This window comes from Macaca thibetana, chromosome 3 (genome assembly GCF_024542745.1).
Source record: "Macaca thibetana thibetana isolate TM-01 chromosome 3, ASM2454274v1, whole genome shotgun sequence".
Lineage (NCBI taxonomy): Eukaryota > Metazoa > Chordata > Mammalia > Primates > Cercopithecidae > Macaca > Macaca thibetana.
The window spans coordinates 176858741-176930829 of NC_065580.1; the positions used below are offsets into that span (position 1 = coordinate 176858741).

The 72089-nt window shown below is 34.6% G+C and overlaps 1 non-coding gene and 1 pseudogene across 1 annotated transcript; one reads left to right on the plus strand and one right to left on the minus strand.

Moving 5' to 3' along the window:
* Positions 1–3826: 3826 nt before the first annotated feature.
* Positions 3827–4916, minus strand: LOC126950975 (farnesyl pyrophosphate synthase-like; annotated as a pseudogene).
* Positions 4917–32752: 27836 nt separating this feature from the next.
* Positions 32753–32857, plus strand: LOC126951786 (U6 spliceosomal RNA). The gene has a single exon (XR_007724647.1). It is a non-coding gene; the product is annotated as a U6 spliceosomal RNA (small nuclear RNA).
* Positions 32858–72089: the final 39232 nt, after the last annotated feature.

The window sequence follows — 72089 nt, forward strand, 5'->3', positions numbered from 1 at the left end:
CACAGGTTAGTTTCCCTGTGAATATGAGCACTTTTATCACTTATCATTTTTTGCCAGGCTTTTTTTTTTTTTTTTTTTTTTTTTTTTTTTTTTTTCCTAATGCTGGAATACCATTCTCAATACAAGAGCTACGTAATATTCTATAACTTACCCTTTGTCTGTTGAGTCATTCCCGGAACCACCAAGACAGCCTTTAAGGACAATACTGTGTCAATTACTGTAATCACTTCCCGCTTCTTTCTCTCTTAGAAAGTTGCCATTTAAGTCACAGCTTCATTCTGAATGGTCTCTTGATTTCAAACCTCTTGTTGAGAGATTCACTGACTTCTCAAATAAGAGTCAATTTATTAATTTTCCCAGAGCTTTTGACATTTTTGTAAAAGTCACTTTCTCTTCACTTTAAATATCATTTTCACCAGGTAATCACTTGTCTATTAATTTAAGTGTAAAAATCCTTCTTAATGTTCTTTATTAAAAAATGTTATGTTCTTCTATTGCCTTGCCCTAAAGATGTCATAATTTTTATGGCATTCTACAACATACTTATTGATGTATTTGATGTATTCTCCATTTTATCTGTGGGAAGTAGTAATCTCCTCTTTTTTTTTTTCCCCCCTTGCAGGCCTACTTTTTTTCATTTCAAATACTTTCTTATAATTCACTTACTCAATACATTCTGAACACTTTCTTAATGACTTCATAATTGCTAACTTAAAAAAAAAAACCCCTTTCAATTGGGCCCAGATTAGTTTTTCTATTACATGAAAGTTAATGACAATGGAAAATATCTTGCCTTGCCAAACATGTGAAGAAATTGCCCTTCAAAGTGTCTAATAAGTATTTTTAAATGCTTTGATGAGCCATGTCATTTCTATATATGCAAAATGATTTAAAATATTTATAAGGAAATTACTTTCTTTCCTATGCCCCACATTTTATTTGCATCAAATTAAGTCTACTTTCCTGACCATACAACTAGAAACTTCCTTCCATTTATTTCATTCTAGAAAGCTCTTGTCAAAGTCCCACTAACTACCTTGTAACTTACATATTTCTAAATGTATACCTAAAATACAAATTTCTCCAAGAAGACATTCACCCCTGCCCTCAATCCTTTCCTTAATCCCCACTGCCTTTTTTTTTTTTTTTTTTTTTTAAAGTTTCTATAGCATTTGTCTGGCATTAAGCAGAAATTTGAATGGTGTGAAAATATTCATGGTCGCAGAAGGAACCAATCTTGTTAAACCTCTCATTTTTAATCATCTCACTTTCTGCTAAACACATTTCTCTCTTCACTATCATTTGCTACCTATGGTTTGTCTAAACCCATACTCATTATGTAAGGCCAAAGGTCCTTGCCTTAGCCACGCCAGAGAATTTGTTGTGGCGGCAGCCCGCAGCGAGTGAGAGGGACACGGATGGAGAGAAAACAAAACAAAACAAAAAACTGTGGGCTTTATTGAGCAGAGTGACGGTACAAAGCTTCCACAGCGTGGAAGGGGTCCCAAGCGGGTAGACAGTGTTCGATTTTTCGATCACCTTTTAAACTCTTTAAAGCGGGAAATACGTGCAGAGGGAAGATGTTCCCAGAGCGAGAAACAAAGGCAGCAAATTATTTTGTGACATGTCTTAGATTTTGAGGAAAACCGTAATTGTAACTTAGGTTTCGTCTATTTTATGGCCTTGCAGGAGCATGGCAAAGGGGACAGCATTTTACAGGACTTTACAAAGGATGTTTCCAAGGAATTGGAATTCGGAGCATAGATGAGGTCCGCAGCTCACAGAAAAACGGGCTTTTAACATTCCTTTTAGTTTTAGGGGAGAGGGGAGGGAGAGAGGACGAGGGGAAGCTTACAGCAAAATTTTCGCTGTTTATAGCTTTCTTGGGGAAGAAAACACATGCACAAATTCTGATGTTAGCAATATTTTAAGCGTATATCTTCAGTGTTATTCATCCAGCACCGAAGTAAGCTCTGATGCAGGAAATGAGTGAGTTTCACCGCTTTCTGAGCCCGTACTCGGCCCAGGAAGCCCAGCTGGCCCCTCCTTTCAATTACATCTTAGTTTGCCATAAATATCGACTTTACTGTCAGTGACTATTTTCAGCGTTTCCTAGCTAGGAAACAAATATCTACATTTTCTGCTCAATGCCGGTACTACCAAAAGAGTATTATTTCTGACATATCTGTTAATTGGACAGTTTCATTATGTCAGGGTAGTTGGTGGTCCTGTGATACTTCGGCCCCAAACCTCTTCCAACAATCAGCACTAATAAATTGCTACAGTGTTTTAAAGCAGATATGTGTTATACACATTTATATCTCTTTCTTAATCCAACCATTCATGCATTTTTATTCTGAAATTATTTTTTCAAACAACTAACATGTGCTAGGACTGTTCATTCCCTGAGGATATGGATGTAAAATAGTTTTTCTCTTTTCATGAATATAGTTCCCATTTACACTGTAAAATGTTTGAGGGGTTATTAATTTGGTTTGTTTTCACATGCCTCAGAACAACTAGCAGTAAGATTTTCTACTGCATGTTCAATAATATTTTGTCTCTGTTTGTTTAATTTCTCCATTGCTAAATTAAATAAGCAGACGGTCATTTTCCTGAGACTGTCTCCCTACTTGAGTTCCTATGTAAACAACTGAAACCTAACTTAGAAGAATACTTTTTTTAGTAACAGATAGGCAGGTTTCAGCCAATTACAAGCAGGTGAGTTTCAGCCAATCACAAGCAGCTGAGTTTCAGCCAGTCATTGGCTACAAAGTGATGAGATCATGACCAGTTTAAGCAAATGCCTACCTGTAACCCATCAAGCTATTTCTATCTTTCAATAAATATGTGGATAAAACTCTGTTCATGGCTCTCAGCTCTGAAGGCTGTCAGCCCCCTGATTTCCCACTCCATACTCTATATTTCTGTGTGTGTGTCTTTAATTCCTTTAAGGCTGCTGGGTTAGGGTCTCCACGACTGAGCTGGTCTCAGCCTGATTCTTTCTGAAATGTGTCTGAATATATTTGGTAGTTAGAAATGCCAATATAATATTTTGAAACAATAAACACATACAAATATACTTAGAGAGAAACCATAATTGAAACACCATAAAAGGCGAGTTAAGATTTTAATATTTTTCTTTCGAAGGCTGATTTAGATTTTCTTTCATCATTCTTAACATACCAGTAAGGAAACTTGTGGGAAGATCCAATCTTAGGGCATTTGCTGGGAGTAAAGAAAATCACTGTGAAGTCAAAATCTATAATCAATTAAACCCTATGGCATGATAAAATTGAACTAAGCCACACTGTTAGCTACTTCATGAACCCCTCTCTAAAGTTATATTATTGGCTGGGCGCGGTGGCTCACGCCTGTAATCCCAGCACTTTGGGGGGCTGAGGTTGGCAGATCACGAGGTCAGGAGATCGAGACTATCCTGGCTAACACGGTGAAACCCCGTCTCTACTAAAAATACAAAAAATTAGCTGGACGTGGTGGCGGCGCCTGTAGTCCCAGCTACTTAGGAGGCTGAGGCAGGAGAATGGCGTAAACCCGGGAGGCGGAGCTTGCAGTGAGCCTAGATCGCGCCACTGCACTCCGGCCCGGGCAACAGAGCGAGACTCCGTCTCAAAAAAAAAAAAAAAAAAAAAAAAAAAAAGTTCTATTATCAGTAATTTTAAGGTAAGAACGACTATTCCAAATAGAAATATTTGATCTTTTATTTTTGTATTTCATATAGTGACTATTATATAACATTTCTTCTCATTCACTCATTTATCATCAATTATTTTTACACAATCATATATTTTTTGAGAATCTCCCCTCATACCCTTGCAGTCTCCAGGTCACTTTTTCCGCTTGTGGATTTTGGCGCAAGCCCCAGAAAGATGGCTGGGGGCAAAGGCGCTGCATACTGTTCAATGAGACCCATAATGTGACTGTAACTGTCTTCCTCGTACTGCGAGAACACTGCAGGCAGATCTAGTTCCTCATACGGTGCCTTCACCCGGGTCACCTTCCCGGCCTCCTTCTGCCTGTAATTTTCCTTCAGGATCTGGTTCTGTTCCAGAGTGGCCCGCTGCAGACACTGAACCACCAGCCGGCTGCATTTGGATGTCAGTGCCAACTTTGCTGGTCCCACTGGGGTCCCCAGAGAGGTCAAGGTAATCATCCTGAATCTGAAAGAACTCTGCCATCTCCAGCAGGACTTTCTTGGTATTGGCGTGCTCCTTCTCACACCAATTCCTGCCATGTACATGGCTGCAGTTACAGGAAGGTAGAAGGAGTAGAAAGCTGTCTTGTACTTGTTAATAGATTTATACCTCTTTTCAGTGAATCAGCCAAGATCGACAATGCCCTGGGGGGCTGTGATGAGGTCCAGGGGCTGCCCAATCCAGTCTGATAGGAACTCTGCAGAAAGAGCTCAATCAGGTTCAGGTAACAGGGCTGCTCCTGGCAATAGTGCTTCAGCAGGCTGTAGGTACACACTTCCAGAAGGATAGCATCACTGACGGCATCCAAATCTATGCCCGGCTTCTGATACCAGCAGATCTGTCCCCGACAGGTAAGAGATGAATCTATGATGTTATCTGCCACCAGCAAGAAAGCTTGCAGCCGTTCCACACACCATCCCACAGTCAGGGCCCACTGGAGATTATCAGCATCTTGTTCCCTTGGTTCCATCAGCTCCCTGAATGCTACTAGCACCGTCAAACCCCGTGATACTTGCCCCCACTGGCATTGTACTCCAGGACCTCCTTGAGCCGGGCAATAGCATCTCCTGTCTCTGGGTGTCCCATCTCATCCTCAGTCAACACTCTAAAGATCTGGGAGGAGTGCTGAATGAAATTCTGCTTTTCTTGGTCATAAATGTCTGATTTCTGGTCTCCATTCATTCTGAAGGAGGACCAAAGGGCTCTGTTCCTGGATGTGGGTCCCTGCTCCTATCATCTTTTATTAAATAACTTTCAGCATGGTAAAATGTGATCCTAATTGATTAACTAAAATTTTTACATTTTTTTCTTTAACCCCAAGATATGTTGTAATTGCAAATCAATACAGTCTTTGGGGATGAGTTAAGCCGCAGACCCATATGGCACAAACCTTGATGACTCAATGACATTTCACTGTGAACATTAGTATTGTGCTTTAGTGCTACCCACTCTTTTGCTGGTAATGCTTCTGCCTCTACTTTTAATTATATTTAGCATGCCCTTTTATAATATGTGAGACATGGCTTATGGAAATATGAAGAGCATGTTTATTTCAACAACAACAAAAAAAAAAAAAAAAAAAAGGAAGACTAAAGAGAATGCCAGTAATCCCAGCATTTCTGGAGGGGAAAAAAAAAGTGGATGGGTCATTTTTTTTAATAGACTACTTTTTTTGCTTCAGAAAGACATCTTTTATACTTTTTTTCTCAAATACTCAAAAATTTAACCCTATAAAAAAAAAGCAAGTAAATATGAACAATATATAAAACTTTGATACTTGGAGAAGTTTGCCTATTATTTTTTGCTTCATAGTATTTCTTTATTTTTAGGGGCAGTTTAATTTCCCATATACTTTGTTTTTCCTTTACCTTATCACTACCAGTGTCAACATAGGAAGCAGGCCATATGAACTTATGAGAACACATGTCCAGTTAATATCTAGTAATAGCTGTCATTTAATGCCTGCCTGCTGTGCACTAGGCACTGTTGTTAAGTGCTTTATGCACATTTGTACACACCCCCATCATCTAGAACTGTAGGATGTAGGTACTTATTCTCATTTTACAATCGAAGAGATATAATTTTTGAAAATTAAGAAATATGCCCAAGGTTTTATTCAAATACCTTTCAAGGTATAGCACTCTGAAGCTAGAACCTATATCTTTTATAATAACATAACCACACTTTCTTTTCATTTTTGCAAATTAAGATATGAAACTCTTGGAGGAAAATTTGCATTGTTGAAGCTAACTCTGAATAATATTTGAACCCTCAGTATATGTATGTGTTTGTGTGTATTTGTATATATATAAAAAAACAAAATGGTTGATATAATTACTCTTCCAACTCTTAGCCATAATTAATATTTTATAATGTTAAATTGCAATTTGGTAAACTGCAAATAAGATTTTCACATAAAAATGAAAATATTATTTTCTATTTATTTTAATATGAGATATTTAATATCATATACAATACAAAAACTATAATTTTATATATATTTTATGTAGCATTTATAGTATATATACAAGATATATAGTGTTTATATATTTATATATTTATTATATATAACGTGTATATATGGATGTGTATATATATAAAATATGTAAATGATTGAAAAATGCATAAATTTGATAATTTTGTTTTTAAAAGTTTTTATAATAGCATTGTTCTCATTGATTATATGTGAGATGTTTTATCTGAGAATATAAATTTTTTGGCAAATATTCAGATAAAATTATTAATATCTGCTAAAAATTGATTCTATTTATGTCATATGCTAATGATCAACTTCCTATTACCTTAAAAATCATGTCAAACAATCTGTCATATAAGCACCTTAGAAGTCAACTACCATGTCTTAACAACAAGTAAAAAGCTTAACAAAACTCAAAAATGAAAAATTCTTCTTGGACCTGTCAGAGAAGTTGGTATCACAAAACAAACTACTGTCTTCCAAATTTCAGAAATCTCTGCAGAAGCCCAGGTAAGAAAACCTAAATTGTAATGAACGGATTGCTGAAGGCTAAGATTGGACAAGTCTGACAGTAAAAAGCACAGGACAGAGTCATGGGAGGCCCCATCCTTTTGTGAGTTTTACTTTTAGTAGCTATTCCAGCTCCTCACAATAAATATTAGGAAAAAAATAATATCTTCATGCTTTTAGTAGGATAACAAGAAAAGAAATCATTTTAACATAAGGCAGAGCATTCTGTTCTTTTTAACAATGACTGTCCTCAGTAGAAACTATTTTACTATAGCCTAACCTGATGGGATTTTATCAGAGTCTACTCTACCTGGAAAAGGGGATACCAACCTCCAATTAGCTCTAGCCTTCTAGATGGGGGAAGGGAAATTCCCAATCTTAGTCTTCTCTAGCCATCCAGTCCCACCTAAGGGAGGGGTGGGGGGAAACACTGAGAGTCACTAATATAGTTTGTAGTCCAGGAACACAGGCTCACCAATACTGAGACTTAACCATAGAACTATATAATTCTTGCCCTCTTTAACTCCTAACCTTACTATCATACCACTAAAGGCTTATTTGCTGGAATTTCATTCATTCTGTATATCATGTCCAGATTTTAGTAGCTAATTACAAGGCATACTGAAAGGCAAAAACCAACCATTTAAAAACCAGTTTAAAGAGACTAAAAAAGTATAAGAATTGGAGTCATATATGGCAGAGATGTTGGAATTATCATGCTAGGAATGTAAAATAATGATGAGGGTGCCAATGGAAGAAGTAGACAACATTCAAGGATAGACAGGTAATTTAAACAGAAAGATAAAATTTTAAGAATGGATAAAAAAGAAATATTAGAGAAAATAAACACTATAATAGAAATGAATAATACTTTCTTCAGTTGTGTCCATGAATAAACTGGACACAGCTAAGAAATAATCTTTGAGTTTGCGAACATGACAATAGAAACTTCCAAAACTGAAAAGCAAGAAGGAAAAACAGACTGAATAAAAAGAAAAAAATAAAAAGCAGAACAGAATATCCACTAACTGTGGAGCAACTGTTACAGATTATGTGATATATGCATATTGAGAATACCAGAGGAAGATAAAAGAGAAAGAAAGTGAAACAATATCTGAAGCAGTAATGACTGTGAATGTTTTCAAATTAGCATCAGCCACCAAAGCACAGTTCTAGGAAGTTCTGAGAACACCAAGCAGAATAAGTGCTAAGAAATTGACACTTAGGCATATCATATTCAAACTTTAGAAGATGAAGAAAATTTTGAAAGCAGACAAAGGGAAACAGCACTTCATCTATAGTGGAGGAAAAGTAAAAATTACATTCATTTTCTCCTCGGAAACCATAGAAGCAGAGAATGGCATGAAATCTTTAAAGCATTCAGAGAAAAAAATTATCACCAATTTTGTATCCTGTAAAAGCATCTTTCAAAAGTGAAAGAGAAATAAAGATATTCTCAGACAAACAAAAATTGAGGAAATTTTTTGCAAGTAAGCTCTGCCTTGCAAGATATAGAAGAGGTTTCAATGTTTCTTGCCCCTGATTTATTCAAGTTATTTATTTGCTTATTTGCTATTGTGTTACATGGGATTTTTATACATTTCGGATATTAACTCCTTATCATATATATAGTTTGCAAAATAATTTTGAATTGATTTTTGTATATGTTGTGAAATAAGCATCTAATATTATTTTTCTGCTTGTGAATATTCAGTTTTTTCAGCATTGTTTATTGCAAAGACTATTGTTTTTCTATTTGTGTATTCTTGGCACTCTTGAATTTCTCAAAAGATGACATACAAATGGCCAACAGATATATGAAAAGGTGCTTAGCATCACTCATCATCAGATAAATAGAAATCAAAACCGTAAGGGGTTATCAGCTTACAACTCTTAAAATGACAATTATAAAAAAGATGAAAAGTGTTGTCAGGGAAATTCACCCTTAATAAAGAAGGAAATCCTAACATTTATGACAACATAGAATAACATGGAGGAAGACATTATGCTAAATAAAATAAGACATACACAGAAAGACAAATATTGCATGATATCACTTACATGTGGACTCTAAAATAGTCAAACTCATCAAAGCAGAGAGTAGAATAGTGGTTACAAAGGACTGAGGGGGTAGCAGTGAAGAAATGGGTAGGTGTTTGTCAAAAGGTAGAAACTTTCAGTTATAAGATGAACGAATTCTGTTGACCTCATATACAATATGCTGACCACAGTGAATGCACTCTATTGTATATTAGAAAATTTTTAATCGAGTAGCTCTTATACCACACACATATACACACATACAAATGGCATCTGTGTGAAATAATGGATGTTAATTAGCTTGATTATGGTGATCATTTCACAATGTATATGTATGTCAAAACATCAGGTTGTATACCTTAAACTTACACAATTTTTATTTCATCAGTTATATCCCAATAAAATTGAAAAAAGTTCTTCAGAGAGAGAAGGGTACAGATTAAAAACTTTGATCTACATACAGAAAGGAAGAGGGTCAAATAATGAATAAGTGAAGGTAAGATACAAGTTTTATCATATTTAATTGATCCAACAGATAACAATTTGTTCAAAATAGTAGCAAAATGTTTTCAATTATGTGTACTCGTGTGCATATCTATATTTATGTATGATCATGTATACTTATGTATAAATTAAATGACCAATGATGATAGAAAAGATGAAGGAATTAGAAATATGTTATCATGAGGTACTTGCATTATCTGCAAAGTAGTATACTGTTACTTAGAAGTTAATATAAATTAGTTGTAAATATGCAGTGTAAATTCTAGGGCAATCACTAAATAAGGTATATATATATTCGTGTATGTACGTGAGTTTGTGTATAATTGATATGTTAAAGAAATTAGAGAAAAATGGAATCTTAAATAATGCCGAATTAAAACCCAAAACACAGAAATAATGTAGAAGACGAAAATAGAAACAAAGAGCATGAACAACAAGTAGAAATTAGTAACAAATATGGTAGATATCAATGTAATGATAACAATAATCACTTTAAATGTCAATGGTTTAAATACACCAATTAAAGATCAATACTGTCACAGTGAATAAAAGAAGATGCCCAACTATGTATCATCTACAAGAAACCCACTTTATTTATTTATATTTTTCTTTTGCAACTTTTATTTTAGATTCAGGGGTTACATGTGCAGGTTTGTTACATGGGTAAATTGAGTGTCAGGGTTTGGTGTATGAATTATTTTGTCACCCAGGTAGTGAGCATAGTTTTTTAACCCTCACCTTTCTCCCTTTCTCCACCTTCAAGTAAACCCTGGTATCCATTAGGTTCCAGTTTGTGTCCATGTTTACTCAATGTTTAGCTACCACTTACAAGTGAGAATATGGGGCATTTGGTTTTCTGTTTCTGCATTAATTCATTTAGGATAATGGCCTCCAGCTGCATCCATATTGCTGCAAAGAACATTATTTTTTCTTTTGTATGGCTTCATAGTATTCCATGATGTATATGTACTACATTTTCTTTGTCAAGTCCACTGTGATGGATACCTAGGTTGATTCTACATGTTTTCTAGTATGAATAGTGCTACAATGAACATACATGTGCATGTGTATTTTTGGTAGAATGATTTATATTCCTTTGGGTATATACCCAGTAATTGGATTTCTGGGTTAAATGGTAGTTCTTTGAGAAAACTCCAGACTGCTTTCCATAGTGCCTAAATTAATTTACATTCCCAACAGCAGAGTATAAGTGTTCCCTTTTCTCCAAAATGTTGCCAAAATCTGTTATTTTTTGACTTTTAATTAATAGTCATTCTGATTGGTATGAGATGGTATTTCATTGTAGTTTGATTTGGATTTCTCTAATGACCAATGATGTTAAACATTTTTTCATATTCTTGTTAACTGTGTGTCTTGAGAGGTGTCCATTTCCTTGGCCCATTTATTCATGTGGTTATTTTTACTCATAGACTTAAGTTCCTTATAGATCCTTGACATTACACCTTTGTCAGATGCATAGTTTGAGAAGGTTTTCTCCCATTCTGTAGGTCATCTGTTTAATCTGTTGATAGTTTCTTTCACTCTTCAGCTTTAGTTTCCACTTGCCTGTTTTGTTGTTGTTGTTGTTGTTGCAATTGCCTTTGGAAACTTCATCATGAATTATTTGCAAAGGCCTATGTCCAGAATGGTATTTCCTAGGTTTTCTTCTAGGATTTTTATAGTTTTAGGTCTTACATTTAAGTCTTTAATCCATCTTGAGTCGATTTTTGTATATGGTGAAATGAAGGGGTCTAGAAGAAACTCTCTTTAAATATAAAGACAAGTATAGATTCAAAGTAAAGGAACAGAAAATAATATACCATGCTAACACTAATCAAAATAAAGTAAAAGCAAGTATATTAATTTCATAGAGGGCACACTTTGGAGCAAGAAAATTTATCAGGGATAAAGAAGGGCATTAAATAAGAACAATGTGGTCAATATTCCAAGAAGATTTAACAATCTTTACTATGTATCTACTTAACAACAGAGCATCAAATTATGAGGTAAAAATTGATAAAACTGTAAGGACAAATAGATGAATCCACTATTATCATCAGAAGTTTTAACATCTCTCTATCAGAAGTACATAGACTCAGCTGAGAGAAAATCAGTAAATACATAGTTGAAATAATGAAAACCATCAATAAACTAAATATAATTGAAATATACAGACAATTAAAAAATCATAAGGCCAGGCATGGTGGCTCACACCTGTAATCCTAGCACTTTAGGAGGTTGAGACAGGAGGATCACTTGAGCCCAGGAATTTGAGACTAGCCTAGGCAACGTACATAGAGAGACCCCATCTCTCTACGCTGACAACGTGGAGAGACAAGCAATGTAACAGATGAATGTCAAAATCATTTTGCAGAGTGAAAAAATTCAAACAGAATACAGAGAAAAGATAAGAATGAAATATTTCATGTTGTAAATGTAATTGTGATTGCATAAATGTGTACATCTTTTGAACTCACCACCTATGCATTTTAAATGGCTTAACATTACTGTAACTCGATTATATCTCAAAGGCTATGTAACATACTAAATAAAATTTAATATTCCTTATTTGGAGCCACCTGTGTAGATGCTTGTCTTAGTTTATTTTCTACTGCAATAACAGAATACCACAGACTGGGCAATTTATAAAGAAAAGAGATTTCTTGACATGCAGTTCTCAAGGCTGGAAAGTTCAAGATGAAGGAGGTATATCTGATGAGGGCCTTGCTGCTACATCATAATATTTTGGAAAGCATTACATGGTGAGAGAGCATGTGTGAGAGGAAACAAGAGAGAGGAGGGCTGGACTCATGTTTTTTTATCAGAAATTCACTCCCATAATGGCTAATCTGTGATAATGTCATTAATCCATTCATGAGGGCTGACCTCTCATGATCTAATCACTTCTTAAAAGTCTCACATCTAAATAGTGTCACAATGGCCATTAAATTTCGATATGACTTTTGGAGAGGACATTCAAACTAAAGCAAAGTTCAATAACCTTGACTGCTGATTTTGCTGGCAAGTCATTACTAATCTCTTCCATCTGTTGTTGTTGTTGCTATTCTGTTCTCCAAATCTGAAAGACATGTCTTCAATCTTTTATTCTAAGTTCACTCTTCTCAAATGTGAATAGATTCATATTCAGAAAGGGTAATGGTATAGGGTGTGATAAAATGGTGTAGAGGGCCTATACACTTCAATAGAAGGGACAGCCCAAAGTGGCAATTTGAAATAATTTACTGTTAACTCTAACTTATTTTAAAATATATTGCAGGCACATGAATATTTCATACTTATTAAGAAGATGTCTTATTAAGTGGGGGTACTTACAGGGTGTTGCTATTTTGTACTAAGCTCCATTGCAAGATGTTCATGGCCATTAGGAAGGCCAGTTTCACTCTCTGTTTAGATTTACTTTGTCAGAAAAATTTTGAAAACAGTGTGAATCAGCACTTTAATGTTGAACAAATTATTTCCTTGGATATGGTAGAAATCTCAGTTCAGTAAGTCATTTATGCATAAATAAGTAATCCTTGTTAAAGTTTTTCCATGAAGTACAAATATACTAATAAATTGTTTTTTCGTTATGCTTAGAGATGTCTGAAGATATTTTCCACATGTCTATCAGAAAGCAATAGCAAGTATTTTTACTATAATACTATACATTTTCAGAAAGGATAGGCATCTTCAGGGGTATTTTATTTCTATAGAAAAGAAGGGCAAGGAAAATCTAGGCAAGAGTAACTGTCCTCTTTATCACAGTAAATGAGAAATGTATGCATAGAAAAGGTTAAAGAGAAAACTTATTCACTAATTCTAACATCAGTAACCTCTTATCATCATTGATAGTACAATATGCAATTACTACTTCTTGTATTATTTCTTAATTAAGAGTGAAGGCTCTGGGTTTGAAAACTGCATGCCTATTTTACTAATCTTCTAATTATAGGCAATTTGAACAATGTGTAACTTATTTTGTCTTCTGAAAATCGGGGTTATTCATTTTTGTATGAAGTTTAAGTATGTTAATATCTGTAAGACAGCTTTAAAAAGATCTGAAATAGAGTAAGAGCTCAGTAAAAGTTAACTATATTTATGATGTTTAATTTTGATACATTATCCCTACAATCTGTGAATATTCCGTTAGGCACATTAATTATTTTTATGTAAATTTCCTGACTTTATCATTGTTCATTAAATGCAAAATAAGAGTTTAGTTTTTAAAATAACTACTTTTGAAGATGCTGTTTATATCTTTCAAAACTAACCTTAAAATTCTGCGTAGTTTTTAAAAATCTGCTGTTGCGCTTCTAGGATGAAGTTCCCTTGCTTCACCATAAACAACACTAAGAATTGACTGACACGCATAACTCCATGCTTGCGCTTTAATATTTCTTTCACTGGCCTGTTTTCAGACATTTCACATATTTTATTTTCAGCATTAGTAAAAGATACTGAAAGTTCAAGTGGAGTGCGACAAAAGAGTCAGCTATTTGAAGTTTTGTTCTATATCTCATTGTGATGAGACACATACAACTTTTTTTTTTTTGGAGACGGAGTCTGGCTCTGTCGCCCAGGCTGGAGTGCAGTGGTGCAATCTCGGCTCACTGCAAGTTCCGCCTCCCGGGTTCCCGCCATTCTCCTGCCTCAGCCTCCCGAGTAGCTGGGACTACAGGCGCGGCCACCACTCCCGGCTAATTTTTTGTATTTTTAGTAGAGACGGGGTTTCACCGTGTTAGCCAGGGTGGTCTCGATCTCCTGACCTCGTGATCCGCCCGCCTTGGCCTCCCAAAGTGTTGGGATTACAAGTGTGAGCCACCGAGCCCGGCCGAGAAACTTAACATTTGAGAATTAATAGTTTTGTTATGCAGCAATTATAACATGAAACAATAGTACATTAAAAAATTAATTATAATAAAATAACCTAAAGAAAGTAGTGGAACTGATATGTTACTTCAGGCAGTGGGGCTTTAGAGTCTAAAGAAATGCACAATATTTCTGTAACTAAAAGATATAAATTTAATGAAACTGTAAAGTAGAAAAATATATTCTTTTATGGAATGATTTAATATTTTAGTCAAAATTCTTGAAGTTTATATGATGATTCGTAGAATAAATGTAAGGAGAAAAAAAATTCTGCATGTTCCACAGAGCCCAAACAGGCCCTAGTTCAAAGGACTTTATGCCATTACCTCACATCAGAGTAACTGTGTATTTAACAGTAATTACTGTCTTGTGATAGTAGTAAATAGTAAATAGTAATTTGTTCTGTCTAGCACAAGTACACACACACATACGTCAGACACTGTTGTATTGTTGATAGAATATGATTTGATATGTACGTATCCATAAACACATTATATTGTTCACATTTATGTATTTTGGAGAAATATTTTACAACTAAAAAGCTATTGAGATCTCTGTGGATAAACATTGTGTTTTTATCCCCCAAAAAACAAGGAGGAAAAAAGATAGAAGAAATCAGGGTTACTGTCTACGAAAAAAAAAATTGAGTTTTTATTGGACATATTGTATTTTAAAGGATTCATAAGCATGAAGAAATTCCAAAAAAAAAAAAAAAACCACGTTTTTTCTTTATTCTAAAAGTTTTGTGTACTTTATAAGTAGAAACTTTCTGAGGACAGATGATCATGGGCTAGATGTAATGGTTTATTCTGAGGCACTTTTCCTTTTAGTTGCAAATTTCTGCTGTTCATTTCAAGTAAGGTTTTAAAACTTGGCGATTTTACTTTTAAATGAAAATTCTTCCTACTTTTTTGATATGCTGATATCTCAGGATGTCATACCTTTTATTGAAACTATAGTGAATACTTCCTCTCTAGTCTTTTTTTGCCTGCCCTTTTTTTTTTTATTTCCCCAAGGCATTTCCTTGAAACGTAATCCATTGCTTCTATACTCCTTCATAAACGCATAGAATGTAAAGCCCTTTGTACCTAGATCTCATTTATTTGATTTCTTCCCACTTTCAAGCAGCTCCTGTATGGTTGTGAAACATACATTTAGAATAATTTCTTCTTGTTGAATTATCTGGTTTAGACAATGTAATTGACCCCTCTGCAACCAAGAAATCTTTTTGGTCTATTTTTAGCTACGTTTGTCACCCTCCAGCTGTCTAGGTAGTTAAAATTCCTTTGGAGAACACTGTTAAACAGTGTTGTAAAAATTGCATTTCAACTGCAAAATTTTCAGCATGGAAATGTGTGGGTTCACACTGACCACCTGCTAACATGGATCAATATATAATCTTTTATCAAATAAAATTATGATCAATATTTCTGGATAATAGTAAATAAGCAGCACAGAGATTTTTCTAGAAAAAAATATTTTTTACATAACTTTCAGAAAGTTTTTCCTCTTCAATATTGAAATATACTTGGAAAACAATGGAAAGCAGAAAGAATTCAATTCAACATATAACATGGGTACTTTGTATTTAAAATTGAATACTATAGAGAAAAGAAAGTAATCATGGTTTTAAAATAAGTAACTTTTAAAGAAACATAATTTTAATCTTTAAACATAATTAAATGCCTTCTTCACATAAGGCTAAATACTGTTATAAGAAAATTTTGGAAAAGACAGTCTTAAGAACACTGTATTGTAATTTGTTTATAGGCACTAAATTTCATAAAATAAACTAATTACAAAAGTGGAAAACCTGTAAGTTTTTATCCACTAAATTTAGTGGCTCTTCATCCACTAAAATTAATTGACCATAAATTTGTTAGCAGTCGGGCTTTGAAGTGGGAGGGAACTAAGGCACAGGTACACATTATTTTAATGAACAATGATGTGTGAAACAAATCATAGCCCTTGTCAACAAGATAATGGTGAATTATAGCCTACTCGTGCAGGCTATATGACAAGCGCATGGAGTAGTTTGTAAAAGATGCCAGTTGAGGTTTGTATTTGAAAACGCAAAAACTAAAGGAAGCTCGTAGCTTTCAGGATATGCCCATGCAATAAATCTACTGCATCCCTGTTCTGAAGATTTTGGATTAAGTAGAGCATTTGATGGGTTTTCTATTGCTGTTGTAACAAATTTACCACAAATTCAGCAGCTTAAGTCAATGCAAGTTTATTTCCTTACAGTTCTGTAAGTCAGAAGTTTGACATAGTTCTCATCAGACTAAAACCAAGGTGTAGGTAAGGCCGCATCCCTTTCTGGGGTAACTAGGGAAGAATTCATTTCTCCTTAGTGGGTTGGTGGCAAAATTGAGTTTCTTGTGGTTGCAGGTCTGAGATCAGTTTGTCCTTGCTCACCATCAGCTGAGGACTGTTTCTGACTTCCAGAGGCTGCTTATGTCCCTTGGTTCATGGCTACTTTCCTTCATCTTCAAAGTCAGTAAACAAGTCGTCGAGACCTCTCATTCTTCAAATCTCCTTTCTTCTCTTTCTCCTTCTCGTTCCCTTCTGTGTCTCCTTTCTTTTCTTCCTCCTTCTTGTATTATCTCTCTGACCTCACCAGGACAGATTCTCTGCTTTTCGGTCTCATGTACGGTTTTATTGCTGTTTGCTTTATTGAACTTCACAGATACTGCATTTTTTTTAAGATTGAAAGTTTGTGGGAACTCTGCATGGAACAAGTGTATCAGTACTATTTTTCCAACAGCATGGGCTCACTTTGTGTCTCTGCGTCAGGTAATTGTTAGCACATTTTAGAAATAAAATATTTTTAAATTAAGGTATGTACATTTTTAAACATAATGCTATTGCACATTTCATAGACTTCAGTATAGTGCAAACATACATTTTATGCACTGGAAAACCAAAATGTATGTGTTACTTCCATTGTTCATTTTATTACAGTGGTCTGGAGCCCAACCCCCAATACTTCCGAGGTATCCAATACTTCCAAGGCATGCCTGTAATTAGATTGAGCCAACCAGAATAATCTTCCCAGTTCTAAAGGCTAGACATCCAAGATCAAAGTGTCACCAAGTTTGATTTGTTCTGAGGACCCACTGCTTGGCTTTCAGATGACTGCATTTTTGCTGTGTCTTTACATGGTATTTTTGTATGTGTATGTATCTCACTGGTGTCCTGTGTGTCCAAATGTTCTTTTCTCAGAAGCATACCAGTAAAATTGCATTAGGCTGCATCTTAATGGTCTCATTTTAACTTAATCACCTTTTTTTTTTTTTTTTTTTTTAAAGTTGGAGTCTCACTCATTGCCCAGGCTGGAATGCAGTGATGCCATCCTGACTCACTGCAACTTCCACCTCATGGATTCAAGCAATTCTCCTGCCTCAGCCTCCCAAATAGCTGGGAATACAGGCACCTGCCACCACAGCTGGCAAATTTTGGTATTTTAAGTAGAGACAGAGTTTCACCACCTTGGCCAGGTTGATCTCGAACTCCTGGACTCAAGTGATCCACCCGCCTCAGCCTCCTGAAGTGCTGGGTTTACAAGCGTGAGCCACGGCACCTGGCCTTAATCACCTCTTAAAAGGCCCTACCTTCAAATATAGTCACATTCTGAGGTACTGGAGGTTAGGACTTCAACATATAAATTTTGAAAGTGACACAATACAACCCCTAACATCTAGTAATATTAGGATTTGGGGATTCTAAAGCTGGAAGGAACTTAAGCCATTTTCACTTGAAGGTCAACTGAGGAAAACAGTAATCAGATAAATTAAGAAGCTTAAAGTGTCCTAGGCAGTCAGTTGTATGCCAAGAATACCAATCCAGGACACCACATTTTCAGTGCAGACTTTATTTTTCCAATATGCCATATTCTCCCTCCACACAGAGTTATATAATGTTAATACATATATTACCAAATTTCAATAGTAGAGCTTGATTTTGCAAAATAAGCACATAAAAGAACAGTAATGTATGCTATATATTGTGATTTCCTGATTTATAACACTGTACTGATGATAAAAGGCCTATCATGCTCTCAAAAAAAAAAGAGTTCATCTTGAAGGCAAATGGGAGTTCCTGATGAGCCATAGGTAGGTAAATGAAATGATCGTATGTATATTTTATTAAAATAAGTCCAGATGATCGGTGATGGATGAATGAGGTTGGAATCTGAGAATATGAAACAACAAGTAACAAACTGTGGCAATAACACAAAACAAGTAACATTAATTGAGCTCTTACTGTATACCAGCTATTTTGCTGGATGCTGAAATAATGCACCTTATTTAGATCTAACTTTTTGAAGTAAGTATTGTTTTCAGCCGTATTTAACCAATGTGGAAACCAAAAAGCAGAACGTTTAAATGACTCACCCCAAATAAAACATCTAAGTGGTAGACGTGTGATTTGTGCACTAGGGATCTGATTCTTGAGGTCATGCTCTTAAATACTATTTAAGAATAGTACAATACAATTACAATTACTTATATGCAAAATATACACAATACACATGCTAAAAAAGGAAAGAAAATGAAATAAAGAAAAGTCCAAAGGGTTGAAGACATAGAATGGACAAAACCTGTTAAAAAGATTGGGTTTAGAAAGTGAAGAACAAGAAGAATGGCACATAATTCCCTGGCTCAGGAAACCCTCAGGAAATTATATTTATATAATTTTTCTCTGTTTCAATAGCAATTCTTATATTCCTGAACTTTGGATGTTTTCATACTCAATTTTAGAGTTTTCTTCTTTTTATATCTGGCTTCAAATTCTTCATGGATAATTCTAAGTTTTATTTGTCTTTGTAAATTCAAACCTCAACACCTAGCATGGTGCTTTTCATATAGGAGGGCACAGTACCTATTTAACTAGAAAATTAGTGTGAAGTCTTTGATTTCAAAAGACAAAACTCCAATTTGTGCATAGAAATAAATAAAATGTAATAATTTTTGTAATTAGACTTTGGGCAGTAGAATAATTTAGCAGAATTTTGGAGCAATAAGATTCCAGGATAAAACAAGACCAGCATTTCTTTTTCCCAAGCTCTGCATTCACTGGATGTTAGCTGACTTGCACATACCATAGATTGGCTTTTCTACCTTATGTGGACAATGGTGTTGTTGAGGAAATAAAACAATTCTGCTAACCAAAGTCTTTTTTTTTTTTTTGAGACGGAGTCTTGCTCTGTTGCCAGGCTGGAGTGCAGTGGTACGATCTCAGCTCACTGAAACCTCCGCCTCCCAGGTTCAAGCAATTCTCCTGCCTCAGCCTCTGAAGTAGCTGGGAGTATAGGCGCGCACCACCATGCACAGCTAATTTTTGTATTTTTAGTAGAGACTGGGTTTCACCATGTTGGTCAGGATGGTCTCGATCTCTTGACTTTGTGATCTACCCGCCTCGGTCTCCCAAAGTGCTGGGATTACAGGCATGAGCCACCACGCCCGGCTCCAAAGTCTTTCTATGTATTAAGATGATAAAAACTTTCCCAACAAAATATATACAAATTCTTCCTTGAGGTAGAAAGGAAAAGGAAGTACAATCATCCATCCATATGAACGGATTCCACATCTCTAAATTCAACCAACTGTGGATCAGAAATACTTAAAAAATGGTTGTGTCTGCACAGAATATTGTATAGTCTTTTAAAGCTGTTGTTTCCTAAACCATACAGTATAGCAATGAAAGCTGATCCTTGAATAATCACACGTTTGAACTGTGTAAGTTTACATCTGTGAAAACTTCTTTCAATATATATACTGGAATTTTTTTTTAGATTTGCCACAGTTTGAAAAAAAAACTCAGATGAACTGCATAGCCTAGAAATACAGAAAAAAGTAAGAAAAAGTTAGGTATGTCATGAGTGTGTAAAATCAATGTAGATACTTGTTTTATCATTTACTACCACAAAATATACAGTTTTATGATAAGTTAAAGTTTATAAAATATTACACATATCAACACAGATCTACATGGTACCATTCATAGTTGAGATAAATGTAAACAAATGTTAAGATGCACTATTAAATTACAACTGCATAAAATTAACTGTAGTACATATTGTACTACTATAATAATTTGGTAGCCACTTCCTGTTGCTGTTGTGATGAACTCAAGTGTTGCCAATATCAGCTTAAAAGTCATGCAATGAGGCTGGGTGTGGTGGCTTATGCCTGTAATCCCAGCACTTTGGAAGGCCTAGGCAGGCAGATCATGAGGTCAAGAGATCAAGACTATCCTGGCCAACATGGTGAAACCTCATCTCTGCTAAAAATAAAACAATTAGATGGGCGTGGTGGTAACTGCATGTAGTCCCAGCTACTCAGGAGGCTGAGGCGGAAGAATCGCTTGAACCTGGGATGCTGAGGTTGCAGTGATCCGAGATCGCACCACTGCACTCCAGCCTGGTGACAGAGCAAGACTTCAGCTCAAAAAAAGAAAGAAAAAAAAAAAAAGCCATGAAATGTTAATAATCTCCATGTGAGCAGTTCATCTCTCCAGTAAATTGTGTACTGCAATAAAAAGTGATCTCCTAGAGTTCTCACATATTTTCATCATGTTTAGTGCAAGACGGTGAACCTTGAATAACAGCATGAGACTCATACAAAATGCCATTAGTGATGCTCGAAGTGGTCCCGAGAATCATAGAAAAGTCGTGACATTACAAGAAAACATCACTTTGTTTGATATGTGCTGTATGTTGAAGTCTGCAGCTGCAGTTGCCCACTATTTCAAGATAAATTAATCTAGTGTAAGGATCATTGGAATAAAAAAAAAGAAAAAATTTATGAAGCCCTTGCTGCAGTTATCCCAACAGATGTGAAAACCTTGCACTTTTTGCAAAGTATCCTCTTATCTCATCTTGTTTTGAAAATGTAGTTTTTATATGAGGCTCAAATTGCTATAGCACACCTGGCCGGGCGTAGTGGCTCATACCTGTAATCCCAGCACTTTGGGAGGCCAAGGCGGGTGGATCAGGACGTCAGGAGATCGAGACCATTCTGGCTAACACGGTGAAACCTCATCTCTACTAAAACTACAAAAAATTAGACAGGTGTGGTGACACACGCCTGTAGTCCCAGCTACTTGGGAGGCTGAGGCTGAAGAATCACTTGAACCCGGGGGGGCAGAGGTTGCAGTGAGCTAAGGGGGCGCCACTGCACTCCAGCCTGGGTGACAGAGGGAGACTCCGTCACACACACACACACACACACACACACAAAGACACACCTCTATACTTTAATATAATTTGACAAAAAGTGAAGTCATTATATGACAACTTGAAGCAAAAGAAAGGGAAGGATCTAAAGCTGTAAAATTTAATGCCAGCAAAAGATGGTTTAATAATGTTAAATGGAGATTTGGATTAAAAAATATGAAAATAATAGGAGAAGTAGTTTCTGCCAACCAAGAGGCAGCAGGCAAATTCCCAGATGCCATTAAGAAATTTGGGTAGCAGGCGCACTAAAATCTCAGACTTCACCACTATACAATTCATCCATGTGACAAAAAATCACTTCTACCCCAAAAGCTATTGAAACAAAAAATATATAAAAATTAAAATTAAATACAATTAATTAAATACAATTACAAAAGAAGAAAATAATTGAGGACAAAGGATATCTGCTCAAACAGGCTTTTAATACAGGCACAAGTGCTGCATTATGGAAAAAAAAAAAAGCCACAAAGGATGTTCATTGATAAGGAAGAGAAGCAAGCAGCAGAATTTAAGGAAGGAAGGAAGGGATAGGCTAACTCTACTGTTTTGTGCAAATGCAGTTGGGTTTATGGTCAGAACTGCCATAATCTAAAAAGATACTAATTCCCCAGTCTTGAGGAGAAAAGATAAATACCAGCTGCCAGCCTTTTGGTTGTACAAGAAGACTTGGACAAGAAAGTTTTAGTCTGGATTGGTTTCATTGATGCTTTGTCTCTGAAGTCCGGAAGTACTTTGCCTGTAAGGGACTACCTTTTAAAGTTCTTTTGATATTAGACAATGTCCCTGGCCACCCAGAACCCCGTGAGATCATCACTGAAGCCTTCGAAGTGGTCTACTTTTCCCAAAGTCTCGAATTCAGCCTCGAGATCAGGAGGTCATAAGGATTTTTAGGCTCATTATGTATGATACTTTATGGAAAAGATTCTCAACGCTATAAAAAGGAACTCTCACAGAGAAAACATAATGAAAGTCTGGGAGAATTACACCATTAAAGATGCCATTGCTGTTATAGAAAAAGCCATGAAAGTCATTAAATCCAAAATAATAAATTCCTCCTCCTAGGGAAAACTGTGTCCAGATGTTTGGCGTGACTGTCTAATTTACAACAAAGCCAATCAAGGAAATCATGAAAGAGATTTTGGATATGGCAAAAAAAAAAAAAAGGTGGAGGCAGAAGGGACTCAAGATATGGATCTTAAAAAAAAATTAAGAGCTAATAGACACCACTCCAGAGGAATTAACAGAAGATGACTTGATGGAGATGGGTTGTGTGCTTTTGAGCCAGTGCCAGATGATGAGGAAAAAGAATTAGAAGCAGCAGTACCAGGAAACAAACTGACATTAGAGAATCTAGCAGAATTGTTCCGATTATTCAAGACTGCTTTTGTCTTCTTTTATGACATGGTCCCTTCCGTGACACAGACACTGAAAGTAAAGCAAGCAGTGGGGAAAGGATTAGTTATGTATGCACAAAAGTTAGACAGAAATTACAATGAACTTCTGTAAAGTCACGCTGAGTTTGCCTGCCTCTCCTGCCTCCTCCACCCCTTCTACTCTGCCATGCCTGAGACAGCAAGATCAACTCCTCCTTTCCCTCCTCCCTCTCAGCCTGTCCAATGTGAAAATATGAAGATGAAAACCTTTACGATGATTCACTTCCACTTAATGAATAGTAAATATACTTTCTTTTCTTATGATTTTCTTAATAACATTTTATTTTTTCCTAGCTTAATTTATGGGGAGAATACAGCATATAATGTATATAACATATAAAATGTGTGCAATTGTTTATGTTATTGGTAAGGCTTCTAGTCAACAGTAGGCTATTAGTAGTTAAGTTTTTGGGGAGTCAAAAACTATATGCAGATTTTTGACTACATGGGGAGTCAGCATTCCTGACCTGCCACATTGTTCAAGGATATCATTTACATTGTTTTAGGTATTATAAGTAATGTGGGGATGATTTAAAGACTATATACACATACTACACCTAAGGCTATATGCAGATACTACACTATTTATATAAGGGACTTGTGTACCCATTGATTTTTGTATCCTCGGGGAGTTCTAGAACCAATCCCCTATGAATGCAAAGAGGTGATTGTATATAAAATAAAGATATTTGCAAATAAGGGGTTGTTGGGTATCCCTGCCATAATAAGTAAGAAGACATATTAATTATTCTCTGACAAAAGAGCTTTATGTTACTAAGAAAAGAGACCTAAAGAAAAATCTCCTGGTAAATATTTCCTGTAAAATGATCTATCAAGCAACAAATATTCTAAAATGGAAACTTAACTTGAAATTTTCCAAATGTAAACAGATGCTCCTAAGCGACCTCACCTATATGACAAAATTTTTTCCTACATTTAAGAGTATATTTGGCAGATAATTTATTCTGAAATGTCCATCAAGATGTACTTCTACTTGAAAGCAGATTTTCTACTACCATCTTGCTCCTATATGAACATAAATGGACAATTTATAACACCTGTTCTTAAATATTTTTAGCTCCAGATGGTCTGCTCTAAGATTTATGGTGCTGAACTTTGGATCTCAAACTGCACATGTCTAAGTACCTAACTAAAATCAAAACTTTTTTGGAGGAAAAATAATAAAATACTTTGTCTCACCACATGCACTCCTGTGTCCTCTGTCTTTTTAAAATGAAATAGCCATCTGTCTGAAGGAGAATTCAAGTAAAACTCCTAAACTTTTACAATAGCATGTCAATTAATTCTTACATATATTTTCTTTAAAACATATAGGTCACCATTTATTCAACAAATAGAATACTGACATACTGAGTTCTTCAGAAGAATTTTAATGTGCCCCATGTCTTCTAACTCTTACTTGACACAGTTAAGATATTAAATAAATTTTACTTGTTTCAGCCTTTGAAATTCTAGTCCTGTACTAAGCTAGATGATTAGAAAATAGTATATATACATTATTTATGTTAGTTTCCATAGAAACATATTCACTGAGTGAAAGTCACATTTTGAGCTTTTATGGAGACACAAGAAACTAGAGTATTTGCCATATTTTGTCATATATTATCAAATGTAGCTTTCATAAATGTCAAGTTGATAAAATTCTTCTACGAATCATTTCTAGTTGAAAAGGCCTAGCTTTCCTAATGTAATTGACTATCATCAGACAGTTCAAACTTTGAAATGTCACATGTATCTCTTATTCTCTTTCTTATCACATTCTCAAAGCTAACTTTCATAATCTTATCCTATTCAATTTGCAAATCAATAGTTTTTTTCTAATTCAATTGTTCCAAGTATGTATTTTCATAGGCTCATTCCCCATCCTGAAATAGATATGTCATTATTATTGTAGTTGCTTTTGTCAAGTAGAATGGATGTGCCAGGCACTATGGATTCATTACATTATTTAATCCTAAAAACAAAACTGTAAGTGAGTATCACACACTATATGGATGTAAAGGGAAGTTAAGTATGAGGCTGGATGCTATGAATAAAGATGCAAAACTATATAAACACCGCCTTACACATCATTCCATTTTTCTACCTGAGAACCCAAATGCAATAACAGAACAGGTTTTTGACAACCACTTTGCAAGAACTCAGTGCAGCAATAAAAAGCTCAGTAAAAGGACATTTAAGTTTAGTACATAAATGAAGTTTCCCACTTACGTAGATCTAAATCTGAGCATCTGAATTTATACAATTTAGAGAGAAATAGAAAGAGAGAGAGGAAGTATCAAAAAATTGTATGTCACAAGGGGAAAGAAAACAGAGAAAATAACAAATTTAAGCTTTTTACTACACAGTTAATGCCTTGGGATATAATCAATCATATTAATAACTTCATTTTCCCTGGGGAATAGGAGAAAAAGAAGAGACAACTAGAATGCTCTAAGAAGAATTAGAGAAGTTTCTCCTTTTTCATACTAAACAAATCTCGGTATTGATTCTTAATTAGTCATCTATTGGTTGTGTGATACTTTGGCAAGTTACTTACATTTGTTAATTACTTCATTAATTACACATGAATGTATGCTGATAACCGGAAAATTTTTACTTCAGGATTAATGAGCCTAGGTAGTTGTAGCATCTAGCACATACTAATTGGTTCATAAATGTTAATTATCTTTTTTTTCATTACTTTGATCATCAAGGAACTTTTAATCAGAAGATGTTATCATCTAATGGTGTCTCTAATTTTCCCATTTCCAAAGAGGAAAGATACAGTTAAATTCAGTAATAAAGGAAGTTAATGCTGAGGCAAAATAATATAACATTAAATTGTTATTCAAGTAGATTTTTAGGTAAATAATTTTGTGTCAAAAATGTTTTGTCACAAAGACATAGATGATCACCATTTTAGCATATTTCATTGCACTTAGTATTATTCCCAACCACAGTCAGCTTTATGGGTATGCAAAAGGGTCTTATATGTGGTTTAATGTGCTACTGTTGATGTTGCTAAATTTCCAATAATTTTTATAAAGGAGCCTACATTTCTATTTTTTAACTGGTCCTCACAAATTATGTAGCTGGTCCTGCTCCTGACTATCAAAATATAAATATCTGGTATCCTCCTATTTACTCCTTCAGCATTAATTAGCATTAAAAAATCAAAATCAACTTTTTGCAGAAATATCCAGAATATTGCAACCTTGTAAATATTTATTAATATTACATACATTTGATAGATTTAAAATAACTGATCCGTATCCCAAAATCAAGACCTTTTCTCCAAAGATCTAGGCTTGAAGACCTATATGCTTTTTGACTAAAAATTTTACCCTTGGCAGTCTTGGGACTCATATTCTAAGTCTCTCCTCTGTTTATTATGTTCAAATGCCTCAAAGACAATTGCTGTCACATAGTTCATATTCAGAGAGGGGAAAAATGGGTAATACTTTCCATTGTTTTCCTATATTCTTGTTTTTTTTTTCTCCTATTTGAAACCTTCCCAGCTCTTTCATGGTTTGTTGTTGTTGTTGTTAATTTTGTTTGCACTCTCCCTGGTGGTTATCAAATGAAGAACCCCAACAATTTGTTGGATTAGGAAGGTTCTTTCACTCATTCATTTTATAATTTTTGTTATATCACTATACTTTGCCTAGCCTTACTATAGATAATGAGGATGCAGTATTGAAGATACAAAATTCTTTTCTGTGGGGGCTTAAATTCTGATGATTATTTCTAAATCTTTTAGGTAACTCCGACATATATGATATTGGAACAAGAACAAAAATAAGGCCACCAGTAGTATAGATATTTGCCTTCTCAAATGAATGTTTTCATTTCCATGGGGAAAAACTGGGGGATAGTTTTTCTGAGCTGGAAGAAAATTTGAAAATTTTAATATCACTAAGTTTAGGATACGGTTTTGGGATAGGTGTTCCCTAAAAGCAAATGCTCCTTTTAGGTGAAGCCATTTGAGTATTTATTCGTTGTTATTTTTATTTTTTATTATTTTGTGGTTACATAGTTGATGTATATATTTGTAGAGTACATAATATGTTTTGATATGGGCATGAAATTTGAAATAAGCACATCAACTAGAATGGGGGTATCCATCCCCTCAAGCATTTATCCTTTGAGTTACAAACCATACAATTACACTCCTTAAGTTATTTTTAAGCATGTAATTGACTATAGCCACTCTATTGTGTTATGAAATAGTAGGTGTTTTTCATTTTTTCTGTTTTTTTTGTACCCATTAACCATCTTTACCTCTCCCTCAGCCACGTACACCACTACCCTTCCCAGCCTCTGGTAACTATCCTTTCAATCTTGAACTCATGTGCATGAGTCCAATTGTTTTGATTTTTAGATCCCACAAGTAAGCGAGGACATGCAATGTTTGTGTTTCTGTTCCTCGCTTATTTTTCTTAACATACTGATCTCCAGTTCCATCCATGTTGTTGCAAATGATTGAATCTCATTATTTTTTATGGCTGAATAGTACTCCATCGTGTATATGTACCACATTTCGTTTATTCATTCATCTGTTGATGGACACTTAGTTTGCTTCTAGATCTTAGCTATTGTAAACAGTGCTGCAACAAACACAGGAGTGCAGATATCTCTTTGATATACTGATTTCTTTTCTTTTGGGTATATACTCAGCAGAGGGATTACTGGATCACATGGTAGCTCAATTTTTAGTTTTTTGCGGAATCTCCAAACTGTTCTCCATAGTGGTTTTACTAATTTACATTTCCACCAAGAGTGTACAAGGGTTTCCTTTTCTTCACATCCTCACAAACATTTGTTATTGCCTGTCTCTTGGATATAAGCCATTTTAAAAAGGGTGAGATGATATCTCATTGCAGTTTCAATTTGTATTTCTCTGATGATCAATGATGTCGGGCACCTTTTCATATGTCTGGTTGTCATCTGTATGTCTTTTTTGGAGAAATGTCTATTCAAATCTTTTTTCAATTTTTTGACTGGGTTATTAGATTATTTTCCTATGGAGCTCTTTGAGTTCCTTATATATTCTGGTTATTAATCTCTTGTAAGACGGGTAGTTTGCAAATCTTTTCTCCCATTTTTGTGGGTTGTTTCTTCACTCTGTTGATTGTATGTTTGGCTGTGCAGAAGCTTTTTTAACATGATGTGATCCCCTTCGTCCATGTTTGCTTTGGTTGCCTGTGCTTACGAGGTATTTGCTCAAGAAATTTTTGCCCAGATCAATGTCCTGGAGAGTTTCTCCAAAGTTGTTTTTTTTTTTTTTTTTTTTTTTTTTTTTTTGTAGTAGCTTCATAGTTTGTCATCTTAGATTTAAGTCTTTAATTCATTTTTATTTCATTTTTGTATATGATGAGAGATAAGGGTCTAGTTTCATTCTTCCGCATATGAATTTTTCCCAGCACCATTTATTGAAGTGACTATTCTTGCTCCAATGTATGCTCTTGACATCTTTGTCAAAAATGAATTCACTGTAGGTATGCAAATTTGTTTCTGGGTCCTCTATTCTGTTCCATTGGTTTGTGTGTTTGTTTTTATGCCAGTGCCATGTTATTTCAGTTATATAGCTCTGTAGTATAATTTGAAGTCAGGTAATGTGATTCTTCCAGTTTTATTCTTTTTGCTTAGGATAGCTTTGGCTAGGCAGGTCTTTTGTGGTTCCATATCCATTTTAGAATTTTTTTCCTACATCTGTGAAGAATGTCTTTGGTATTTGGATAGGGATTGCATTGAATCTGTAGATGCTTTGGGTAATATGAACATTTTTAACATGGGTGAATCTTCCAGTCCATGAGATTTGCATGGTGACCAAATAACTGGTATAGAAATCCTTTTTTTTTCTTTTTCCTTTTTTTTTTTTTTTTTTTGAGACAGGTTCTCTGTGGCTCAGTCTGGCATTCAGTGGTGTGATTATAGCTTATGCAACCTTGACCTCTCAGCCTCAAGTGATCCTTCCACCTCAGCCTCTTAAGTAGCCTGGACCATGGGCATGCACTACCACACCAGGATGCAATTTTTTAATTTTTTATTTATTTTTATTTTTGTAGAGATGATATCTCCCTATGTTATCCACACTGGTCTTGAACTCCTGAACTCAAATGATCCTTTCTCCTTGGTCTCCCAAAGTGTTAAGATTACAAGCATGAGCCACCATGTCCAACCTATAACAATTCTTCATCAAGAACAAAGTTCTTGCAAAATAATAATAATTATCATAAGATATTTAATATTTGTTTAAGTTCTGCTGTGAAAAACACATTTGTTGTTTCCAAATTTCTAAAATGGACTATATCTACTGATAAGAGCTACATTCTACAAATGGGTTGATAGAAAGCTAAGAGAAAAGAGTTGCGAAAATGAGATGTATAACTTTCAGCAGAAGAAGGAACTAGGAAACAGACACGGGAACAAAAATTGCAGGGAGAGGCAATTCACACAGCATTTGGAGAAAGGTATTGAGTTTTTCGTAAGACATAGCTTAGGAAACTGAAAGAAATTTCATTAAGTCTCAAAAGATAGTCAACTTTCTCCATAAAGTCTATCTCCAGATAATCATCACTAGGCCTCTATTTTATTTTGATATTCTCCTCTCTTTTGGTGTTTAGTCCTGCCACAAATTCCTGTTCACTTTTTATCATTGTAGTTTACCTGCTTTTTATTCGTTGTTCTATATTCACCTAAATCAGACTGGTTTTTAATAAAATGGACGGTTTAAGAGGTAATCTGCTAAAATTAGGTAAACAATATTTTCACAAATCTCTACAAATAATTGGGTGTTTTAATATAGTGCAGTATGTGTGAAGGTAGAGAACTGCAGGGTGCTATGAAATCTACGCAAGATGTATTTTATTATGATGGGCTTCCTAGTTGAAGTGGCACTTAGGATGAGAAAAGAAACTATGTGTTATTTTGGACATCACATATACGGTATATATTATTTTATATATAATATAAGGAAAGAGCTAAATTGAAGTAGCAGGATGCCAAATCTGAAAAGGTGAGCTTGTGAAAGTGACAGTAATTTGATATGCCTAGAGTGTGGAGTGCAGAGTACAAGAGATGGAAGCAAAGAGACTAGGCCGAAGGAGAGCAAAGCTATGATCACTAGGGGTATTTACTGAAGGCTATTGCAGAGTTTGAGCCTTTTCCTAAAAATGAAAACATTTGAAGAGTTTCAAGCAGGGGATAACATGATCAGTTTCCTATTTCAGAAATTTTACTATGGCTACACTATACAAAATGGATCAGAGAGAATTGTGTGAAAATTCAGAAACTAGTTAGGTAGTATTGTGGAAATTGGGATGATAATGATTATGGTGTAAACCAGTGGAATAGCATTGGGAATGGAAAACAGGAAGAAGTATGAAAGAATTCATTGTGGGCCAATGTTAATAAAAATTTCTTGACAATTGAAGAAATTGGTGGATTTGTATTTTTGACATTAAAGGCAAATTCTCTCTGGTTAAACTGACTGTCAATTATTAAATTGTCTTTTGTTGCCTGGATCAAGATTTGACTTATATTTTGAAAATGGCAGAAAATGAGAAATGTCTTTTATACTTTTTTTATTTGGTTTCCTGAGAGAAAAATACTAATAAAGAAGAGCAAATGAATGAAATAATATTTTCCCTCAAATTAGAGAAGTTATGGGACAAGAAATTGGCAGATTATGTGAACATTTAAGATTCATTTCTTTTATCCCTTCAGAGATCCCATATAGTCTCAGGATTGGAAAAACACGCATCAGTTAAATTCCATATATAAAAAGGTCTCTTTTAAAGCATCCCTCTGTGCTGTTAAAGCACATAACCTTGGTGTTTCTCAAATTTCATATGTATACAAAGGACCTGTTAAAATGCAGATTCCAGTTTAGTAGTTTGGAGGGGAGGCATTTTTAATAAGTTTAATAAAGGATTTTACATTTTTGATACGTTTTCAACTGTTGCTGATGTTCTTGCTTGTGGATTACCTTTGATTACCAAGTAACTTATATTTGAGAACAACTACTTATGTCAGGTTCATTGCTGACCCTGATATTATAGCAATATGAGGTATTTCAATGTCCAGAACAAGCATTTATGTTCGTTAAACATTTTGATCTTCTAATCAAAGAGTCCATCTAAGCTCAAGTTGTTTCTGCAAAGTGAAAGGTAGATGGAGCCTTTTTTTTTCTGCAAGATTCCTTGAGTTAGAGAGAGTTGATTGATATACACAACTCACAATATCTCCCAGTGAATTAACTGACCAAAATAAGTTCATTTAGGTTAAAAGTGAGAATGAAATGTGTCTGTATCTATATGCAAATTATTTTACTCTTTCTCATATTTTTCAACATTAACAGAAATACAGATGGTTTATAATAGCATATTTTTTACATTCAGAAGAGCTGCTCCTTTTGTGTAAGTTAAAAATTTAGAATGAAGGTGAAACCAGAATATGTGATTTTATATAAACAACTGACAGAATCACTAATAAATCTGAATAGTTTAACTTTGAAAATAACACCCATTTAAGAAACTTCAGTGAGTTTTTACTTATTTATACCTAATATTCTTTTGAAAAATATATAAAAAAGACAAATATTCTTTCTTAAATTAGTTTCTGACCATATTTTTTAAATGACTGCTTGATTTAGCAATAATATGTGAATTACAACCAGTAGTAAAGTTATAAATGTAATAAGTGAATTACAACCAGAAGTAAAGTTATGAATGTAAATTTACTCATGAATGTAAATGAGTAGTAAAGTTATGAATGTAAATGTAAATTACAACCTGTAGTAAAGTTATGAATGTCAATGAGTTATGAATGTACATGAATGTAAATGTCATGTAAATGTTTCACATGACATAAAATCCATTTAGGAAGAGAGGACATTTCTAGTCACGTTATATGAGAAATATTTATGCAATTCAATTGACTTTTTGTGTATTCGTTTTATTCATAAATTTTAGTAACTAATCATTTATACCCTTAACAGAAGAACAGTCCTTTAATGAGCACATCATCCTCATCCTCCATGAGCATCCAACATGGAGCCATGAAGGAGGCAGGGGACACTGGCTGAGCCAGCTGGATCGGTCAGGTCAACCTGGCAATCAATGGGGTGACCCATGTAGCAGGCAGATCCACCTCACATCTGATCAATTATTTATAAAGTTTACAAACATTTTTTTGCTGTTCATTGTTCCTGCACCTTATGTAGTTATACAGTGGAATCTTGTTCATGCTTACTATTTAGTTATGCAATGGAATCTTGTTCATGCTTTCTATTTAAGTCTGCAATAGAATCAAAGGCATATGTATTAGTATGATACTGTTTTTCTACTTATGTTTCCATTTACAATGAGGATTCCAGGTTTTCTGCTATCAATATACAATTGCTGTTTTGGTGAAAACACTGCACAGTGGCTTTACTAAGTCCAAAAATAACACTGGATTTTTCATCTAGTTTAACTTTTTTGCCTGGACAAAATTGTTTTAAAGAAAAGACTATAATAAGAACAAGATAGCACAAAAAGAAACGGAGGTATTTTTTCATTGTTTTTGCATTTGTAAGACATGTAAAATTGTCTGTTGTCATTAAATAAACATTATCAGAAAATATATTTGTTTCATTAATATAATTTTCAAGTAATCAACTTATTGATATTAGTTTAGTAAATGGAACTATTTCCTCAAATAAAGTTGCTAAATCCATTTACACAGCTAAAATCCATATAAAAGTCAACATTCTCTTTCACCATATTGTTTTATCATGCAAAGCTCCAATGGTAAAAAATGTCACCTTCATGACATAATTCATTTTTCCCTATCCAGATGACTTTTAGGGGGTAAAGCAAAGAATTATTTTTATTTTAAAGAGGTGATGAACTGGCCGTCCTCTCAATGTAGCCCCTGAATCTCAACTATCCTTGTAATAGTAATAAAAAGAGATTCTGTGTTCAATTAGACAGCATATCGACTAAAATTGGAATAATACAGAGAAGGCTAGCATATACCTGCAAAAAATGGCATGCAAATTTGTGAAGCATTCCATATTTTTATTTTCTAATAAAAATTATGTATTTGTATATTCTTTAGAAGAGACTGGGCCGGATGATGTCTGATTTGGCTTATACAAGTGAGCTACAGATGATATAAAATGATGTAATTCTATGTAAATGAGAACTCATAAAAATGAAGTAATGAAATTTTAAGAAAATTTCCCTTGGTATGTAGCCAAATGTTATTTTGTAAATGATGTATTTTTACCTTTCCTTCACTGTAGAACCCGGTTTGTAAAAAGCACCTTACAAAAAGCACCTTTATAAATTCAAAAGACTTCAGATGGCCAATTTTGCATTGCCTAAGTCTAGGATATAATTGTTTAATTATTAGTTTCATTTTGTCCGGATAGACTTGATGCTGATGTTGACATTTGAAGTGATTTTAGCATTATTCGCACTTGTTTTAAGAAGTGTCAAATGAAAAGAAATGCAAAATTAAACAGAAAAAAAGTCTTTCTTTTATAGGAGTAAGCAGAACTTTGCAGAAATGTCTAAGAGGAAATTAGACAAGCAATGAGGAGTGAGTAGATAGCATGATAGGCACCATGACAGGAAAGGTACCTGGGGTAGTCGGCTGATTCTTGGGATGACCTAATGAGCAGGGTATGTTCTGTATTTGAGCGCTTCCTCAGGTATGGGGATAAGCCAAAGTTCAAGTGTCTGTGGGGAATAGAGAATTCTGGCTATATGACCATATATAACTGTAAGAAACTGTACGAAATAGGGCGAACGTGAACATTTGATATGGACTACAACAGGATGTGTGTGTGTGTGTGTGTGTGTGTGTGTGTGTGTGAAGTATATTAATTGGTGGCCTAGTATTTCGCCTTGTTTGTGATCATCTAATTCTGTGGGTTGGTATACAGTTGTGGTATCATAGGAAAACACTTGGCCCTTCTGTAATCCCAGCATTTTGGGAGGCTGAAGTGGGCAGATCATGAGGAGGTCAGGAGTTTCAGACCAGTCTGGCCAACATGGAGAAACCCCATCTCTACTAAAGATACAAAAAATTAGCTGGACGTGGTGGCACGTGCCTGTAATCCCAGCTCCTAGGGAGCCTGGGGCAGGAGAATCACTTGAACCCGGGAGGCGGAGGTCACAGTGAGCCAAGATCATGCCATTGTACTCCAACCTGGGCGACAGGGCAAGACTCCGTCTAAAAAAAAAAGAAAAAGAAAAAGAAAGAAAGAAAAGAAAAGAAAAGAAAAGAAAAGAAAAGAAAAGAAAAAAACACGTGTTATTTGTCCCTGCTTCCTGGCACAGAATTTCTAAAACTCTTGGAATTTTCTGAGTGAAAAGGCTGATGGAGACTTTTATGCCCTAATGAGGAAACTCTTGGTGGGCGCATACCTTCAGGATGGAAGCTGATCACCAAAAAGACCAAGAATTGGTTAACTATAAGCCCCACTTTCCCCAGCCTCCAGGAATGGGAAAGCATCTGTAGATTAAGCTGTTCACCAATGGCTGATGAAAACCTAAATGACAGGGTTTAGAGTTTCTGGGTTGGTGAATATATCGAAGTAAAGGAAGTGTGCACCCAGAAAGGGCACGGAAGCTCCGCATTTCCTTCCTCCCTCATCTTACCCTGTGCGTCTCTTTCTTTTGGCTGTTCTGAGTTGTAGTATTTATAAAAAAATCGGTCAATGTAAGTAAAGTTGTTTTTTTTGTTGTTTTTTTGTTTTTTGTTTTTTGTTTTAAATTCTGTGTTGCCATTTAGCAAATAATCAAATGTGCGGATGGGGTCATGGGAACTCTCAACTTATAGTCATTTAGTCAGAAGCACAGGTGAAACTAACTAGTGTCGGAAGTGGAGGCAGTCTTGTCCCTTTAACATGTCTGATCTGACACTCTAAGTAGATAGTGTCAGAATGAAATTGAATTGAATTGTTGAAACCCAGTTGGTGTTGGAGAATCAGAGAATTGGTGAATTAGTTGGTGTGAGGGGGACAAAAAACTTTCAACAGTAAAAGATCAAAGACAGTCTCTATTAAAGTTAGAGTGTTTATCTTTTTTTTTTTCTATCAGCAGCATCATCCATGCTGCCTCATTACATGAATTTTATTGTTTATAAGAGGAATTGAAGGAAGGATTTCTTTTTTTTTAATTTGCTAGAAGCTATTCTCAGCCCTGAGAAAAATAACTTTAAGTACATGTTCTACTGTTGATGGGCGAGTAATTTTAAATTTGCTTATGAAGGCCAGCATATTATTTTTAACTTTCAGGCAACTGGGAGACTATTAACATATCTTTAGACAACTAATCCTTAACTAAACAATACATTTTTAATTCCTGCAATCTTTCTTCATAACTCAGTGAGTTGCTTCCATTAATCATTCTGATCTTCTCAGAACGCCTTCCAAATCCCTGTGTATATCCAGTATGAAGGTAAATAAATGAGTGAAATGAACATAGTCTTTCCAGTGTCACAAACTCCAGGTAATGGATTCATTCTTATTCTTGATTCAAGAAGCCATCACCAGCCCACCAGTAATGATTGCAAGCTAATAGGTTTTCTTTTTCTTTTTCTTTTTTTGAGACAGAGTCTTACTCTGTCGCCCAGGCTGGAGTGCAATGGCGTGATCTCATCTCACTGCAACCTCTGCCTCCTGGTTTCAAGAAATTCTCCTGCCTCAACCTCCCAAGTAGCTGGGATTACAGGTGTGTGCCACCACACCTGGCTAATTTTTGTATTTTTAGTAAAGACGGGGGTTTCACCATGTTGGTCAGGCTGGTCTCGAACTCCTGACCTCATGATCCGCCCACTTCAGCCTCCCAAAGTGCTAGGATTACAGTCATGAGCCACCACGCCCAGCCACAAGCTAGTAGGTTTTCGACTGCTGCACAGCTCAGCTCCTGGTAGGTTTGGGAGTGAAAAGTGCCCTCTAATGTAAGCTCAGCTCTATCTTCAGGAAAATCCAAGTCCTCACCCTCTGTGGCATATGAAAGGAACCACTGTCTCAGAAGACAACTCTGAAAAAAGACAGCTTTGTTGTCAGTACCACACAACTTATTACTCTAACTTTCTGTGTTTCTGCAACTAAATTCCACTTCCTAGTCTCTTTGGGTGATGGATGGCTCCCTTTAATCTCAGGATTTAGGCTTTAACACTCCCTGTAATTTTACAGGTAGAGCTCAAGTCCTAGTATTTATGCTTCTATTCTGAAATATCAAGGCTTTTTCACAAAACAAATAATCATATTCTGTGTACCCACTTAGCACTAGGCACTGTAGTACCTGCTATACATACATAATTTTATGTAGTACTCGTAGCAAAAATGTGATATAGATATTTTTCTGCTTTTGCTGGAGAAGTCAACCAATTAAAAACTGTGATTAACAACTCTTAAATAGCAAACATTCAATAGGAACTCAGGTTACATTGACTCTATTCTTCCCACTATAGTTCTCTGTTGCTCCCAGTCTATGCCCTATGTTCCAGTGTGTTGGTCTTCATTGCATACCTAGTTCCTAACTCCATTTACTTCATGTGGTCAGTTACTTGTAGCCAATAACACCCCCAAAAGCCTTGTTTTTGGCCAAACTGAAACCCTGTAAGTATAATCCTTCTATGTCTCTGGATTGTTACACATTCTTACTTTTCCAGTGTGCAGAGTAGGGGTTGTAAAGGCGAGTTCCATACATCCCTCTGGGTCCAATAGTTGGTTTTAGGGAATTGTATTATACCTATAACACTATACGAAACAAAAACAAAAACAAAACAATGGGCTGGGCGCAGTGGCTCACACCTATAATCCCGGCACTTTGGGAGGCCAAGGTAGGCAGATCACCTGAGGTCATGAGTTCGAGACCAGCCTGACCAACACGGTTAAACCTCGTCTCTAGTAAAAATACAAAATTAGCTGGGCATGGTGGTGCATGCCTGTAATCCCAGCTACTCGGGAGGCTGAGGCAGGAGAATCACTTGAACTCGGGAGGCAGAGGTTGTAGTGAGCTGAGATCGTGCCATTGCACTCCAGCCTGGGCAACAAGAGCGAAACTTAGTCTCAAAAAAAAAACCTGTGTCCATCTGGGTGTGTGTATGTCTTTCAGTGTGTATATGTAAATACATGCTTTTTCTCAGTGCAGTATACTGCACTGGTTTGATTCTAAAGGCCACTCATGAGCAGCTTCATTCTCTCTTCACGTGTGGGAGAAGAGTCCACAGCTGTATTTGGTGGTGCCACACATACAGCAGGGCAGAGGAAACGTGAGATTTTGTTTCTTTCTTATCTACTCTGTCACTACTATTTTTCATTCTGCTTCTATCATCTAAGTCATCATCTAAAAGGATTTCTCCTTTGTGACATATTTATTGTAGTTAGAGTACTATTTTCATTATGTATGAGTACATGTTCATTTTTATATGAATATCAAAAGCAATTTTAATTATTTCAGTTTCTTGGATGAGAGTTTAATGAGATATCTCATTTTGATAAATGTTGCATACTTTTTTCTTGGGTTATTCACTTCAGATTACTTTTATCTTCTTTCTATTTATTTTAGACAAGGTCTTGCTTGGTAACCTACGTTGGAGTGTACTGGCATGATCACAGCTTTCCTCAGCTCAACCTCCTGGGCTCAAGAGATCCTTCCATCTCAGCCTCCCAAGTAGCTATGGTTACAGGTACATACCACAATGCCCAGCTAATTTATTTTATCTTTTATGTACTTATGAAGATGAGATCTCACTATGTTGCTCAAGCTGACCTCAAACTCCTGGCCTCAAGCAATCCTTCTGTGTCAGCTTCCCAGAGTGTTGAGATTACAGGTATGAGCCACTGCACCTGGCCAAAATCACTTTCCATACTCATAATTTTTAAACATTCTTACAGAGAGATACTTCCCATGTCATAAAATTCACCCATGTGTAGTGTGCAGTTCAGTGATTTGTAGTATGTTCACTGAGTTATGTAACGATTGTCACATTTTAAATTTAGAAAATTTTCATCAACCAGCAAATAAACCACATGCCCATCAGTAATCACTTCCTCCCCTCTCCTCTATCCCTAGGCAACAGCAAATCTAGTTTCCATCTTTATTGATTTGGCTATTCTAGACATTACGTACAAAGGAAATTATACAATATGTGGTCTTTTTGTGATTGACTTCTCTTTCTCTTATAATATTTTCAAGTTTTATCCATCTTATAGCACATATCAGTAAATCATTCCTTTGTCATCTAAAATTACATATATTTTATAAATTATATGAATATTACAGATACACAAAAACAAGGATGGATATAGTTTACACAGGGCAAAATTTTTGGCAGGCTAGAACTTTCAACTTAGGATGATAGCAAAAGCCTATCTGTTCCACAAGTCAAAATTTCTTCCCACAGTTGAAAAGAAAAGAAAACAAAAACAGTATACTTTTGATATAAACAATTGCTTTTGATCAGTGCTTCTGGTTCAGGTATAATAGTGCAAGTCAACTATATGGATTCACATGTACCTTCTACAACTTTATTTTAAAATATTTATGTTGGCAAATAACTTATAAACATTATGTCTAAAAGTGGTGCATATCTTTCACTGAAAATCTAATTTTCTTAAATATTTTTAAAGACAAAAGTGAACAAATAATCTCTAACCAATTTCCAATGTGCTTTTGGAGCCTATCTTAACATAAAATCGTATGATGCTTTTTTCTAAAATCTCAGTGGGACTCCTTTGCCAAGTGTTGCAATGATTAGATCTCAGTTCTGTGGCACGTTGAAACACTTTAAATCAGGACAGAGGAGAAGAAAGGGCTCTTAGTTAAACAGATAACTTGTGTACAGCAAGGTGTTCTTTTGTTTACGGGCTTCAGAGAGACTTCTTTGTACATTATACAAGTTCACATTGTGAAGAACAAAGACGGGTTTTCAAAGGCTTGCCTCTTTTGTGATGGAAGAAAAAGCATTTTTCCTCTCCAGGTGAATATTTCTAAGAAAGATTAATAGGTAGAGAAAAGATCATCTTCAGAAAAGATCAGAGCTTGAGCTGTGCCATTTGAGCTTTATGGTTTTCCATATCCCCCCAGTGAGCGTGGGACATGCAAGGGAAATGTTTTTGTTTTTGCAAACTTTCGATTGCCTCAAATTAAGTAACAAATACAGCCATGTCTGACAGAGTAAAGCCTGCAATTCAGTGGGCATAGACGTTGTATGAATTCTGCTGTGTGCAAATATTTCTTAACAGCTTTCATTTGCTATTAGGAATACATTTTCCCCTTCTACTGTCTTTCTCTTTTACTCTTCATTAAGTCATTTTGCATAGCCCCTTATACACATGTTCTTATGCTTCTGAAGGACTTTGCTGCCATTACGCCCTTGTCTCAGCGTGCCTTCTGCAGCCTCTACAATTCAACCCAACCTTCCTTTTAACCACCCACTTTGTTTCTTTGCCTTCGAAAATTTTTAATGTTCTGTCCTAAATGATTATGTATTTCCACATCATCTATTAAAAATCAAGCTTCTTCTGACAAATTTCTGTAACAATAATGTTCTATTTCCTGCTGTTTTAAAATAATTACCAGCATGAATTATCTCATGCCTGACATTTGTCCCTGTATAATGTATGCCTTTCAAGATTGAACGTTTAGAAATATATTTTCTTTGTAGAGTTTAACCTACTGTAAAGTAGGTTGCTTGGCATTGCCATTGCATTTTACCGTATAAATAATATTCATAAATAATCAAGAAGAGTGTGTCTGTAGATCAAGGACAATTTACAGGGCTTGGAACGAAGTTAGCTGAGCAAATAATGTTGTGAATATATTATAAAATCAGCTTATACTCCATTTTTTTGAAAATGAAATTCCAGGAAATTGGTTAAATGTCATATGTGGTCCTAAAAACTGTCCGATCATAGAGCTAAACAAAATTCTAATGCTTGTTTGTGTAAAAATATTTAAAATGACATATAAGATTTTATTAGGAAGTAGGCAACATCTTCATTGCTAAATGAAAATAGACAAAAAAAAAAAAACCTAACTAAAAACAAAACAAAACAAAACAAAATCAAATGAAAAAAAAAAATAATGTGGCTAGAATATATTAAGAGCAAGGCACAAGATTGTTAGAGAAAGAGACCAAGAATGGGGTAGAAGGTGATAGATTCCTTTGTCTCATCTTTCTTCAATGAATAAAATAATTTTCACAGGGATCATTTTTGTTCCCTATTTTTCTGTTAACGAGAAATTGCCTCAGAAAAATAAGGTATTTAAACCATCAAACAAATTGAAAACAAAGCAAGATAATAAGTGAAATATATAAAAGGTTAGGCTGAAGTACTCAGGAAAAGATTCGTAAAATAAGACACAGAAGCTAAGTAAAAAAGGACTAACTTTCAAGTTCCAAAATTTATGTGACTAGTCAGCTCACAAATTTACTCATACGGCACTCAGATTTACCGAGTAAATATTTTATTTAATTCTCTAAACTTTCTTTTTGACAAGCTTTCTCCTCATGATAAACCTTCTGGGATAGAAGAAATAAAAAATAATTTTAGCAAAAATTAATTTAAAACTTAGCTTGATCCAATAATCTGTATAGAATCTGGAAGTTAAAGTTAACGTCTTTGGGATCATAATTCATGCTTAAGGGGTCTCCATCTTCCCTTGCTTCTCTCACGGTTGTCATTAGAGATATGAGAAATGAACTTATATGACTTTGAGTCATTGGGGAAAGGTACGTCTCTCACCTAATCTCCAGGTCTAGTCCTGGAGTATGTACTGTTAAATGCAAAAAAATTTGGATGTCAGTAAAAAGAAACCTTATTCAAAATGATTGTTTCAATAAAGGATGGAAGACTATGGTAATAGAACAGAAGGATTTCTGCAATAGGAACAGGGGATTATTGCAATATGAAGGCCCTTCCATAGGAGATAATCTACAACTGTATCACATGATCTTGAAATGGGGCTTCCTTTTTCAGGGAGTGGTAAATAAGGCTAGAAATAACCTGGTGTCAAAGAGTTGGATATATGGTAGTATGAAAGGGCAGTTGATCAGGAAACATTTTTTCCTGAGGTAGGTCAGTCAATTCTGGGGCAAGGGTGGGGGTTGGCCATTAAGGAACAGTTGTTTAGCATTGCATTGGCTATAATGGAATAAAGTTTCAGGGGACTACGGTAGGAGAGAAGCTTGACTATTGTTTGGTCGTTAGCAGGCATTTTGTCTAGATTGGTTAGTGGTGAAAAACTATTCAAGTAAGCATTTATAACACAAAGAATGGGATTTGGAGAGTCCTGTCCGGACTTGTCTTAAGTAAAACAGGGGCCATTCATGAGTCTTATCAAAGTCATGTGGCAAATGCTGGTTCTTTGTAGTCAGCCGTGTCAGAGAACCCCAAATGTTTGGGAGATTCTTGACTGTTCCTGTGTTTTGGGAGCACAGGGCTTGGGCCGTGCTTAACGTTGTCAGAAACCAGGCCATGCTGGACAGTGTCAGAAACCACTGGGACTCTGCTGGCAAGCCCTTCAAATGCACCTGCTTGGTTAGCCTGCCATCTCCACTTTCTCAGCTCAGTCAGAGGAAAGACACTGACTTTAGGTGGTTCAGGTTACTGTCAGCTCCTGTTCATGCTAAAGACCATTGTGAGTTTATGCCATATAATCAGTTTGGCTCTTGGTCCAGGTTGTCCTGTCCCCAGCAACAGTGCCTTACCCACAGGGAATTACGAGTCAGGTCTGACAATTCTCAACTTTGCATACACGCCATGAAGGAAATGAAGAGTTCAAATCAAGAAAGCTACCTACCATGCTTTTTACTCTCCTAATTCAACAGGAACAAATACATTGGTGCTAGATTATCCTGAAAGATGATGTTTTTGGCTACGGGTAAATTTTGAGTTTTGGAGTAGGGAACAACCTCTTTTTTCTCAACAGAACCTTTCTTGTGTACAATGTAATTATAATGCAATGGCTATCTTAGGCTAACCAGAGAGACAATAAATATATGATTAAATAAGGGTAGGTGGAAGCAGGGAAAACACTTATTTAAAAAAATATATATATATTGCCCAGTTACTCTTACAAAGTATATATTCAGGAACACATCAATTTAAAACAAATTTACTACTTATCTGCTCTCATGCCAAAAAATATTGAAACATAAACAATTAGACATCAATGGAGAAAATTAATCAGATTAAAGAAAGCTAGTAATTGTGTATTTTACAGTAATAGTCAAAGAAAGTAATCTCTTCAAGAAACAGTTTCTTGGTAGCCAAGGTAGAGAGCTTAGCAGTAACAGGGGAATTAAACCAACCAGACACCTGCTAATTAGGAAAGATTGTCTTTCGCAAAAGGCAGAGAAATAGGCATGGGTGGCTAAGCCTTTTTATTTGATTCTTGTGCACCCAAGAGAACTGCATGATGTGATCTGCACAAAATTTACCAGGAACTAATAGAGCAGAGAAGATAAAAGCAGAATGTGGATGGATGTTAGACAACAAAAAACTATGTTCCCAGAAAGTAATTTTAAAGAGTTTTTAAAAACAAGATTTTTTTTAAGTCTTCCAGTACAGAGAAATTCAAGGATCAGTGAAAAGTAAGACATACGCCTTTAAAAAATTATAGAGTTTATTTTGTTTGTGAAATAAGCAAAAAGACAGGGAAACCCTAATTAACTGTAACAATAATTTGAGGGAGCTGAAAATCAAGCAGTGATTCCTAAATATATATTTCTTTTGCAGGGATGGATGACAGCCCAACAGAAATTTCTTTAAAGACAAGGAAATTTGCATTTCTCTAATGATCAGTAATGTTCAGCTTTTTCCCATATGTTTGCCATATAAATGTCTTCTTTTGAGAAGTGTCTGTCTTTTGCCCACTTTTCAATGGGGTTATTTGTTTAATTCTTGTAAATTTGTTTTAGTTCCTTGTAGATTATGGATATTAAACCTTTGTCACATGGATAGATTGCCAAAATATTCTTCCATTCTGTAGGTTGTCTGTTCACTTTGATGGTAGGTTTTTGTGTGTGTGTGGGGGGGGGGTTTGTTGTTGTTGTTGTTGTTTTCCTGTTCAGAAACTTTTAAATTTAATTAGATTCCATTTGTCAATTTTGGCCTTTGTTGCAATTGCTTTTGACGTTTTTGTCATGAAATGTTTGCCCATGCCTATCTCCTGAATGGTGCTGCCTAGATTTTCTTCTAGGGTTTTTATAGTTTAGGATTTTACATTTAAGTATTTAATTCATCTTGAATTAGCTTTTGTATAAGGTGTTAGAAAAGGGTCCAGTTACAATTTTCTGCATATAACTAGTGAGTTTTCCCAGTACCACTTAGTAAATAGGGAATCCTTTCCCATTACTTATTTTTGTCAGGTTTGCCAAATACCAGATGATTGTAGATGTGCAGTCTTATTTCTGAGATCTCTATTCCATTCCTTTGTTCTATGTGTCTGTTTTTGTACCAGTACCATGTTGTTTTGGTTATTGTAGCTTTGTAGTATAGTTTGAAGTCAGGTAATGAGATACCATCTCATGCCAGTCACAATAATGATTATTAAAATGAAACAACAGATCAAGAAATACCAGATGCTTGTGAGGCTGTGGAGAAATAGGAACACTTTTACACTGTTGGTGGGAATGTAAATTAGTTCAACCATTGTGGAAGACAGTGTGATGGTTCCTCAAAGACCTAGAACCAGAAATACCATTTGACCCAGCAATCCCATTACTGGGTATATACCCAAAGGAATATAAATCATTCTGTTATAAAAATACATGCACTTGTATGTTCATTGCAGCACTATTCACAATAGCAAAGACATGGAGTCAACCCAAATGCCCATCAATCATAGACTGGATAAAGGAAATGTGGTACATATACACCATGGAATACTATGTGACTATAAAAAGAGAACGAGATCATGTCCTTTGCAGGCACATGGAAGGAGCTGGAAACCATTATCCTCAGCAAACTAACACAGGAACAGAAAACCAAACATCACATGTTCTCACTTTATAAGAGGGAACTGAACAATGAGACCACATGGACACAGGGAGGGGAACAACACACACTGGGGCCTGTTTCAGGGTTGGAGGAATGGAGAGAATCCAGATAAATAGTTAATGCATCTGGGGCTTAATACCTAGGTGATGGATAGATAGGTGCAGTAAACCACCACATCTATCTGTGTAACAAACCTGCATGTCCTGTACATGTATCCTGGAACACAAAATAAAATGAAATAAAATTTTAAAAAAGATAGACATTTAGAGTAGATCACTTTACAAACCCTTTATTTTTCATTTATTATATGCTAGGCACTAGCATCATTTTATTTTTCCTTTACAATGGGCTAGAGAGTACACCAAAGTCACAAGAAGAAACGATAGGTTAGGTATTACTTCTTTCTAAAATGAATATTGACTTTTTGCTAAAATGTTTTAACTTTGCCATGACATTTGGACTAAAGTCTGAACTCCTTGGAGTTTCAGATGATTTTCAAGTTATTACTCACTAACCTTTTCACCATTAAATGTTGACACTCCCTGCTTTTCACCATATATCTCAGCCATTCCAATTTCCTTTAATTTTTTTTTTCTTTTTCTTTTTTTTTTTTTTTTGAGACAGGGTCTCACTCTGTTGCCCAGGCTGGAGTGCAGTGGCGCCATCTTGGCTCACTGCAGCCTCCACCTCCCTGCCTCAGCCTCCTCAGTAGCTAGGATTATAGGCACATGCCACTATGTCTGGCTAATTTTTTTTGTATTTTTAATAGAGACGGGGTTTCAACATGTTGGCCAGACTGGTCTCGAACTCCTGATCTCAGGCAGTCCAACCGCCTCAGCCTCCCAAAGTGCTGAGATTACAGGAGTGAGCCACCACGGCCGGCCTCCTTTGACTATTTTATAGATAATGTGTGCCACTGTGGCCTGTTCTTTGTACACTCTGTTCTGTAAGATTGTAATGCTCTTCCCTCCGTCTTTCTATTCATTTGTCAAATCACATCTCATAAAGTTTTTGTTGTTGTTGTTTTAACTTGATCAAAGTAAATGCTTTTTTCCCTGGGATCTCATTGAAGAATTCCACCAAGTTATCTTCTATTAGTATACATATCACATGAGGCTATAAAAGTTACCCATTAGTTTAGTTTCCTTAGTAGCATGTGAGCTCAGTTAGATCAGGATCTTGATCTTGTATACGTCTTCACACCAGTATCTATTCCACTGCCTGAAATAAAACAAACTTTTGATTTCTATTTTATAAATGATTGCTGAATGCAATTATATGCACTAAGTGTATATTATACAACAGAAAGACGATTCCAGGTAAATTACTCCCTCCATTCTCTTCAAACTAGTGTAGGGAAAGGGGAGATTTTATCTAGTGTCCTTCTTGAGTTATTCTTACAGTAGTTACCTCAGTTTCAACGGATCCTCTTGTTCCTGTCTAACCTTTCATGCACCACCTCTCACTGCCCTCATTGTCATTCAGTTCAACTTCACAGGATAGAATCCTATTCTTTCCCCGTGGGTGATTAAAAAACATAAGGAACATCACATTTTCTTACAGCTTTCCCTTATTTCTAACTATTATTAAGAAGATATATTAAGCTTTATCAACCTTCTGATTAAATTAAAATTAATTATTCTGAAGGAGGAAAAATCATTAAATAATGTGAAACAAGATTTATTTTCATATAGTACAAAAGAAAATACCAAAAAAGTCAGACCTTCATGAGGTGTGGTTTTTTTCTCAAGGCCATTTCTAGTTCCTATCCTCACTCTCCTTTTTATATTCATGCTTCTCTAAACAGCATTTCTTAATTTAAAATCAAGTAGGTGTGCACTCAACTTTGGAAAATCCAATTCCCATCCAGAAAGAATAATCTTAGACCAGGCTACACACTCCTCTCTCTAGCAATTCATCCAGACCTTCCACTCTCAATCCAGACATTAACCAACTCAGGGACATGCACTCTTCACTAATTAAAGCTTGGCTAAAAGTTTCAAATTTACTAATCATAAATGACCAAAATAGATGTCAGTTCCTATTGGTCCTTGCTAATGCCTTTAATCACTTAGATAAGTAATCACACATCTTAACAAGCCACCATTCTGTCCTCACCTTGTATTCTCTCTTGCTCACTCATGATTCTGGTCTCAGGTTGGCCAACTTATGCCCAATAAAACTGTGGAATTCCTTCCAGCCATAAGGCTTTTGCATTGCCTGTTTTCTGTGCCTGGAACAATCTTTCTTCTGACCTTTATGTGTGAAAGGTAAATCAGATAGCATCTTAAATATTAACCTTTTATAAGGTCTTTTCTGACTCTCTAACCTGAAGAATGCCATACTAATTTTGTATTATTTTCTCATAACCTTTGTCACTAATCCAAATGATTTTGTCTAAATATTTGCTTACTATCTTGTATTCTCCCTACAGTTAGACTCTCAGCCCCTAAAAGTAGGGAGATTGTCTCTTGTACACTATTATATCTCTACAGTGGGTTATTATATCCCCAAGCATGTTAGAGTCACTAAATGAATGAGAGAAAAAATGAGCAATAGAGAAAACGTTCCACCTACAGCGATTCTCATTCTTTTCTTGGAAGACAGGAAGCAAAGGATAATTTCATTATTCCAGTAACAACTATAATAGTTCTAAACAATAGCAGTTTAATTGTCACATTTACTATAACAGCAAGGTAAACATTGCTGATTGACAAGTGGAATCGAGAGATTGGCAAGAGGTTTAAGGACTATGCGAAAATGCGTATTCACAAAGCTAAATGAGAATATCCCAGGACCAAGTAGTTTAACTGAAACTGATGAAAACACGTGAACAAAAAAAATATCCTTGAAGAGGCTGCTAAGAGTTTTTCAGATTCCAAATCTGTTAAGAATAGCAGGTCACTAGTTGACAGAACAACTTAAAATACAGTGAAATGAACTCAAAAAGTGCTGGAACATTCTTTCATCACAAACCCTGATACAAGATATCAGTTATGAGCAGCAGTTAATCAGAATGTATGGACAGGACAGGGCATCTAAGCTGTCTGCATAAGCTCTATAATAAGAATGTATTTAAAATGTTGAAGTCCTATATCATTGAGCAAATCAAAAACTCATAGAGTAAAATTTAAGACACACCTCCAGAGTGCATAAAAGAAATTTTCAGCTGATTACTTAATCTCAAAATAACATCACTACTTGCTTGACCACCTTTACTCACAGATTCATAGCACACAGTGTTACATCTTCGCTTCCTGCATGCCACCCACAAGTTGCTAAGCTCACCAGAGAAATAAATTAAAGAAGGCATACTGTGAGAAGCATCTCTTGCAATTTTTATGGAATTCTCCTGAGCAGAACAGTTTCATGAATCTTTTTATAGAAAAGCTGTCTGTATTGCACAGGTTTTGCTTCTATGTAAAGACACTTTCTCTCTCATTTATTTTCTACTTTGACAGAACATCTAGTGGCTTAATCACTATTTATTTTTGTTTTGTATTTAGTAACAAACTCCCGATTTTATACGTGGTATTCAATGTATCCTTCCAAGATTTTTTTTTCTTTCTTTCTTTTTTTGCAAACTTCTTTTACACTACAGGTGACTGTTGAAAAAAAAAGGGGGGGGAAATCTTGAGGTGATTTCCAGGAAATCCCTGAAAAAATTTACTTCCTGATTCAGCTCCTAGGAAATTCCGCTTGCCCCTTCATCCACATTTCTCCCTGTTTCATTCACAACCGCTTGACCTTCAGGATAGCAGTCAGCAGCTCCATTATCCACTGTTTAACCTTCTGAATTGAAGGCACAGACTAAGAATGATTAAACAGACAAAACCAAGGAGCCCATGACAGGATACAGTGACAATGCTAACCCGGAAATCTACTTTTATGCTTCATTGAAGTGAGAGAGAACAAACTCTTTTGTTTTTGTATTTATTTCTTTTAATCTAGCCAAAAGAAGATTCTTACTGATATATTGGCTTATTTCCACAGATAACATGAGAGTGTCCTACAATGAGACACAAAATAAACCATTAAATCACAAAAATAAGAATAAATAATAGTTAAATAATACAAATGAAATCATAGTGGTGATCACAGATATTTATGCTAGATACCATGAATATTTTTTTAAAAGGCAACCAAAATTGAACCATATTTTGCCCTTGAGATTTGTAAAAATTAAGGAAGCATAAAAGATTGTATTATTTAATTAAAAAATTTTGTGGTTACAAAAGCATGCTATGAAAAACGATACAAATAATACTGATAATGTTAATGAGAAAATCGATTTTATTGACTGCTAAAATACTGTGCTCATTATTTTATATTTTATTTAATCTTCACAGTAAGCCCATGTGGTAAACTGATTTTTTATTTCTACTTTACAGTTGATAAATGAAGGATCAGAAAGATTAAAGAGTTATACAAGAAGAAAAATAATTTTCTAAACATGAAATAAAAGCACTCATTTTAGTGTAAGGTTATGATTATTAATATTATGTTTTGCTTATTTGTTTCTTAGTTTCCACCTGAATATGTGGAAAATTTAGTTCCTACTTCTCTATATATTTTATAAAAATGAAAATATTTAATATAAACAAGAGGCATATAGCAAACTATGCTATTTTAGTAATTATTGTTTTTATTATAATTATCATTTATATTATCAGAGCTTATTTTATCAGTTTATAGTCTTATTTTTACTAGTCCCCCAATAAATTCCTTAAAATTTGGGCAGAGAAGCAGAACTTTATCATTATAAAATTATTAATTATAAATATTTATAAATCTCAAAGTTTATTTTTTACCCAACATATATTAATTTTTTGCTATCTTAAGTGTTCTTCTGAATATATATAGGTGCATGTATGTATATGTATATGTATATATTATTATGTATATGCACAAAAATGTCAGCTTCAATTCATCAGCTAGGTAAAGAATACAATGTATTCAATTTTATAGGTTGTATGCATATGCATATGTACATATATGGACCCATATAGATATACATTGTATACTATATAAAGAATTGAGTACTTAGTATTAAAGATATTTTAGAAAGATACAGTAGATTATTAATGAAATTATTGATATTTTAGGCAGAATAGTCACAAATAGGTAAGTTTATTATTTTTCTTCTGCTGTTGAGACAGTAAAAATACATGTCACTGTAATCATAAAAAGACTGAATAAACCTGTAATGCTGACAAGGGGGCCATTTTGTATTTAAAAATCCTAAATATGTTTCTTATCCTCTTAGATGCCTGAGTTTTTGAAGAAACACTCTAGCTGGTCTGATGTGACTGTGGTACCGGTCCTTTCCAGTGTTTTGATCTCTCCCTTTTTTAATACATCATTTATCAAAATACGTTGCCAAAAGACATGCTTTTGAACATAAAAGTGTTCTCTTAAAGTTCATGAACTGATCATAAGCATAGTAGTTCATAAAATTGAATGGACACTTTTTGGAAATGATTCTTGATTGCATCTGTGTTTATGAACCAAGACAACCTATAAAATCGAATAGGTTGTATTCTTTACCTAGCTGATGAATTGAAGCTGACATTTTTGTATGTGTGAGCTTTGGTGATCACTATGCCAAGATCTTTGCACTAAGCCTTAAGAATATATTAGGTTAATCTAGTCAGCCACTGGAAAAGTTGGTAACAACTCTGCAGTGTCAGTTAAAGTTATCCTGACATATTCCATACTTGTGCGCACTTGTAGTTAAGTTAAAATTTTGTTTTACCTGTAACTGTTGAAAAATACTCTGGTGATTATTTTCTTTTCTATTAAAAACAAGAAGGCCTAGGAAATGATGGTGACAAAAAATAAAGAGAAAATTTTCACTGTTTTGTAAGGTCTTGCATGTTGTTATTTTTAATCTAAAGCAATATTTAATATCAGTAGCAAGAGTGAAACTTATTGATAGCCTAAAAATAAAATAACCCATGTTCCAATTTACATGTTTTTTTATAAAAAATAATTTTTCAAATAAAAATTTCAAAAGCTTTGGTATTGCTTTTGTGAGGAATTCTTGAGAACATAAAGATATAAGGTTATTTACTATCTCCAGTGATTTATCTTACTACCAATTTATCTAGTTTTTGGTCAGGTAAAGTTTTTAGGCTTTTTTGACAGGCAGATACAAGAAGCAAAATGTGGAGGAAGGTGATAGTGAGTGTTGAGAGAGAGGATACATTTTTACTAGTTTCTATGAATGTTTAAATGCTCCACTAAATACTAAATGTACTACTCTCCTTTCTGTGTCACTCAAACATACATAGATGAAATTTTCTTGCTTTCAGTTACTTTTGGCATTTGAATCGGTGTGCATTCAAATGAGATCTGACTGAAACCAGATTATATAGAAATACAAAATATCTTTCAGTTTACTTTTATATTTATTCAACAAATATTCGTTTATAATTTATCAGTCTTGGCATTACCATTCTTGGTATTATTTATTGTGCTATTCTCTAAAACACAATGACTTCAAACAATAACTCTGTTATTTATTAAATCAAATAAATTTGATTTAACTTATTATTAAATCAAATAAATTTGATTTGACAACTTATTATTAAAACAAATAAACCCAGAGTATACCGGACGATTGGGCTCTGGGATGGACAGAGTAACTCTGGCTAGTTTTATGGGTCGGTGGTCAGCTGTCAGATCAACTGGGGTTTGATTGTCAATTAGTTGGGAAGACTTATTGCTGTTCCACACACTGCTTTGCCTGCAGGAGGGAGCCTCACCAGTTTACTGGCTGGTTTCAAGATTCTGGTGGTATGAGAGTAAGGACGTAATGCTCCAGGAGCCACGTCTTCAAATCGACATGCTGTCCACTTTTATCACCGTCTATTGAACAATCAGTGCAGGTCCCTACACCATACATGAAAGATGAGGAAACACTCCAGTTATTTACGGGAGAAGCTTCAAAGTGACGTTTCAAAGGACATTATTATAGGTAGGTGAAAATGGGACACAATTTTTGTTTTCCAATGAAACGAGACCTGTTTGTAAAGTCTTAAAGCATGTATTAAAATATTAACATAACTTTATGAACTTGTGCTTTATTAACTTTATTATTTATTAACTTGTCCTTTAACAAAAGACCTCTGGTATTTTCTCTTGAGACAGAATGTTTTTTGCTGACTACTTTAAACATAATTTGATGAAAAGGAAGTCTTAACTAATTAATTCATAATATCTAAATATTCAGAAAAATCTAAATATTTACTGTGTTTCAGGTAATGTGCTAAGAGTGGCAGATAAATGATTGGACAGAAAACACACACATTCACACACAGCAGTGTTGCCTTCATTTGGCATGCAGAATTGTTGTAGATACTATAAATCAAATAACCATAAAATAGAATATACAACTGCAAATGTGGTAAGGTCAATGAAGGAAAAGGCTAATGTTCTAGGAGAATATGATGAAAGATGTTTAACATACTCAGTGTGGTATGAAGAAAAGCACCCCAAGGGTGTGGCAGTTAATTTCAGAGGTTAGGAAAGAGGTGTGGACTGGAGTTAAAACCTTTGTAATTCAGCAGCATAAAATTAAAAACAAAAATCATGTAAATTTCAAGAGATTGCTCTAGAATGAGAGGAAAATAAAACTGAAGACAAAGACATTAAGACCCACTAAGAGAGAAACAGGAATTTTCAAGTTTGTACAAAAATTTCCTCATAGGTGGGTTAAAAAACAAAGCCGTGCAAATATGTCGTATTCTCTATTTATTCTTAATTTTCTAAACACAATTACAAAACTAGTAATTCTGAAATAGTTAATAGATATTCCTTGACAATTCAGTGCAACAGAATTTTGGTAGTCTTGAATTTTAGAGAATAAGAAAATATGAAGGGAAGTAGTTTCGGGGGGTTCCAGATGTGTGTGTGTGTGTGTGTGTGTACGTGTTTGTGTGTGTATGTGTGTGTGTGTGTACACATGCTGTGTGTGCAGGTGTTCCAACAAGTTGACTGCCACTTTTTATTTATGGTCCTTTAGCTACCATTTTTGGCTATTCTTAGGATTAGGTTAGCTTTACAAATATCTACTTCACATTGTAAAATTTATAACAGTTTTCTAATTATTAAGATTCATACTTTACTGTCATCTGCTGTCATCTGCAAATATTTGTTATGTATAAAGAGATGCTTCTTTTGAGTATTACTGGTCTATAATTTCCTTTCTCCATTATGCTCAAATAATAAAATTTCTAACAAAGGAGTGTTCAGATAAAATACACGCTCTCATTATTAGAAAACTTCATGTAATACAAAAGTTACATATGTCAACGATACACTTTTTTATAATAGAACATTTTACTTTGAAAAGAGCAACATTTTATGTGACTTAATAATCATTTTTGTTAAATAACACATATTATAAAATGTAAAACAGAATTAGCCAAAGATTTTTAAAAAAAACCTAATTAATTTACAGCACATTATATTTCCACAAACTAAACTAATTTAGTGAAAAATGTTTGTATACTATTGGTTTATTCAATTCTTCACCATGTCAAAACTATGTTGTCCACTCTTCATTTTTTCTGTATTTTTACATTTTTTTATATTTAATTCATATAAATTTATATTTTATTTATATAAATATATATTTCTTTTCACAGAAAATACACAAGTCGTATATGCAAGGTATATTAGACCTTGATAAGTAAACATTAGCTCTCTAAACATTTTTTTTAAAAAAATACCCTCTTTTAAAAAGCTGTTATAGTTCTTTGTATTTTCATACCTACTAAAGAAAGAGTTTTTTAAATTCTGAAAAAAACTGTACTGGGACATTTATCAGGATTGCTTTGCTTTTTTATGTATCAATTTGGGGAGATTTGAGCTCTTAACTACATGGAGTCCTCAGATCCATTACCAGGGCATATCTCTCTCTGTTAACTGCATCTCCTTTAATTTTTTAAACAACACAGTTTTCAGCGCCCAGGTCTTGCACATATGACGCCTTTGAATTGCTGTGCATCGGCTGGGTTTGCCTAACACGAGTTGAATTTCAGCTCCACGTGTCAGTTTTCAATTTTCTAGTGGTTAGATTTTAAAAAGTAAAAGAAAAAAAAAGCAATGAATGTGATAAATATTAAATAAATTATCCATAAGATAATTTTCATTTTATGTTTAATACTAAGTTTTCAAAATCCTATGTCTATTTTACACTTCCAGCACATCTCAGTTGGAACTTCGTAATGTTCAAGGGCTCAACAGCCACATATGACTACTGGGTATGAATTCGATATTGCAGGTACAGACCACTTATCTTTAATATTGTTTTATTCCTGAATAAATCTATTAACTTGCTGCTTGATTTCTAGTTGCCTATGTCTTTGTTCTCTCTTGTTTCCTTTATTCTTGCTGATTTTTAGATTAATTTCAGTATTTTTTTGATCCTAATTTAGCTCTGTTATTGACATTCTAGCAATATTATTTATGGGTCTGTTTTAGGGGTTTCTCTAAGGTTTACAATATATATCTTCAACTTTTCACAATCTACTTCAAATAGCATTGTGCCATTTCATGCGTATTTTAAACTTTATGCAGTATTCTCAATATCCTTCCACATCCCCCTTGTTCTTTGTTCTATTGTCCAACAATTTAATTCTACATATGTTTTAAACTCATGATGCACAGTTTATTTTGCTTTAGACAGTAAATTGTTTTTAAATCATTTATTTTAAATAAAGATGTATTTTACATTTATTCACATATTTGCCATTCATGGTGATTTTCATTCTTCTTTCTTGGTAGATATTTTCATCTCAGACTATGTACCTAGTGCAAGTATACTACTGATGAAATGTCTCAGCTTTTTCCTCTGAAAATGTCTTTTTTTAAACATTTTAAAAAAATAAATTTGGGTGGTTTGAATGTTGCTGTTTTCTCTTTCGTACTTTAATGGTGTCTCTCCATCATTACATTTCACTCCATTGTCTTCTTGTTTACATGGGTTCTGACAAAATATTTAAAAAATGTTTAATGCTATTCTTAGCATTGTGCCACAAACATTATGTTTGTTTTAAATTTTTTTCTAGCATTAAACATTTTTTAAATATTTTGTTTTCAACAATTATGATAGGCCTTGTGTGGTTTTCCTTACACTATTCTGCTTGTGTTATTTAATCGTCTTGTGTGGGTTTTAAATTGTCATCACGTTTGAAAGATTTTCAGTCATTATGATTTCAACTATGTTTTCTATTTCTTTCTTCTTTCTCTTCTTGTTTCAGGATTCCAGTTACGAATACATTAAACTGAATAAGGTCTTCCATAAGTCACTGAGATTTTGTGATTTATTTTTGTTCTTCAATATTTTCCAGCCATATTTTGGATGATTACTATAGTTACGTCTTCCAATTCACTGATCTTATTTTTTCCTGTAATATATAATTTGCTGTTATTCTCTTTCAGCAAATTTTTTGTTTTAGATATTTTATGTTTCTCCTCCAGAAATTTGATTTTAGATTTTTTTTTAGCACTTTTCATTTTTTTTTCATCAGGTTCATGTTTTTATCTACCTACAGAAGCATAACCATTATATTTACAGCAGAGGCTTTAACATATTTATTTATTTCATTATACTCATATTTTTGAGAGGACCCTGCTGTAAATTGTTGGATCTCCTCTCTTTTTGGCTTCCACTTGATTCACTTCCTCCATTCTTTTGTTTCACCCAAAACTTCTGGTCACCTAGATCTCTCTTATCTGTGATTCCTGTCTTCTCAACTTGGCAAGAACTCTAATCTTGATGCTATCTCTCCCTGTGCTAATGGACAGACACTCTTTTCAGAAAGTAAATTGGAGTAATAAGATTTCCTTTGTTTAATCAGTTTCTCTTAGGAATTACTTTTCTGCATTGATTACTATCCAGCATTGAGAAATCTGTGTTTTATATATTTTGTCTGATTATCATTATTATTTTTGTGACATAGTCTTGCTCTGTCCCCCAGGCTGGAGTGCAATGTTGCGATCTTGGCTCACTGCAACTTCTGCCTCCTGGATTCAAGCAATTCTCCTGCCTTGGCCTCCCAAGTACCTGGGACTACAGGTACACACCACCACACCCACCTAATTTTTGTATTTTTAGTAGAGACAGGGTTTCACCATGTTGGCCAGGCTGGTCTCGAACTCCTGACCTCATGGTCTGCCCACCTCATCTGCTTTATAGTTGTTCAGTTCAGGAGAGTAAATTTGTCCCTGTTCCTTCACCATAGTGGAAAGTGAAAGCTTATCAATTTAATTTTAATCAAAGTTCTATTTTAAATAATTTAGTTTATGAAGTTAGCTTTAATTATAACTTTTGCACAAGTTAAAACTTAATTTTTTCTTATTTTATTTTATACCAGATATCATTTCTTGACACTCACCCTAATTTAACAATGTTTTCCTACATAATTTTTCTTCAATGTCTGGATGAAAAAATTCTCAATGAACAATTTCTAAAACTTTTTACATTAAGTATGTACTTCTTTAAAAAAATGAATGTTTTCTGTCATCATGTATATTTAATGGTACAAATTAGTGTAACTATAAAATTGAATTACATGTACCCCAGCCAAGTTCCTAATTATAATATTAAATTCACAATCTATGGATTAAGTTCAAGAGCTGTTTTGCTATGAATATGATCATAAATCTAATCCCAAATACTTGGAGTTTTTTAAAAAATTATTTGTTTATTCTATCCAAAATCTCTTTTTAAAAATGAAAAAGGTAAGACTCCACTATTCATTTTTAAATTTGATGTAAATTTTTCTTTTATATACAGTCCACAAAACAGCCTCAATGCTACTTTATTAAGTTCCAGTCATTCTAGATTTAATAGTAATTCTTAGCATGAATTTACCCTTGATTACATTCACTTTCCTTCATCATTTCATTGCCAAGGATGAGGTAAAGTTAGCATTTTTAGGCTACACAAGATAAAATACCTCATATTCTGATGTCCATTTAAAATGAACAAGTGCAAAATTTATAACTCATATGAGAAAATGTACTATTCTTTTATCCTTCATCAGTTAATGAAAAAGGATCATAGAAAACAGTTTTACAACATGCAGTTTAATGAGTAGAAAATATTCTGTTATCATTTTCATCCTTTCAAACATTTCATCCTCACCTCATGGTGCAGAGAGGAGTCATTTATATACAAGTCAAATTATTCTGTGGCATAATTGTTTTTAAAAGTTTCAAGATTTTATGGTAATATTAATAAATAAGTGTTACTATTCTAACTTTTAATTACATGAAATATACTAAAATGCTTACTCTTCTCATGTAATTAAAATGTTAACATAATTGCTATATAAAGACTGAATAAACAATGAACCATGGTTCAATGAATGCAAGTTGTCAGAAAAAACATCAGCATGACCATAGTGCTATTTACTTAAGTAAACGTAGCATTTTTTACACCCTATATATCAATGTAGTGGACTTGAGTGTCTCCAGACTACTCCTGAATAAACTGTAGTATTGTTGTTAAAATAGCATTTTTCAGCTATATGGTATTCTATTATATATATATTTATTTGTTAACCCAGTTATCTTATAAATTTCCATGTTATATATGGTCACATTAAACTCTATTCACTAATTGGTTGATTATGATAAATAATAAATTTGTTTCTGTCTTTGCTTAGATATGTGGGCAGGAAATAGAAATTTTCTATCTGTATACTTCTCATACTTAATACCTACTATATAATTTGCCCTAATGTATCACACTTAAAAACGTGTCTATTTTCCTGATTAAAACATTATAAAATATTCAATACTTTAAATAATAACATATTTATTTGAAAATATTGGATCTATTTTTAAAATGTTTATAAGAAGGTATATAGAAGTGGAATTTATTTGTAAGGATGAACGTATTAGGATGGAAATGTAGTTAATAGAAAAAGGATAAAGAAAATAAATGCAATGGCAGAATTCCTTACCGGATGTCAGTAAACCATGAACCTTAATCTCTTCAACAAAATCATGTTTTAATTCATATTGCAGTTATTCCTGCAAACTTAGAAATGGGCTTATTTGAAGTACCATATTAACCTGAATATAAAATGCTCTAAGTCATCAACTAGAAATCTAATCCCACCAAGTATTTTGTGATTTTCCGAAGTATTTTTGTGTTTTACCAAAGATGTTGGAGGGTGAAGATATTGTTCACTGCCATAGTCCAATACTAAATCCATGTAAGGCATTTCGGTTCTGTGAGGTTATTGCTTAGTCAAAGAGCATTTGACACCCCTTCTTCACCACTGCTATTATGAGCTGAATCGTGTCATCCCCAATTAATCTATCCTGAAATCCCAATTCTCAGTACTTCAGAATGTTTGGAGAAAGGGTATTTCAAGAGACAGGGTTAAATAGGTTCATTAGCATGGGCCCTAATCTAAAATGACCAGTATCATTATAAGACGAGGAAATTAGGATAAAGACAAGCACAGAGGAAGACCATGTGGAAAAACAGGAAGATTGCCATCTACAAGCCAGAGAAAGAGGCCCCAGAAGAAGCAAACCCTTCTTGATGATCTTGATCTTGGACTTTTAACCTCCGGTATTGTGAGAAAATAAATTTCTGTTTTTAAATCCACCATCTGTGGCGTTTTATTATGGAAGCCTTCTATGGGTGGAACATTTGTTCCTTCTAATACTCGCACAAAAATTTAATTTGCAGTGTGATAATATTGAGAGAAGGGGCACTGAGAAGTGATTGGATCATGAGATCTTGGCCCTCATGAATAGATTCATTCATGGATTCACCCATTCACAGGTTAATGGATTTATGGGTTAATGAACTAGTGGGTTATCTTGGGAGGGAAACTGGAGGCTATATAAGAAGAGGAAAAGCGACCTGAGGTATCATGTGAGCCCACTCTACCCTTTCGCTGTGTGATGACCTGTGCTGCCTCCAGACACTAAGTGTACCCCAGGAAGAAGGCCCTCACCAGATGTGCCCCCTCAGCCTTGGCCTTCTCAGTCTTCATGATTGTAACAAATAAATTCATTTCATTATAAATGATCCAGCTTCAGGTATTCTGTTCTAAGCAACAGAAAACAGACTAGGACAAAGCCCTAGCAATCTAGTAGAGCAACCCTGTCTCAGTCAGTGCCTATCGCTGCCGCTTCTGTCTCTTAAATATCGTGAGCACGTTACCCAAAGGATGAGAATATTGTCTTTCCTGGAGATATATAAATTGTTACGGTTTTTATTTTTTCTATCATAGCTTGAAACAGAACTGATAGGAGCAGTGAAACTGATAATGAAGTCTGTTCAATTCTTCTCTTTGGTCTGCAAATCTATACATCACTGTGTGATTTCTAAAATGTAGTTTATTTGTATTACTTTTTACTCTCACTTTAAAATACAATCAAAGGTATTTTTAATAGAAAATTTCATGTTCATGTACTTTTAACTTATAAAAAAGTGTGCTAAAATTTATCTGACATAATTTTAGAACAAAGTAGCTTATGCTTACAGCCATATTTTAAAATATCATCTAATAAACTTTACATACATTAAAACGATAATGCTTCTCTCTGGATATATACTTCATTAGATATTTTGAGAGGTTTCACAATTTAGTAGCATTTTATAATAAACATGCAGAAATGCTATTGCTTGTTTAAAGATTGGTAAATCACATACTGGTACATTCTATTTTTTGTTTCATAAACAATCAAAATAGATACATAAAATAATGCACACATTTTAATAAATATAATACATTATTGACATTATGCTCAAAACAAAAGAACATTTTTTTCTTAGTGATGTGTATTCACATAGTTTCCAGAATATATATATATATTTTAATGCTTTTAGCCAGGTTTACTCTGTATGCTTTATTTGGGAACTTTAAACTGATGTTTATACTTTTGGTTTCAGTATTGTTTGTCTTTACACTAACACATCAGTGTTCACTGACATTATTTCACATTCATGTATACACACACATACACACACAAGATTTCAAGGCTTGTTACAGCTTAAAGTATTGAATATGTGAATTTAAAACACATATTGCTTAGATATATAAATATAGTCTTGGGACTTCTTCAGAATTTACATCTGTGGAGTTTTGAACACATATTCTGATTTTGGTTTAAGACATCAAAACAGTCAATTTGGGGCATATGATTTGAGAAGATTGGTCATGAGGAGACGAGAGAGTATATTCGCAATGCAGTCTAACTAATCTCAGTAATATAAACACCTACTGGCATCCAACTTTTGGCGTTAGCACCAGACAGAACAGGTATGTATTTTATTATAGTTATGATATGTAATAAGTAATATTAAATTCACTAACTCTTTTAATGATGTAATTCCTTGAACCTCTCTTATAAAAAATCATTAAAAAGAACATAATTTTATATTTCCAAAAAGGAAGGTGCACATTCTCCTCCACGTCCTTTTTTCACCCTTGTAAAGGTGAAATTTCTTAATTAAGTCAATAGTCCACCTTTTATTTCCTGGCATAAAGTTAGTTATTGATTCCCACTCTACTGAAGTTGAATTCTTCCTACACCAAGGCCTGGTTCTCTAATCTTTGAACCAGTGGTCAACGTTAATTTCCAGGAAAAAGGGAGAGAAATAACTTTTTATCTTTTATTTTCTTTACCTTGCTTTTCTGTTGTTTATCTTCTTTTATTTTCTTTGACTTGCCACTTAGGATGAAATGCTGCATTTCTGGGGCTTCTTATTTATGATGGCTATACATCCATCCATATGCATACATATGGATATATACACATACATGACATGTACATATATATAATGTAGTTCCATTAGAGATGCTCTGAAAGCTATTCATTTACCTTAATAAACACTATGTACAGGGAGAAAGCCATATTCCACTGAGTTTGGATAGTTATGTGATTTTATTAGAAAGGCTGAATATACTCTACCTTTGCTGTCTTGCAATGTATCCGTTTTTCAGATTACTTATTTTGTTGAAATAATATAGAATGGTTCTTTAAAACTATATGCTACTCGACCTCTGATTTCTTGTCCATTAAGCCCTGGACTTAGTGGTAATATTATGCACAGAGATGGGGAGCCCACATTTGCCCAAATTTGAATTCTCAGATGGCCAGTGCTAAAGAGAGAAATAGACTGAAAAGTTTTGCCCAAGTTTTTCCTCTTTCACTCACGAGACTGTTTAGTATCTCAAAAGTTTCATATTAAGATAAGTTATATTCTTTGTTTGGAGGGAAAATCTGAAATATCTATGCCAAAATGTCTGCCAAATACATAATTCAGAACTAAAATTACTATATAATTTTACACGTTATGTTTGTTAATCACCTAAGTCAGTGACAGAAATGATAGAAAGTTTTATTTGGTTGTTTAATATTTTTCAAAACATGTGCATTTTCTTCTAAATATAACTGATACTTTTGGTACAATCCAAACTTTAATTAGAAATTTTCTGCTAGTAGTCACCCTACAGATCTTTATACTAGGCTTGACATAAATAATAATAGAGGAAATGAACAGTATCATAAATCTATTTAGTGACATTTCCTGTGGGATAGTATAGAAATCACAGTTCTATTCAGATATATTAAAAATATTAGAGCTGAGGAGACCAAGTCAAAATCAGCAAATAATTATCAATAATATCTTTGTAGTTTCCTTAACATTGCTGACAGATGAAAGTTAATAAAGCAGAAACTGTAAAATAAATGAGAATATATATATCACACTGCCCAAGAAGGTTGCAAATGCAAAGCATCATTCTCACCTAACTACAACACAGCTTGGAAGCTGGAGAGAGAATCAAGGACACTTGGCAAGCTAAAGATAAGGAAATGTAATTTTCCAGTTAAGTAGACGAGAAGAAATGAGAGGTATACTGCTATTTGGATTAGAGTGATAAACACACTTTTTCTGTTCTTCACAGGATGATATTGGGGTCTGCACACTCTAGTCGGAGTCCTCTCTGAGCATGGCCATTAACTAGTCATATGACTGTGAACAACTCACTTCTCTAGTCCTTCACTTTATCTTCCATAAGATGAGTCAGAGATTTTCCATAGGTAGTCTTCTTGTCCACCATGAGTACCTAGGTATATGTCATGATTGAATCGCGATATAGAATGCTGTTTAAAACTAAAGAGCAGTAAGGAAATACATGTATGCTGCTGCTAATGGCATACACAAATACTCTTCCTTGTTTTTGACAATCAGATGCCCTTTCTTGTGCAGGAGACAGGATAGCTCATATATTTATTTGTTTGCATATGTTTATGGTATAGCTACCACCTTCCAAAAACTACTATAGTAGTTGGGACTCCATAGTAAACAAGTTAAAGGCCATGACCTCATGGAGTTCACGTGACCTCTTCAGACTCTTTTGCAGCTTGGGTTATCAGATGGAGTTTTGGTTAGTAAGATGAAAGCTGGGCTCCAAGAGATGTATTTCTGTCTTTATTTTAAAAAGTGCTGTAAACTGAAAGTTTGTATCTCCCCATAATTCATGTGTCGAAATCCTAACCCCCAATAAGAAAATATGTGTAAGCGGGGCCTTTGGGAAGTGATTATGGGGAGCCCTTATGAATGCGATTAGTGCCCTTATGACGGAGACCTCAGAGAGCACCCTCACCCTTCTGCCACATGAGGACTAGGCAAGAAGAAGTGGTGATGTATGAAGTAAGCCCTCACTAGTCACCAAATCTGCCTGTACTTTAATATAGGACTTCCCAGCCTCCAGAGCTATGAGAAATAAATTGATGTTGTTTGCAAGCCACCTGGTCTATCGTACTTTGTGATAATAGCCAAAACTGTGTAAGACAATAAGGAAAGACTCAACTGGCATGGAAAAAGGGAATGTACCATTCTCTTTTTCCCTTCCTCCTAGCCTATTCCTATCCAGCATGTCAATCAGAGTCACAGAATTGTACAAGTCATATTGTCGCTTGAGTAGATTGGTGCATCTTAGAAATTACATAAACAGTATTATAGGATTTATGTAGAGAAAAAAAAGAATGATCATGATAAATGTATTAGTCATCAAAGGCTGCCATAACAAAATCCCAGACTGGGTGACTTAAATGACAGAAATGTATTTACTCACAGTTCTAGAGGTTGGAAGACCAAGATCCAGGTGTGGGCAGGAGTGATTTCCGGTGAAGCCTCTCTCCTTGGCTTGCAGATGGCTGCTCTGTTGCTGCGTCCTCACCTGGCTTTCCTCTATGAATGTGCACTCTTGCCGTTTCTTCCCGCCTTTTTGTTTTTTTTGGTTTTTTTTTTTTTTTTTTGAGACAGAGTCTCACTCGGTCACCCAGACTGGAGTGCAGTGGTGCGATCCCCACTCACTGCAACCTCTGCTTCCCAGGCTCCAGCTTTCCTCCCACCTCAGCCTCCCAAGTAGTTGGGGCTACTGGCACATGCCACCATGCCTGGCTAATTGTATTTTTAGTAGAGACAGGTTTTCACCATGTTGACCAGCTGGTCTCAAACTCCTGAGCTCAACTGATCCACCCGCCTCAGGCTGCCAAAGTGCAGAGATTACAGGTGTGAGCCACCGTGCCTGGTGCACACTTCCTGTTCCGATAAGGATACCAGTACTATTGGATATGGGTCACGCTCTTATGATGCCGTTTAACCTTATCTCCTTAAAGGCCCTGTGTCCAAGTACAGTTACTATACATTGGAGGTAGGACTTCAACCTAGGAATCTGGAGGTGACACAATTCAGTTCATATCAGTTCATAACAATGAGGACCCATGTTGCCCACTTTCTTTGTTTCATGCTTGCCTGCATGTGTTCCCTTTGAGTACAGACAGAGCAACATCATTTTCTGTGTGGGTCCATCACGTCTGTCACTGACTTTGTTGGCCAAAATTGTAACGCTTTGCTCTTCATTTTCTTTGACCATATCCAGCCCACTATGCACCAAGTTGTTCATTTCTGCTCCTGCATCCTAAAAGCCCTCAAAGTCTTACCCTCTGCTCTTATAGCCAGGACCTTAATATTTCGAAAAAATACCACATGACCTAATACAATTTTGCTGTTTCCTTTATTAGGTTTGATAATTATCAACTTCATACCCATTAAAATCTTATTCATATTATAAGAATACTGCAAAAAAAATGTACTACTATCACAAGTTTTCTAATTTTAACCCCTAGGTTAAATACTTTAGTCTTTGTACCACTACCATGCCTTATAGGTAGTTCTGTTAAAGCATTTGTGATGTCGACGTGTTTATTTGTTTAAAATTTTGTGTCCTTTACTAGAGGATGGGCATTTTAAAAATGTGATATGTATCCAGTGTAGTATTGGGTATATTTAAACTCTTAAAAAATGTGATGTAGCCGGCGTGGTGGCTCACGCCTGTAATCCCAGCACTTCGGGAGGCCAAGGTGGGCGGATCACAAGGTCAGGAGATGAGATCGAGACCATCCTGGCTAACACGGTGAAACCCTGTCTCTACTAAAAAGACAAAAAATTAGCCGGACGTGGTGGCAGGCGCCTGTAGTCCCAGCTACTCAGGAGGCTGAGGCAGGAGAATGGCGTGAACCTGGGAGGCGGAGCTTGCAGTGAGCCGAGATCATGCTACTGCACTCCAGCCTGGGCCACAGAGCAAGACTCTGTCTCAAAAAAAAAAAAGTTATATATTATGACTTGCTTTGCTATTCTCTATTCCATATGACACTCTTCTTCTGCGATACTGGAATACAATTCAACTCAGTCTCAGTGTCTTTATCTTTAAAATGAGTATTATAATATGCTTGTTGTAGGAATAAACAATTTGTGAAGGACTTTAGTGTATGGTTAGCACATAGTAGTTCTTTGGTTAGTTACTTGGATCTAAATATGCATTTATCCTTGTCTATTTAATTCTAAGCTAGAAAGGAAAAGATACAAAGGTGTCATCTACTAGATGGTATATAGGCATACCCAGGATTTATAGGACCTGAAGCTTATACACTTTGGCATCCCACTTAAAAAAATACAAAATCAAGAATGCAAAACTAGATTGAAACATGAATACTTATCTTGAGAGAAAAAATGATTAATTACATAATTGTTTTAAAAAAAGATAAAAATTACCAAAAACAGAGGCATATCTTTTTATGTTTATTAGAGGACTGTGGGACACATAGCTGTAATAACATATATTATATGTATTTTTGGCCATATTGCCCTCAATCCTTTTCATATGATAAAGATTTTGTAATAGCATCTTTATAGAGAAAATAAAAATATCCTAGATTTGGCAAGATGTTTTATTGACAGATTTATTTTCTCATCTATTATTGATAACAATGTAAGAGTTGGGGATTGTTGTCAAATTTAAGAAGATCTCTACGGTGCCTTCATCACATATAAAATAAATGATCTGAAAGAATTTTTCACAGATTGACATCTGTGTCTGTGAACTTAAAACATTTGGTTTTTTTTTTTTTTCCACCTCAACTACTCACATAAGACACATTCTCACAAAACTTCTGACCCTGGAGCTCCATGTCAAAATTGCAGAAGAGTCCACACCATGAGTAGTAATAGTATCTGGATAACTAGTCACAATTTAGCTAAAAATGTAAGTGAACAGTTTCATGTTTACAAACTATGAACAAAGTATGAACAATTATATGCCAACAAATTAAATAATCTAGAAGAAATGAATAAATTCCTAGAAACACGCAACCTACCAAGAATAAGTTACGAAGAAACAGAAAATCTGAACAGACTGATAAAGAGCAAGAAAATTGAACCAGTAATAAGAAGTCTCCCATCAAAGCCCAGGGCCTGGTGGCTTCATTGCTAAATTCTACTAAACTTCTAAAGAAGGATTAACACCAATCCTTAAACTCTTCCAAACAACAACAAAAAAAAGTAAAAAGGAGGGAACACTTCCAAACTCATTTTACGAGGCCAGCATTACCTACATAGCAAATCTGAATGCGGACATGGTTCCAAAATAACTACAGGTCAATATCTCTGATGAATATGAATGCAAAAATCTTCAACATAATACTAACAAGCCAAATTCAACAGCATATTAAAAGGATCATTCACCACGACCAGGTGGGATTTATTCTTGCAGGGCAAGGATGGTTGAATATATGCAAATCAATAAATACCATACACCACCTTAACAGAATGAAGGACAAAAACCACACTGTCCTCTCAATAGATGCAAAGAAAGCATTTGGCAAAATTCAACATCCTTTCATAAGAAAAACTCTCAGAAAATTATATGTAGAAGAAATGTACCTCAGCACAATAAAGGCCATATGACAAGTCAACAGATAAAATTATCCTCAAGATGAAAAGTTGAAAGACTTTCGTGTAACATCAAAAGTAAGACAAAAGATGTCCACACTTGCTACGTCTATTCAATATAGTTAGGAAAGTCCTAATAAGAAAAAATAAGTAAGAAAAAGAAATAGAAGGCATCCAAATTGAAAAGAAAGAGGCAAAATTCTCTGTTTTCAGACTACATGTCTATAAGACCCCCTAAAGATTCCAGAAAAAAAATGTTAGGTCTAATAAATGAATTAAGTAAAGTCGCAGGATACAAAATCAACATACAACAATTAGTAGCATTTCTGTACACTAACAACAAACTACACAAAAGTGAAATTAAGAAAACAATCCCATTTATAACAGCTTAAAAACTACTTGGAAATAAACCAAGGTGGTGAAAGAACTCTATCGAAATTTCAATGTTTTTTCCACAGAAATAAAAAATAATTCAGGCCGGGCGCGGGGGCTCACACCTGTAATCCCAGTACTTTGGAAGACTGAGGCGGGAGGATCACGAGGTCAGGAGATCGAGACCATCCTGGCGAACACGGTGAAATCCCGTCTCTACTAAAAATACAAAAAATTAGCCAGGCGAGGTGGCGGCGCCTGTAGTCCCAGCTACTCCGGAGGCTGAGGCAGGAGAATGGCGGGAACCCGGGAGGCGGAGCTTGCCGTGAGCCGAGATCCTGCCTCTGCACTACAGCCTGGGGGACACAGCGAGACTCCATCTCAAAAAAAAAAAAAAAAAAATAAATAAATAAATAAATAAATAAATGATTCTATCGTTTATATGGAACAACAAAAGACACCCAGTAGCCAAGAAACTCTTGAGAAAAAAAAGCTGGAGGCATTATACTCTACCTGATTTAAAAATATACGAGAAATCAATAGTAACTTAAACAGCCTAGTACTGACATTAAAACAGATGCATAGACCAGTGAAACAGATTAGAGAGACCAGACATAAATCCACACATTTACAAGCAGTAGATTTTTGACAAAGATGCCAAAACACACAATGGGGAAAGGAGAGTCTCTTCCATAAATGGTCTGAGGAAAACTAAATATTCCCATGAAGATGAATGAAATTAGACTTTTATCTGACATCATAAAGAAACAACTCAAAATAAATTAAAGACTTAAATGTAAGACCTAAACCTGTAAAACTAGTAGAAGAAAACAGGAGAAAACTTCATAATATTTATCTGGGCAAAGATGTTTTCGGATGAGACTCAAACAGAACAGGCAACAAAGGCAAAACTAAACAAATGGCGTTACACTAAGCTAAAAAGCTTCTGCACATCCAAGGAAACAATGAACACAGGTAAGAGACAACCTAAATATAAGAGAAAACATTTGCAAATCATACCTCTGATAAAGTGTTAATGTGAAAAATATAAAAGCAACTGAATTCAATAGTAAGAAAACAACTTGATTTTTAGAAAAAAAAAAAAAATAAGGACAGGATTTGACTTGCCATGGAGCAAGACTCCGTTTAACTTTTGGGGGCCGGATTTTTGGGGGTATAATTTACACAGACGTGAATGGACTTTTTAAAGGTAAACATGTCAATATATTCTGGTAAATGTACACAATCATATAACCATCACCCTATGTCAATAAAAGAAATTTCTGTCAGTAAAAAAACATTTCCTTGTGCTCTTTGCAACCAGTCCAACCTTGCCTCCACCTTTAACCAGTTGCAACCACTAAGTCACTGTCGTATTTTTACAGTTTTGTCTTCTCCAAAATGTCTTACAAATGAAACCATCATACATATAAACAGTTTTTGTTTGTGCTTACCTGTTTTGTACATGTCTTATTTTACTTAGTATAAAGTTTCTGCATTCATCTATGTTGATGCATATGTAAGTAATTTGCTTATTTTTATTTTTTTTTTTAATAATTTCAACCTTTATTTTAGATTCAGGGGATACATGTGCAGGTTTCTTACATGAGTATATGTGTGATGCTGAAGTTTGGGGTACGATTGATCCAGTCACCAGGTAGTAAGCATAGCATCCAATAGTGAGTTTTCCAACCCATGTCGCTCTCCCTCCTTCTCCCTTTTTTTACTTGTTTAGCAGTGCCTCATTGCATATCCACAAATTGTTTATCAATTTTTCAGTTAATAATTACTTTATTATTATTGATTTGAGGATATCATGAATAATATTGCTATAAATATTTGATATAAAATATTTGTGTAGACAAAGATTGTGATTTCTCTTGGATTGATACCTATAGAAGTGAAATAGCTTGGTAAAATGTTTATTTACATTTACAGGAGACAAACATATTACTTTTCAAAGAAGCTGTAACATTTTACTTTTCCACTGGCAATGTATGTGAGTGCCAGTTGACTCGTAAGCAGTCTGTTTTTGTTAAATTTAGTGTTCCAAAGTCTCTATCATGATTTCTTCTTTAATTTCTATGAAATTTTAACTTGCATATTTCAAAAGTCTATTATTATGTAGAGAATTGAAAAACATAATTTCATAATCATGTAACCATTTTATGATAACAAAATATTTCCCTTTATCTGGACATTATTATTTTATTGGTAGCCTATTTTGATACTATAACTATACCAGTTTTTTAAAAATTAGTGTTCCTATCACCCATCTTTTTGAATCTTTCACTATAATATGAATTGTGACTTTAAATGATCTTTTCCTGGCAAATAGCGTGTATTTGGATATAGTTTCTTTTACCCATTCTGATAATATTGATTAAACAAAGAAAAAAAATTGTGTTTATCACGTGTTTTCAGAAAGATGATTGTAAAATTCCTGGCATTAGGCTTATTTTTTTCTATTTTTTACAACAAATTATGTTTATTTACTTTACTTTTTTATTAATACTTATACCTACTTATGGGTAATATAGTTTGGATATTTGTCCTCCAAACCTCATGTTGAAAATTAAACCCCAACATTGAAGATGGGGAGGTGTTTGGGTGATGAGGTTAGATCCCTCATTAATGGCTTTGTGCTGTCCCTGTAGTAATAATGAGTTCTTACTCTATTAGGTACCATGAGATCTGATGGTTAAAGTCTGGCGCCTCCTTCTCTCTCTCTTGCTCCCTCTCACCAGGTGACACACTGACTCCCCCTTGTCTTTCTCCATGAGTGAAAGCTTCCTGAGGCCTCACCAGAAGCCAAGCAGATGCCGGCACCATGCTTCTTATACAATCTGCAGAACTATAAGCCAAATGAACCTCTTTCGGTATAAACTATCCAGCCTCAGGTATTCCTTTACAGCAATGCAAAACATACTAACACAATGGGGTATAGGTAATATTTTTATGTACAAAAATGATATATAATGATCATATTCTGGTAAGAAGAATATGAATCACCTCAAATGATTTATTTGTGTTTGGATCATTGCCAATCTTCTCCTCTAGCTATTTTGAAATACTGTAAATTATTGTTAACTATAGTCACCCTATTGTACTATCAAACACTAGAACATATTCCATCTACCTGTATTTTTACACTCATTAACCAACCTCTATTCATTTCTCCCTCTACACTACTCTTCCCAGTCTCTGGTAACCACCATTTCACTCAGTAATTTTGTGAGATCAACTTTTTAGCTTGACATATGAGTAAGAGCATGTCATATTTGTCTGTCTGAGCCTGGCTTATTTCACTTAACATGACCTCCAATTCTATACATGTTGCTACAAATCACAGAATTTCATTTTTTATGGTCAAATAATATCCCAGTGTGTACACATACCATATTTTCTTTATCCACTCATCCACTGATGGACGTGAAATTTGATCCCATATCTTGGTTGCTGTGAATAATGCTGCAGTAAACAGGAGAGTGCAGATATCTCTTCAATATAATAATGAGACAGAGTTTTACTGAAAATTTACTTTCCGGAGCAGTCCAGTGGTGGTGGGCTGGACAGGTGAACCACTACTTTTTGTAAAAGGTATGCAGTTTATTTAGCAAATCCATTGAACTCAAAACAAAGGGCTCCCATCCCCTTTACAGCTTGCATTCCAAGGAATGGGCCAGGCTTTGGATGTCCTTCATAAATAAAAGTTATCCTCAGGTTGGCTATTCCTGGGATCCTTAATTCAGAGCTCTTCTTAGGTCAGACGGCCTTTCTCAGGGTATGCTTAAGTTGTTGCTGCCACGGGTGTCTGCTATACACATATGCAGAAGAATGAAACTAGACTCATCATTCACCATACCCAAAAATTAATTCAAAATGCACTGATGACTTAAATGTAAAACTTGGAGAAAACTGCTAGAAGGAAACATTGGAGAAATTCCTGACATTAGTTTTTTGGGAGGTTTAATTGAGCTTTAGTTATCTCTAAATTTATGGTTTTGACCAGATGCAGTAGATGACACCTGTAATTCTAGCACTATGGGAGGCTGAGGTAGAAGGCTCGCTGAGCCTAAGAGTTCAAGACCATCCTGGACAACATGGCAAGGCCTCTTGTCTCCAAAAAATCTAAAAATTAGCTGAGTGTGGCGTACACCTGTGGTTCTATCTATTTGGGAGGCTGAGGCAGGAGGATTGCTTGAGCCCAGGAGGCTGCAGTTGCAATGAGCTGTGTTCATGCCACTGCACTCCAGTCTGTGAAAGAGTGAGACTGTGTCTCAAAAAAAGATAAAACAATTTTTTTAAATAAATAAATGTATAGTTTTTATAAAATTTCAGGGGGAAATAAAAAGTTATTTTTTTCTTGCTTTATGCTGTCTTCTAGATCTTATATTACAAATACATTAAACCTGCTTGATGTTTTCCTATGTATAGACTCCTTTGAGTTTTCTTTGTCTTTTTTTCCTCTATATGCCTCACTTTGGAGTTTCAGCCTAATTCACTCTCCCGTTAAACGAAATTATGTAGGATTTTGCTTTAAATACAACACAAATATAAAAGTACTCTCCTGATTTTTCAAATTACTTGGTGAGTCACTTATAATATGCCAGCCATGCAAATTGACATATTAAAATATACATAAGTCATTTTGCATAAAAATGAAATTATTCTTTGGTTGCTGAAGTGAGTCTTGTATTCGTAAAGTTCAGATACACAGCAAAATGTTCTTTTTGATCACTACTGGTGATGCTACTCTGTATATTCCAGAAAATATCTTTTGATTTGATCTCTACCCCTAAGTGTCCCAGAGCAAGGAATAGCTCCCTAGTTGGTTTTAATGTCTGTTTTAATCTTTGCTACCCTACAATATACAATTAATGGAGTGAATGTAGATTTATTCTTATTCATTTTTCTTTATATATATTGTGATTTCTCAATATGTGGAATTATGTTTTTCACTAGTTTCAGAAAATTCGCCAGCACTTTCTTTGAGAATTTGCCTATTCTTTACTCATTTTTCTCTTCCTGTGAGACTCTAATTAAAGGTGTTTTAGACAATTTTATTTTGTTCTCTAAATCTCTTAGTAATTTATATTTCTCTTTACAATATCTCCTTGTTGCTATAGGCATGGTTTCTAATATACTTCAGCTTACATCTTACTGATTCCCTCTTAAACTGCTTCTAATATGCTCTGTATTTAACTGTTAAAAGTCCACACATAATTTTTATAATCTTTCTTATTGCCGATTTTTAACATCTCATTTTTCTGTAAACTGATCATAGTCATTTCAAAATCTAGGTCACATAAATCCTTGGATATTTGTTTCTGTTGCGTCTCCTCTTAGGTAATAGATATTTTCAAGTACTTAGTAATATTTAATTATCAGCTCATATTTATTGACTTTAACCCAGGTAACCAAAATTGGCAATATTTCTTTCTGAATGTTCATGTCTCCTCCTTTTATTGCATATGTCTAGTGTAATCCACAGGCTCTAGAACTTTTAGTGTGCCCATCATCTGAATAAGGCACACTGTACCTATTAAATCATCATCTGTCCCTCTCCTCCCCCTCCCACCTTCTGAGCCTCCAGCATCTGTATTTCTTACTCTGTGTTCATGTGTACACATTTACTTATAAGTAAAAATATATTCTATTTTTCAAATGTAAAATAAAATAGTAAAAACAAGACTTTTGAATGGCAGCTGTGCTCAAACTTTAAGCAGTAATTAGGAAACAATACAAAATTAAAAAGACTCCAAAGGTCAACTTTTCAATTCCTTATGGCTGTGGTTACTCTTAATATGCTAAATATTAAATAATTTTAATCTGTATTTGCCTATCCAGCCTCTGGAAAATTCTATATACCTATTCTAGCATGAAGACTTAAATACTTTGCATGGTAAATATGTATTGCTAATATATATCTTTAACCAAGACATCTTATTAGTTATCATTTTACCCTTCATATGTTGACATGAAGCATTATATTCCCTGAATTTACTATGTAAATTCAAACTTCAAATAACATCTCCCTAAATCTCAAATCACTAAGTAGAGTTTGCACAGTGGTATTATTTCATCAAAAATTCACTATTAATATTCCTTAGCAAATAAATCTCATCAGAATTGTTCTTTTCTCTTTGAAATATGGAGTTCTGAAACAAAATATATGAAGTTACATAGAAATGTAATATCTACAAACCTACAATGAATTAAAAGTGTGTGGAATTTCAGACTTTAAAAAGCTCATAAATATTGAATCTAACCTTAAACACACCTCTCTCTCTCTCTGTCTCCCTCTCTCTCTGTCTCTCTCTATCTTTCTCTCTGTCTCTCTTTCATAAAATAACATCTGTGGAAAAGAGATTTTCAATACTATGAGCTAAAGGCAAAAGAATAGAATTATTCTGTTTATGTCTATTTACTTCCTTAGTAAGTGAAATGATAAGCCTGGGGTAGAACGTAGCTTTGTATTTTTGAGTGTTTTAAAGGAGAACTCTATAAAATCAAAATAAATAGATAATACTGAGTTAGTTAAATTGACGCATCTATCACCTAGATTAAATGACATATGAAATGACACATAAGAGTCATTTTGCATCAGAATGGAAATGTTTCCCCAGC